This window comes from Apium graveolens, chromosome 8, assembly GCF_009905375.1.
Source record: "Apium graveolens cultivar Ventura chromosome 8, ASM990537v1, whole genome shotgun sequence".
Taxonomy (NCBI): Eukaryota; Viridiplantae; Streptophyta; class Magnoliopsida; order Apiales; family Apiaceae; genus Apium; species Apium graveolens.
In genome coordinates, this window is record NC_133654.1 from 16,431,392 (window position 1) to 16,503,480 (window position 72,089).

At 36.8% G+C, this 72,089-nt stretch overlaps 8 non-coding genes across 8 annotated transcripts; all 8 read right to left on the bottom strand.

Annotated features, from left to right (window-relative positions):
• Window positions 1-12,047: 12,047 nt before the first annotated feature.
• Window positions 12,048-12,205, bottom strand: LOC141681195 (U1 spliceosomal RNA). The gene has a single exon (XR_012558637.1). It is a non-coding gene; the product is annotated as a U1 spliceosomal RNA (small nuclear RNA).
• Window positions 12,206-12,820: 615 nt separating this feature from the next.
• LOC141681920 (U2 spliceosomal RNA) lies at window positions 12,821-13,015 on the bottom strand. Its single transcript, XR_012559334.1, has one exon. It is a non-coding gene; the product is annotated as a U2 spliceosomal RNA (small nuclear RNA).
• Window positions 13,016-40,632: 27,617 nt separating this feature from the next.
• On the bottom strand, window positions 40,633-40,790 carry LOC141682245 (U1 spliceosomal RNA). Its single transcript, XR_012559647.1, has one exon. It is a non-coding gene; the product is annotated as a U1 spliceosomal RNA (small nuclear RNA).
• Window positions 40,791-41,405: 615 nt separating this feature from the next.
• LOC141681907 (U2 spliceosomal RNA) lies at window positions 41,406-41,599 on the bottom strand. The gene has a single exon (XR_012559325.1). It is a non-coding gene; the product is annotated as a U2 spliceosomal RNA (small nuclear RNA).
• Window positions 41,600-42,667: 1,068 nt separating this feature from the next.
• LOC141681925 (U2 spliceosomal RNA) lies at window positions 42,668-42,861 on the bottom strand. Its single transcript, XR_012559340.1, has one exon. It is a non-coding gene; the product is annotated as a U2 spliceosomal RNA (small nuclear RNA).
• A 906-nt stretch (window positions 42,862-43,767) lies between these two features.
• LOC141681305 (U1 spliceosomal RNA) lies at window positions 43,768-43,926 on the bottom strand. Its single transcript, XR_012558746.1, has one exon. It is a non-coding gene; the product is annotated as a U1 spliceosomal RNA (small nuclear RNA).
• A 14,686-nt stretch (window positions 43,927-58,612) lies between these two features.
• Window positions 58,613-58,765, bottom strand: LOC141681502 (U1 spliceosomal RNA). Its single transcript, XR_012558932.1, has one exon. It is a non-coding gene; the product is annotated as a U1 spliceosomal RNA (small nuclear RNA).
• Window positions 58,766-59,055: 290 nt separating this feature from the next.
• Window positions 59,056-59,251, bottom strand: LOC141681929 (U2 spliceosomal RNA). Its single transcript, XR_012559343.1, has one exon. It is a non-coding gene; the product is annotated as a U2 spliceosomal RNA (small nuclear RNA).
• Between the last annotated feature and the right edge of the window lie 12,838 nt (window positions 59,252-72,089).

Below are 72,089 nucleotides of genomic sequence, written 5' to 3' on the forward strand. Positions count from 1 at the left end.
ATCCTGCACTCGATTCCAATCACAATCGTTTTACTCCTTAACTACCTGTTTCCCTTTCCTACGTCTTGCCTCTTCTGCTCACATATTATAAGCATCTATCAACCATCAACTCATAGGATTCTATTCAACACATACTTCTATCTACCCTTCATTTTACCCAAATCCGATTAACGGATTGAAAGTTATGCAATAATCAAGTAAACACCGAATGTATAGACCGATAGTCAATCAACAAGTCACATATAACACATAATACATCACATAATCAATGACAAATCATTTATAAAGAAGTCTCGGGTTATAAACAGGCTTTCGGGTATTTAAAATGATTTTTAAAACATTTTTCGGAATTAAAACGGGTCTTTGGATCAATTTCGGGTTAATAAACAGGGTTCGGTTGGCCAATTCTGGCTCCGAAACAATTTTATAATAATTATCGAGCCTTGGAAATAATTTAGAATAATATTTTAAAGCTCGAAACTATTTTTCAGAATTTTTAAATCATTTTTAAATAATTAAATCTAATTAAATAATTAATTAAAATCAATTAATAATTAATTAAATCAATTAATCAATTAATTTTCGAATTAATTGACCAATTAATCAATTAAACATTAACTGAAATTAATTAACTAATTAATTCAGATTTATTTTTGAATTAAAAATCATTTTCGGAATTAAAATACTAATTTTTTTAGAATTTTCAGAAATTTAAAATGAATTTTTATAATAAAAATAAATAGGAAATATGATTTTTAAACATTTTATAAACAGGAATCCTATTTTTGAAAACTTTGCAAACTACAGGGACTAAACTTCACCATCTTCAAAACTACAAGGACTAAACTACAATTTTAAAGTTCCAGTCGCCGGAAAATCGGGGGTGGCCGGAGAAGACGATCCCGGCGTCCTCACCCCACCAACACCTCCAGATCAACACTACACAACACCAGGAACTTGTTCATGCAATCAAAACATTCTAATCATCCCTGTTCTGGCCGGAAATTGGCCAAGAACATCGCCGGTTTCCTGCGAACATCGTAAATCTTTAAAACACAACTCCCTTCGATTCAAGCATCCTCTGTTAACGAGCTATATATCAATCGATTGCAAATTTCATAAGGAACACAACCCACTATAAATCAACAGTTAATAACCCCTGAATCAAAAACCCCCAAATTTCAATTGAAAACATTCATACGGGTTATAAACCCTAATTTTAAAATTCGAAAATCAAACTCAAATTTGAACATGTTATTGAACTCCAAATCAGACGTATAATATACCAAAATCATCAGGAAAACAAGCTCTACAACATGCAATCATCAAATCATACAAACAATCATCCAAAAAAAATTCATATTTTTTCATAAAAATAATTCGAAAATAAATAAATTTTTAGAAATTAAACCTTTGATTCTGCAAGTGTATGGATTACAGATTCTGATAGAGCTTCTCAAGACCTTCAAATCCAGTACTCGAGCTTTTCAAACAAAGATCAATAACACCTTCAAAAGTTGGTTTGATTCTTAAAACAGTTTATGAATATAGGATTTTTCTTTGTAAAATTATATATTTATCTGTCGGCAAATGATTTTGATACGAAATAAAATACGGTAAAAGGCTATTTATATTTACGGAAAATTAGTATCCCGTTGGATCATTTCGGATATAAAATGGTACGTTTATTTGTAAAAACTGATCCAAACGGTATCGGTTTTCGGGATAATTATCCAAATCAGTACAATTTGTACTGCGGTCTTGGTCTCAGCGCCTGGTTACACGTATTACGAAGTGATAATTGTGATAGTTTAAGAAAAAGCTCCCGTTTATCGAAAATACGAGTTTTTATTGATTTACGGAAATGAATACTGTATCAAAAATATTACGCCGGGACCCGCGCAGGACAATCCGTACGCCGGATCAAAAAAGTCGAAACATGGAAAATGCTCGGAATATTACAATTCGGTTAGGAAGGAGTTCTCGGAAGAGTTTTGGGTTCCAAAAACATAACAACGGTTGACGTCGGTTGGTTCCCGTTTTTATTAAATAGATTTTAAATACTCGGAAAAAGATTTTAGAAATTTCATATGATTCATATAAATTCATAAATCAACATAAAAATAGTTAGGAAGATATGACAATTATCTATATTTTATTTTGGACATATAAAAATTGAAATACTCAATTAATACTATTTTTGAATATTCAAATACAAATAACACTTAACAGTTAATTCACAGAATAGATACTGAACACACATAAAAATTATTTAATTAGCAAAAATAATTACACGGTATATCCCAGATATTACATCCTTCCCCCTTAAAAGGATTCTGTCCTCAGAATCTCCTAAGAAAACAAATGAGGGTACTTTTTTTTCATATCACTTTCTAATTCCCAGCTTGACTCTTCAACCTTTGGGTTTCTCCATAATACTCTTACTAACTTTACCACTTTATTTCTCAATACTTTATCTCTCTCTCCTCTAGAATCTCTATCGGACTCTCTACATAAGACAAATCTTCCTGAAGCTCTATTGGCTCATATTCTATTACATGCCTGGAGTCTGGATTATATTTCTTGAGCATCGATACGTGAAAAACATTGTGAATGTGCTCCATGTTCGGTGATAACGCCAACTCGTAAGCTACTTTGCCAACACACTTTAGGATCTCAAAAGGTCCGACATATCTTGGACTCAGCTTTCCTTTCTTTCCAAACCTCGTTAGTCCTTTCCACGGTGATACTTTCAGTAATACCAAGCTTCCTTCTTCAAATTCCATGTCTTTCCTTGACTGATCTGCATACTTCCTCTGACGATCTTGTGCGGCTATTAATCTCTTCTGAATAATTTTAACAACTTCCTTTGTCTGCCGCACCAATTCAGGTCCGAGTGTTTTGTGTTCTCCTACTTCGTCCCAATATACTGGAGATCTACAGTTGCGTCTATAAAGGGCTTCATAGGTTGGCATCCCAATGCTGGCGTGATAGCTGTTGTTATAAGCAAACTCTACGATGGGTAAATGCTCGTCCCAACTTCCTTTGAAATCAATAGCACAAACACGTAACATGTCCTCGATTGTCTGGATCGTTCTTTCACTTTGGTCGTCCGTCTGCGGGTGATAGGCCGTACTCATATTCAATTTTGTTCCTAAACATTCTTGAAAACTCTTCCAAAATCTTGAATTAAATCTTGGATCTCGATCAGATACAATAGACACTGGAACTCCATGATGAACTACAATTTCCTTTAGGTACATATGGACTAACTTATCGAGCGAAAATCTTTCATTTATAGGCAGAAAATGAGCTGACTTGGTAAGTCTATCCACTATAACCCAAATGGCATCATGATTAGCCCTTGTCCTTGGTAATCCAACTATAAAATCCATGGCAATGTGTTCCCACTTCCATTCTGGAATCTCCAATAGCTGTAGCAATCCGCTTGGTCTCTGATGCTCTGCTTTAACCCTCTGACAGGTATAACATTTGCTAATCCATTCCGTAATTTCCCTCTTCATGTCTGGCCACCAATAATTCTTCTTTAAATCTCTATACATCTTGGTACTTTCTGGATGGATGGAATACCTTGAATTATGTGCCTCCTGTAGAATTTCATTCTTTAACTTTGTCACCGGTGGAATCCAAATTCTAGATGAAAACCTCAGAATACCTTGGTCATCTCTGCGTGCATAACTCTTCCCCTACCAAACGATTTATATCTTGATCCATTACATCTTCCTGACATTTCTTTATTTTCTCTAATAATTCCGGTTGGAAAATCATACTGTACACTTTTACTTCCTCAGGCTTGCAAACTCTAATCTCCAATTCCAATTTCTGAAATTCCTTATATATCTCTTCAGGTACGGACAACACATTTAACCTTTCCTTCCGACTTAACACGTCTACTACAACATTCGCTTTACCGGGATGATAATTAATCGAGCAATTATAATCCTTGATCAACTCTAACCATCTCCTTTGCCTCATATTAAGTTCCTTCTGGGTAAATATATACTTCAAACTTTTGTGATCCGTATAAATTTCACATTTCTCTCCATACAGATAATGTCTCCAAATCTTCAAAGCAAACACTATGGCTGCTAGTTCCAAATCATGAGTAGGATACTTTTATTCATATGGTTTCAATTTCCTTGACGCATACGCAATCACCTTATCGTGCTGCATAAGAACACATCCTAATCCTTTGTAAGAAGCATCACTATAAATTACGAAATTCCCTTGATCATCTGGAAGTGACAAAACAGGTGCCGTGATTAATCGTCGCTTCAATTCCTGAAAACTTTCCTCACATTTTTCATTCCATATAAACTTCTCATTCTTTCGTGTAAGCTTTGTTAATGGTGTGGCAATCCTCGAGAAATTTTGAACGAATCGACGATAATATCCCGCCAATCCTAAGAAACTTCTTACCTCGGTGGGTGTTCTCGATCTCTCCCAATTCGTAATTGCCTCGATCTTTGCCGGGTCCACTTTGATCCCTTCATTACTAACTATGTGTCCTAAGAACTGAACCTCTTGTAACCAAAACTCACATTTCGAGAATTTAGCATACAACTTCTTTTTCCTTAAAATCTCCAAAGCTGTTCTTAAATGTTTCGCATGATCCTCTTCCGTCTTTGAATAGATCAAAATATCGTCTATAAATACAATAATGAACTTGTCCAAGTATTCCTTGAAAATTCTGTTCATCAGGTCCATAAATGCTGCCGGGGCGTTGGTCAATCCAAAAGACATTACTAGAAATTCATAATGTCCATACCTTGTTCGAAAAGCTGTCTTTGGTATATCTTCTGGCTTGATCTTCAGTTGATGATATCCTGATCCTAAATCGATCTTGGAGAAATACTTGGCTCCCTTCAATTGGTCAAACAAATCATCAATTCTAGGTAACGGATACTTATTCTTAATTGTAAGCTTGTTGAGCTCCCTATAGTCGATACATAGTCTCATGTTTCCATCTTTCTTCTTGACAAATAATACCGGTGCACCCCACGGGGACACACTGGGTCTGATTACTCCTTTCTCTAACAGCTCTTGCAATTGCTTCGCTAATTCTTTCATTCGATGGGCGCCATTCTATACGTGGCCTTGGATACTGGTTCTGTTCCAGGTGCTAAGTCGATCACAAATTCAATTTCTCTATCTGGAGGAAGTCCTGGCAATTTGTCGGGAAACACGTCTAGAAATTCATTCACAACTAGAATATCTTCAAGTTTTGTTGGTTCTTGACTTCTGTCAATCATATATGCCATGAAATGCTCACATCCTTGTCGTAGTAACTTCTTGACTTGAATCATCGTTAAGAACTTCTTTACTTGTTTTTGACCCTTGAACGTTACTATCCTTTCGTCTGGCATTTTCACCATTACCTTCTTATTTCGACAATCTATCTGGGCATCGTGCCTAGATAACCAATCCATCCCTAATATAACGTCAAATTCTCCTAACTTAAATGGTATCAAATCTACACAAAACTTACTACCAGAAATCTCAACCTCACAATTCCCACAAACTTGATTCACAGTTACACGTTCTTGGTTTGCTAATTCCACAGTCATTATTTCATTTAAATACTCTACTGGACAATTTAACTTTCTAACAAAATCTTGTGAAACAAACGATCGAGTCGCTCCCGAATCTATTAACACTTTGGCACATAAAGAATTCATATTGAGTGTACCTGCCACGATATCTGTATCCTGGATAGCATCCTTCACTGACATGTCGAAAACTCTAGCCCTTGGAGTCTCATTCACTGTTGGGGTAGATCCCATAATCCTCAATGCATTACTGAATGGGGCTGGTGTCTTGCAATCCCTGGCCATATGTCCTGGATTTCCACATTTGAAGCACATAAATCCAATGGCTGGAACCTTCACTGCTAGATTACGGATAGGTTGATCCTTATTTGTTGGCTCTCTTGCTGGCTGATTTCGGCACTCCCTCGAATAGTGTCCTTTCTGATTACATTTGAAACATACCACGTTCAACTTGTTACAAACTCCCCCATGCTTCTTTCCATAAACTTGACAATCTGGAAAAGTTAATCTCAACTGATTCGGCTGATTCACATTAGCTGGACGGTTGCCCTGACCTCCGTCTCCTGCATTTTGTCTCCTGAAATTAAAATTTCTCCCTGGCTGAAACTTGCCTTTCTTAAAATTTGGAAACTTCCCTGGTTGTGACTGACCCTCACTTCCCTCAACCTTCCTTTTCTTGCTCTCTTTCTCCTTCTGTGACATCTCACTTTCTGTCTCCGCAATCATAGCCTTTTGTACAACTCCTGCATAGGTTTCTAATTCAAAGATAGCTACCTTTCCTCTGATCCATGGCTTCAAGCCTTGCTAAAATCTCTTAGCTTTCTTCCTATCAGTATCAACATACGACGGCACATACCTTGACAATTCCTCTAATTTACTTTCATAATCTGACACCGACATAGTTCCTTGCTTTAACTCTAAAAACTTCAGCTCCATCTGGTCTTGAACAAACTGAGGAAAATATTTTTCTAAAAACAATTCCTTAAACCTTTCCCAAGTAATAACATCTGTACCTTCCAATGTCTTCACCATCTCCCACCAATAGGTGGCCTCATTCTTCAAATAGTAACTTGCAAACTCAACCTTCTACTCCTCTTTCACTTTTACCAAGGCAAATGCCTTCTCTATTTCCTTTAACCACACATTTGCTTCAATTGGCTCTAAGGAACCCTTGAATTCTGGTAGGTTTACTGCCTAAAATGTTTTGAAAGTTACCTGGGAATTGGTCTGTCTTTGTTGTTGTTGTGCCAGGTGAACTGTTTGTTGGGCCAAGATTTGGAGAATCTGGACTATTGCTGGGTCTATGGGTCCTGGGTTCACATTCTGGTTTGTCTCATCTTGGTTGTTATTGTTGTTGTTGTTGGTTTCTTCATTCTGGGTGTGGGTGCAGGTATTTCTTCTAGGAGGCATTTTCTGTAAAGAATCAAACAATTTATTTAGCTTTTAAATCAAATCTTTGCATAAAGGAAAAATTTTGTAAAACAGAAATATCTCTTTTTGAAAACAGTTGTAACTAAGTAAATTGCATGCTTCTTTACAGAATATAAACAATTATGGAAAACAGGGTACATGGTATCACAGGGTATAACTGGTGCAATAAATAAGGTAAAGTAAAACAAGTGTGATAAAGTAAATGATAGTGCTGAAAAGGAAAAAGGTACTGATATATATAGATCAAAAGTTTTAGGTAGTACAAGCGTAAAGACGCTTCAGAAGTAAAAGCAAAAGGGTACAACAACCTACTCACTAGTCAACATCGCTAGTCTATAAAGACAACTCAAAAGTCTACTGATACACACTACACACTACTGTACATACTACATAATCATAACAACACTGCTCAGCATCTCCATCTCTGAATCTCTGACTCATGGAAAATCTGGACCTCCAATCTCCTCAAGCTCCTCTAGAACCCACTTAGCCCATTCCACTAAGAAATCAGGAGTGATGTCCTCATGTGTAGCCTCAGCAATCCTCACTGCAGCTGTCCTACGAAATGCCTGTAGCCTCTCTCTGAGTCGCCTCTCACCACTCCCAACCTCTCTGGTACGCATTATATGTAGTAACTCCTGAATCTGACCCTGAAGGAATCGCTGCTCCATAAGGCAAGCCTCAAACTGATGATATGGGACAGGATAGGAAGAGAACTGAAAAGGTACTCCTGTAATTGAATGACTAGTAAAGCCTGAATCAGCAGGTGGGGGTCCTCTAACAGGTGGCCTCATGCCTGGAGGTGGAATAGCCTGCAGTGGTACGGGCTGTAACACCGGTGGAGGTAGAATAGCCAATACTGGTGGAATAACAGGACGGGGATCCGATGCTGGTGCTTCAACTGAAGGCTCTGAGTGATCAGCTGATACAGGAATAAAAGAGTCGGCCATCGCTGCTATCTGAAATTATATCGTAATATAAGAATCTCGAACCACGACGCGAATTATACTACTACTGGTTATACCGTAACACTCAACCTCAAACGTTCTATCATTCTATTCCTTACTTCTAATCCTAACCCTCTACCCATTCCCATCAATCTAGGCTTGTGTCAGTGACTTATAAATTGTAGCTCTGATACCAAAACTGTGGCGCCCTCCAAACCCGGGTCAGAAGTTTGGGGTCCACACACACGCTGATTACAACCTGCTTATAACATTAATAAAGATAATAATAATAATATATAGTGACCCTACTTACTAACTACCACGGATCGCAACAGGTTAAAGTATGCACACAAGCCAAACACACTAATATATTACATACCGATTAAATCCCAACTTTTCAAACTCAAACTGAGTATTAAACATATTATAAACTTTTACAATTTACATTATTCCAAAAGAAGCCTACTAGCTCAGCTTCAACAGCCTTAATCCCTAGCTCTCGCACTGGACTGGGGATCCTTGCTACCAACTGGTTCCTTTTTAACTGGAAAGAGTATAAACAACATCGCATAAATGAGCTAACTAGCTCAGCAAGTCACAATGACAAAACTAATAATAATGATCATCAAGTGAATATGGTTATGATATCAAGTGAACAATGGATTATGATTTAGAATTGGATACTATACTATTATTTTAAAACCAAGGTTAGGCTGCTGATCAGTCACGCACTAACCCCGAGCAAAGCACACAGCATTGCTCTAACTACTGGATCCAAGGCACACATTGGCCTAACTTGACCATTATATGGTCTGACCACGAATCTGGTCCACAATTTTATAAAAACAATCCAATTCTAACATAATAACAAAATTAAATAATAATAAACAATAATCAGAATCATTAATAACAGTGAGTGTTTAACAATGAAAGGGTTTCAACCCTTGTGTGGATCAACAAGGTACTTTCAAGGCTTGGATGTTGGGTAATGAAAGAATTGGATAACAAAGGAATCAATGTTTCAGGGTTTCAAGAATTTGGTCTTTCAAAGCATAAGATACCATGGGTTGAGTATAAAATAATTCAGTTCAGTGTTTGGTATTTAGTTTGTATGTATTTGTGGAGTAGTATCGTAGATTTATGGTTCGTGTTTGGGTATACAATAACCAATGGCTTAGAAAGAATATGGTTCATGGCTCAAGAACAATAACTGAAATCAGGGTTTAGGTTTCTGTGCTTCAAAGCACTTGCAATGTCAACAAGACTATCAAGTACTACAATATCTCGAGTAAGTTCAGAACACTTGCCTGGTATTAGCTTACTATCCTGCACTCGCTTCCAATCACAATCGTTTTACTCCTCAACTACCTGTTTCCCTTTCCTACGTCTTGCCTCTTCTGCTCACATATTATAAGCATCTATCAATCATTAACTCATAGGATTCTATTCAACACATACTTCTATCTACCCTTCGTTTTACCCAAATCCGATTAACGGATTGAAAGTTATGCAATAATCAAGTAAACACCGAATGTATAGACCGATAGTCAATCAACAAGTCACATATAACACATAATACATCACATAATCAATGACAAATCATTTATAAAGAAGTCTCTGGTTATAAATAGGCTTTCGGGTATTTAAAATGATTTTTAAAACATTTTTCGGAATTAAAACGGGTCGTTGGATCAATTTCGGGTTAATAAACAGGGTTCGGCTGGCCAATTCTGGCTCTGAAACAATTTTATAATAATTATCGAGCCTTGGAAATAATTTAGAATAATATTTTAAAGCTCGAAACTATTTTTCGGAATTTTTAAATCATTTTTAAATAATTAAATCTAATTAAATAATTAATTAAAATCAATTAATAATTAATTAAATCAATTAATCAATTAATTTTTGAATTAATTGACCAATTAATCAATTAAACATTAACTGAAATTAATTAACTAATTAATTCAGATTTATTTTTGAATTAAAAATAATTTTCGGAATTAAAATACTATTTTTTTTAGAATTTTCAGAAATTAAAAATGAATTTTTATAATAAAAATAAATAGGAAATATGATTTTTAAACATTTTATAAACAGAAATCCTATTTTTGAAAACTTTGCAAACTACAGGGACTAAACTTCACCATCTTCAAAACTACAGGGACTAAACTGCAATTTTGCAGTTCCAGTCGCCGAAAAATCGGGGGTGGCCGGAGAAGACGATCCCTGCGTCCTCACCCCACCAACACCTCCAGATCAATACTACACAACACCAGGAACTTGTTCATGCAATCAAAACATTCTAATCATCCCTGTTCTGGCCGGAAATTGGCCAAGAACATAGTCGGTTTCCTGCGAACATCGTAAATCTTTAAAACACAACTGCCTTCGATTCAAGTATCCTCTGTTAACGAGCTATATATCAATCGATTGCAAATTTCATAAGGAACACAACCCACTATAAATCAACAGCTATTAACCCCTGAATCAAAACCCCCAAATTTCAATTGAAAACATTCATACGGGTTATAAACCCTAATTTTAAAATTCAAAAATCAAACTCAAATTTGAACATGTTATTGAACTCCAAATCAGACGTATAATATACCAAAATCATCAGGAAAACAAGCTCTACAACATGCAATCATCAAATCATACAAACAATCATCCGAACAAAAATTCATATTTTTCATAAAAATAATTCGAAAATAAATAAATTTTTAGAAATTAAACCTTTGATTCTGCAGGTGTTTGGATTACAGATTCTGATAGAGCTTCTCAAGACCTTCAAATCCAGTACTCGAGCTTTTCAAACAAAGATCAATAACACCTTCAAAAGTTGGTTTGATTCTTGAAACAATTTATGAATATAGAATTTTTCTCTGTAAAATTATATATTTATCTGTCTGCAAATGATTTTGATACGAAATAAAATACGGTAAAAGGCTATTTATATTTACAGAAAATTAGTATCCCGTTGGATCATTCCGGATATAAAATGGTACGTTTATTTGTAAAAACTGATCCAAACGGTATCGGTTTTCGGGATAATTATCCAAATCAGTACAATTTATACTGCGGTCTTGGTCTCAGCGCCTGGTTACACGTATTACGAAGTAATAATTGTGATAGTTTAATAAAAAGCTCCCATTTATCGAAAATACGTGTTTTTATTGATTTACCGAAACGAATACTGTATCGAAAATATTGCGCCGGGACCCGCGCAGGACAAACTGTACGCCGGATCGAAAAAGTCGAAACATGGAAAATGCTCGGAATATTACAATTAGGTTAGGAAGGAGTTCTCGGAAGAGTTTCGGGTTCCAAAAACGTAACTACGGTTGACGTCGGTTGGTTCCCGTTTTTATAAAATAGATTTTAAATACTCGGAAAAAGATTTTAGAAATTTCATATGATTCATATAAATTCATAAATCAACATAAAAATTGTAAGGAAGATATGACAATTATCTATATTTTATTTTAGACATATAAAAATTGAAATACTCAATTAATACTATTTTTGAATATTCAAATACAAATAGCACTTAACAGTTAATTCACAGAATATATACTGAACACACATAATAATTATTTAATTAGCAAAAATAATTACACGGTATATCCCAGATATTATAAAAGCTTTCGTCGAGAAGATGATTTTGACTACTAGAACGTCTGATTTGGTTCCCTAAATCGATCAAAAATCATGATTGAAGTTGCTGCAAAGAATTTCAGCCCCACAAACTGTTCTTGGTTTTATGATTTTTCTGAAAATTTTATAAAAATAATGAAAAAATAAATAAAAGAGCTGGTATTTATATTTTTACAAAAATTATACCCCCAAAATAAATTAAGGGTGTTTTCATCCCTAAATTACAATAATTAAGCCCCAAAATATTAATTACGAGGAATAATTTTTAAAATGATAAAATACAAAATTAATGTCAAAATTCCCCAAAAATTGTGAATAATTCGAAAATACAAAAATAAAGGGTATTTGAAATACGAATAATTTTATAAAAATAAAAACACGGATTTTGTGGGGTTTGACGTCCCAGTGGGGTCCCTGGTCCGCTGAATAATTATGTACTATAGTTGTGGGGGTCGCGCGAACGCAAGCACCATAACATAAATTATGATGTAGGCTCCACCTCTTGGGTAGACCTTAGGTAAGAACCCATCCTAAGTGCAATGGAAGTCCTTCCCTAGGCCATGGACCTTAATGATCTCCTATTAACCCCATCCAGGTAAGTAAATTTTCATGTAGGCCGTTTATCTCTATTCATAGCATTATTGGAATATTTTACCTTAGATCGGTCGATGTGGGAAGTTCTGAGAGCAGACTTTTTTATCAACGATAGTGTAAATCTTATGATGATGTATTTGATTATAATTTCGTAGTGCGATTGAGATGTAATTTAAAATTTGGGAGTTTTTTTGTCGTAAATAAAAAACAAGGAATATCTATATCTCCAAACGTAATTTCTTACACCACCGGTACCTTTATGCAGTTTGCGGACAGTGAGTAAAAATAGCTTTGGGTGACATAGTAACTCAGTTCGTTGAACATGGATCGAAATGAGATACAATCTTTGTACTTGAATCTGGAAAATCAGATTTTTATTATTTATTGTCGTGAATTCTATTATAAAAGGTGAAATTGAAACAATATTACTTATTATCGTGAACTATTATATTAAAAAGGTGAAATTGAGGCAATAGTCGTAAATTGTTACAAGTTAAATTTCATTTGAAATATATCGCCATAGTTTTAAACTTTCATCTTGAAACAATCCGAATAGCAAATTTTTTCTCCGGCCAAGAGATTACAAGTTCGTTTCCTTTAAAAAATATTTAATCTTTGATTTGGTGGGGGTGCGCCAGGCCCGAGCAGTAGTGCAACACATAGGCGACGCATGAAGACCTCAACAACAAGCTATTATTTGGATCTTCCCTGATAAAAAATTAATTTAATATCGTGTGGACCATAGGCCCACATATCAGATATTAAATTGATAAGAACAGATACTACACTTGATCTTAGACAAAAGGGCGAGAAAGGTATGAATGAACATGCTATCTGACCTTGTTTATATGGATGAGTTCGGCACATCTACCGAAAAGTATCTTGAGGTGGTACGAAACTCCAGGTACATATAAACTACTAATATAAGTAATACTGTAAAGCGTGGAATAAGATATGAACATGAATTATTTGAGTACATACAAACTGACTTTTCCCTCGAAAAATAAAATATAATAAACTATTGGAGTAAGTGCATAAAATGTTTTGCCAAAAAGTTTAATTAATAATATGCAAGTCAACTGTTTTCTATCACTCTTGGTGCATATTACGAATTTCTATTCAGTTGATTGCTGCAAATTTTATGCAACCACGACCAACAACAAATTTAGTATGTTGCGAGAATTGTGTTTTATCTTTAAATTTAAATTGAAACTTAAACGGGAAATCAATATCGAGGAACACCTTAAATATGAATGATATTGTAAATTGTCCAAGTTATGTTAACTACTAGATTGATATGCAAGATATGATTGTGAATTGTAAATATCATATGCCTTGTAATCTTGTGTAAATGAAATAGAGTTAACTGCCAAAAAGACAGTCTCAACGGATGATTTACAAAGCTCCAACGGATGATCAACATAAGTCTCGACGGATGATCAACCTGAGTTTCAACGGATGATCAGACAAAGTTCCAACGGATGATCAATCTAAGTTCCAACGGATGTTCAAATTCAAAAGAGCAGTTGATAGTGACTTGACAGTAACATGCGTTGATTGTATGCAAATGGAATGTGGCGGCCTATTTGAAGGTTTTAGAGAACAAAGAAACATTTCCATTTCCATGCTAAACAGATGATATTCAAAGATGCTGGAAAGAGAAGTGCAGAAGCATGAAGTTAGACTAGATAAAGATTGTCTTATTATCTTGTCTTTTTATCATGTTACTTGGTGATATATAAACCAAGGGTAGCAAGTTGAATAGTATCCAAGTTAATAAGCTTTTTACCAGAGAAATAGATAAGGCAAAATCTGTTAAGAATTTCTATGTTCTTGTATTCTCAACTTGTAAGCAGTTGTGAACAATTTTTTTACACAGAGTTTTCAACTTAAAATATATATCTCTAGTGGAAAAGTTCGATCCACCAGAAAGTTTTTAAATACTTGTATTTATTTACTTTGTGCTTTGATTTCAATATTACTTTCATTCCGCACCTAGCTAAATCAAACACAGATATATATATTTATAGAATAACAGTTCTTGAAATTGAAAAGAAGCCAGAATTACATTCAACCCCCCTTCTGTAATTCTTGTATAGATTGTTTTGGAATAACAATTGGTATTAGAGAAAGCTCTTGAAGAACAAAGAGTTTAAAGATCACAACAACTAACAAGATGAACAGAAAAGATGTTGGAGTAAAGATTCCATTTCTAGACAAAGACAACTATCACCATTGGAAGGTGAAGATGCACCTGCATCTCTTATCTCAAGATGAAGCATATGTGGACTGCATTGAGAAAGGTCCGCATGTCCCTATGAGAGCTACTACAGGAAATGAAGCATCAGTTCCAAATCCACAAGCAGAATGGTCTGATCCAGATAAAGAACAAGTTTAAAGGATAAAAAGGCCATGAACATCCTGTTTAATGGTGTTAACAGTGACATGTTTGACAACATCATAAACTGCAAAACTGCTAAGGATGTCTGAGATACAATTCAAGTTATATGTGATGGAACTGAGCAAGTAAAGGAGAACAAAATGCAACTCTTGATTCAGCAATATGAGAATTTCCATAGTGTAGAAGGTGAGTCACTCACTGATATTTTTAGTAGATTCCAAAAACTACTAAATGCTCTAAAACTGCATGAAAGAGTCTATCAAACAAAAGACTCAAACCTCAAATTCCTTAGATCTCTGTCAAAGGAATGGAAGCCTATGACAGTCCCATTGAGAAATTCTCAAGATTACAAGGAGTTCACCTTAGATAGACTGTATGGTATCCTAAAAACCTATGAGCTTGAAATAGAGCAAGATGTGAAGATGGAGAAAGGAGGAAAGAAGGGAGGGTCCATTGCATTAGTTGCTGAGCAAGAAAAGGAGAAGGAGATAAAGGTTGGAGATGTTGAATCTGCACCAAACCCTAGAGTTTGTGAAGGCAAAGGAAATGGTCTAGTAGTTGAGCATGAAGACCAGCTTAGTCAAGATGACATGGATGACATAGATGAACATCTTGCTTTTCTATCCAGGAGATTTGCCAAGATTAAATTTAAGAAGAATTTTGGAGCAGTCAAGTCAAACAGAAACATGGTTGATAAGTCTAAATTCAAATGTTTCAAGTGTGGCTTGGCAGGTCATTTTGCTAGTGAGTGTAGAAAGCCTGATTCTGGTAAAAAGAAGTTTGAGCATGTTGATTATAAGCAGAAAAACTTTGAGTTGCTCAAGCAAAAGGAAAGGGCTTTCATTACACAAGAAAATGACTAGGCTGCAGATGGATTGGAAGAGGATGAAGATACAAGCTATGTCAATCTAGCACTTATGGCCAAATCAGATAAAACAGAAACAAGTTCATCAAGTAATCGGGTAATCACTACCAACCTAGCTCATTTATCTAAAGCTGAGTGTAATGATGCCATAAATGACATGTCTACTGAATTATATCACCTGCGTGTTACACTTAAGTCTCTCACTAAAGAAAACAGTAAAATTAAAGAGAACAATGTGTTTTTAAGTGAAAGAAATAATGTGTTAGAGACTCAATTTGTTGAGTTTGAAAAATTGAAATAGAATGCAAGATTGCTAAGGATAAACTAACCGAATCCTTAAAAAAAGAGGAGATTTTAAGAAAGCAACTTGAACGAGAACATGAAGTAATTAAGGCATGGAAATCATCTAGAGATGTCCATGCTCAAATTAATAAAGTTCAAGGTATAGAATCTTTTTGTGATGCAGCCTGGATAAAGAACAAGGAGAAGCTTGATTCCAATATGGTTGAAGGACTTTCAACGGATGTGGATTCGACGGATAATGAAAATTATCCGTCGAATAATCAAAAGGATTATCCGTCAAAAGACAATGAGCCACATCCGTTGAGTGTAAGTAAGCCGGTTAGCAAAGCTAAGCTAGCTAAGTTAAATGAAAAATATGGATCAGTTTCTAAAAACTTTGTTCCAGGAGAAATAAGTCAAGTGAAACAGAACAAAAGAGTCAATGTAGGTCATCTGTCTATCAAGCAATTGAATTACAGATTGGAGAAAATTGAAGTGAAAGCAGAATTAAAAAAGAAAAATAATAGAAATGGGAAAGTAGGAATTAACAAACATAACAACTACACACCTGATAAATATGCACCAAGAAAAATCTGTGTTAAGTGTGGTAGTGTTAATCACTTGTCTGTAAATTGCAAACTTGCTTTTCCTGCTCCCATGTCTACACCACCTTCATTTCCCAGCATGCCTACAATTCCTGTAAATGTTATGCCTGCACAAAATTTGAATACACAGTATGCTAACATGCCATTTGCACAAATTCCATATTACGCTGCATTTAGTATGCCACAAATGGCATTTAGCATGCCTTACTGGAATAACATGTTTGCACAGAATATGCCTTTCCATGTTAATCAAGTTGTGCATGATAATTCTGCAATGATGAATGGTTTTAAGGGTTCTACTCAATTGACTAAGGATGAACTTCAAGTACCTGAGTAATATGAGGACAAACCCAAGAAACCTAAGAAAAAGGCTAACAAAACAGGACCCAAGGAAACTTGGGTACCAAAATCAACTTGATTTGATTTTGTTGTGTGCAGGGAAACAGAAAGAATCTTTGGTATATGGATAATGGGTGCTCAAGGCATAGGACTGGAGATTCTACCCTGCTCACTGAGTTCAAGGACAGAGCTGGCCCAAGTATCACTTTTGGAGATGATAGCAAGGGTTATACTATGTGAAATGGCTTGATTTCAAAAGATAATGTCATCATTGAAGAGGTTGCCCTAGTGGATGGACTCAAGCACAATTTGTTGAGTATCAGCCAGCTTTGTGACAAGGGCAACTCAGTAACATTCATATCTGAAGCCTGTGTTGTGACCAACAAGAGAAGCAACAAAGTGGTTCTCACTGGAGTGAGAAAAGGAAATGTGTACGTAGCTGATTTCAACTCATCTAATGCATAATCTGTCACTTGTCCATTTAGCAAGGCAAGTCAAGATGAAAGTTGGTTGTGGAACAAGAAGTTATCACACCTTAACTTCAAGACTATGAATGATCTAGTTAGGAAAGACTTGGTGAGAGGTATTCCTCAAGTAGAATTCTCAAGGGATGGACTGTGTGATGCATGTCAGAAAGGAAAGAAAATCAGGCATCATTCAGAAAGAAGCTTGATTCAACAATTGAAGAACCTCTACAATTGCTGCACATGGACTTATTTGGACCAGTGAACATATTGTCAATCTCAAAGAAAAGATACTGTCTAGTAATTGTGGATGATTTCTCAAAGTTCTCTTGGACATATTTTCTCAAGTTCAAAGATGAAGCTAGTGAAATCATCATCAATCATATAAGACAAGTCAACAATCATCCTGATTTCAAAGTAAGAAGAATCAGGAGTGACAATGGAACTGAGTTGAAGAATTATGTGATGAAATCATTTTGTGAAGAGAATGGGATCATGCATGAGTTTTCAGTAGCAAGAACCCCACAACAAAATGGTGTTGTGGAAAGGAAAAACAGATCTCTTATTGAAGCTACAAGGACAATACTAGAAGAATCAAAGTTACCAACATATTTTTGGGCTGAAGCTGTAAATACCGCATGCTACACTCAGAATATTTCTTTGGTTAATCAAGCAAAATGCATGACACCCTACCAATTGTTCAAGAATAGGAAGTCAACACTAAACTTTCTTCATGTCTTTGGCTGTAAATATTATATCTTAAGGAATCAAACGGATCAGCATGGGAAGTTTGATGCCAAAGCAGATGAAGGCATTTTTATTGGATATGTTGTTGGAAAAGCATATAAAGTCTATACTCCGAGAACCAACATTGTTATGGAATCTGTACATGTTGTGTTTGATGATAAAAAGATTGAAGGACTGCAAGATGGAGATTTTCATGAAAGCCTCAAATTTGATAATATTGAGATGGTTTGTGATGACAGTGATGATGAGAGTGATCAAGAATAAAAATCTAAGGACAATGCAGAAAAGTCCACAACCAATGAAGCACATAATTCAATGAAGCACATAATTCAATATCCTTCGAGAGACAAAGTGCATCATCCGTTAAAAGACAAAGTGCATCATCCGTTAAAAGATAATCTGCATCTTCTGTTGAAAGGCAAAATTCAACATCCGTTGAATCATCAATAGAAATTGAGGGCCAATACAGATCATAATCAGAAAGGACCCCAACTACAAGTCAAAGATCCACACAACTCAGGGGGAGTTTCTTCTAATCAAAACTCTGTCACACATCAAGACAACAATGAGGCCTCTTCATCTAGAGCTAATCTACCTCAATAGAGAAAGTGGACTAGAGATCACCCATTTGAGCTCATCATTGGTGATGCATCTTCTAGAGTTCAAACAAGGAGAGCAACTCAAGAGGAATGTCTATATAGCAGCTTCCTATCTAAGGAAGAACCAAAGAAGGTAGAAGAAGCTTTGTTGGATCCTGATTGGATTTTAGCTATGCAGGAGGAGCTAAACCAATTTGAAAGGAACAATGTATGGAAGCTGGTACCCAAACCTAAAGGAAAGAATCCAATTGACACCAAGTGGGTATTACAGATCTCAACATGACAAACCACCACAAAGAGGTGCCTCTCTTTTATTTTTTAATCAAGGAGGGACCTCAGGTAAGTGAGGTAAGTTCTGCTTTCTCCACTCTTCCAACCTCACACACTTCATTGCCTTCAAATATAGCAATGGCATCTGTGTCAATGACCCAACAGATGCCTACCCAAGGTACTAAACCACAAATTTCAAAATCCAAGTCTAAGAAAGCCCCCTTTGGTTTTTTTCAAAAGAAATCAGTTGCAAAATCCACTAAACAAAAAGAGGGGAGTGTGAAGGTGAGTGAGAAAGATGAGGGACAGGGTGAAAATCAAAGAAACCCTAAGGATAAGGCTAGTGAGAAGAGTGTACCCAAACCTAGCCACACCACAGTTTCCCAACAAACTGTGGTTGTTAATAAGGAAATAAGCTCAATTCTAGTCTCATCCTCCCAAAAGGATGTTACTATTGAAATAAGCTCCCAACCAGGAGCATAGATCAAGAGGGCTAGAGACACAAGTTCACCACAAACTTATGCTACAAAGAAAAGATCAACAACCCTTGGGGATGCATAGGGAACATGCACAATGCAAACTGGAGCAAAATACCGAGTCACTACACCATCTCAAAGTCAGATTGATGTGACTCCAATAAATGTGGAATCACAGCCAAAATCCTTGACAATTGAAGCACCTGAAACACCAAATTCTCCCACACACTCACTGGATGTTGACATGATCAATACATCACTTCCAAATTCTCCATCTTTAACTCTTGTGGAGAAGCCAAAAATCCAAACAAATGAGCATCATCTTTTAGATGATTTGTTGGCTCACTTGCCATTTGTTTCTGAGTCTATTGAGACATCTGTGCCAAAATTTTCATCAATCTGCACAGAGTCTACAATAGTCTCTACTCCAAACTCATTCATTTCTTCTATCCCGATGGATATTCATCATCTGTCGAGTAGTGATTGTATCCCGACAGATAAGCCTAACAGCAGTCATCCGTCGGATAGCCATACTACTATCCCGATGAATATTCATCATCCGTTGGGTGTCTCTGCACAACTTCAAATTTCTTCAATTCTTACAAGTGCAGAAGATCTAGTAGTAGTGCAATCACTCTTAGGACTGAGGGAAGGGAGTGAACTGTGTGAGAGGCTGGGTTGTTTCCAGGCAAAAGGAGAGAATAAGAGTGAACAAATGCAGTCCATTTCTTCAGGACTGGAAAAGTGAGTGAAAGGAGTCCCACCTTAGATGGTGAAGGTGAGGGTGTGAGGGTGGGGAGCCAAGGGGAGCCCTTGATGCAAAAAGAGAGAGAAATTGAGAGAAATACAGGTACATGAGTGATTAGGTTGGACATCATTGCTAGTGAGTCAATGAATGCCAATGATGCAGACATAAAGAAACTATCTCAGCATAATCAAGCTGTTATAAGTTTCATCTCTTTGGATGCTGAGGCATTTACTCATCCTATTCCAGCATATCAAATTTTGGCTGGACAGGGCAATGAAAATGCATAAAGGATGCTGAACTTGGTGTACACCACCCAGTCAATGCAAAGAGCTAAGGATGCCATCACAGCTATGCCACCTAGAGCTGATGATGATGTTGACTATGGGACTGGGGAATCTGCTGATTTCTTTGGAGATGATGTTAAAAGTGAGGAGCTCATGAACATATAGGGAGAAGCAGGCACCGGTTCTAGATCTGGCCTTCCTTTATGGGCATTCTCCAAGGATTGTGATCTTCAACATTTTAAAGTCACCCTCATTCATCAAATTCAAGAAATACACAATGCCATTCAATCTACCACATATGCATGCACCAAGCAGCTCTTACAGGCACATCTCAATTCTCTGTAATTGCATCAAATCCAAGGATTTCAACATAATCAGGATATCACTTCTATCTAGACAGAGCTCAATCAATTGAAGAAGGATATTTTTGATAGATTAGATGCTAAACTTCCAGAAGCCACAATGATTGATATTAAAAGACAGCTAAGGAAGAATTCTGATCTTGCAACAAAGGTAGACTCCTTGGACAAAAGGATGACTGATATGGAAGCTTCTCTCACAGCTATACATCTCCATCAAGCACAACAAAGTCAACTACTGCAACAGCTGGTGGCTGCACAATCTTCTTCCTCCCATCTACTTGATGATAACAAAAAGGGGGAGAAATCATTATCTCAAGTCAGTCAAGTAGAGCCATCTAGTGAAGGGGAGAAAGTGATAAATGTACAGATCAACCAAGTAATTGTTCCTGAAATCACTCTGCCAAAGCCACCAGTATTGGACAACATTGACTTGATCCAAATTGCAGCTGCTAAGCTTGATTCAAAGAAAATTCCCAAAATTCTTGATGTTGCAGCTGTGGAGAAGGAACTGGATGAAAAATGGAGACAGATAGATGCAGAAATTCAACAAAAGTTTGGGCCAATTCAGAAATCAGATAAGGTCTTCAATCATCACTCTTAAGTCAAGCAAATTTCTGTGAATGACCTTAGCATGAATTATCTGGAAAAAGGCCAAACATCTTGCATCAAGTCTCCAAAAGCAAATCTCATCATGAGGCCTAAAAAAATTACTCAAGATTTTCAGACAAAAATCCTATGATATGGTGTATGAGACACCTAGGCCAAATGAGAAGAAGTTGTTGGCTAGGTTAATTGCCTTCTACAAAGATCCAACTGATTCAGCACTCAAAAGAAGATTAGCCAAGATTTACAGAAATGGTAAGAAAATTTGTGTGGTGGCTGGACACCCTATGTTTGTGGAAGCTAAGAAGGAAGAGAAAGAAAGAATCAGGCAAGAAACGAAACAAGCTGCTCTGGATGCTAAGAAGCTCAAACAGAAAAAGAAGCAAGTTGCTATCTTGGCCAAGCTTCAAGCTGTAAAAACCACAACAGAAATTCCTGCACAACCATCTGTAATTGCTGAACCTCGTGATCAAAAAGTGCAAGATGAACCACAACAGAAAAGAAGATTCAGATACAAGCTACCCTCCAAAAGAAAATTAGACTTCAGTGATGAGGAAATGGAAGACTACACTCCCAAAAACACTACAACTTCAACTCATCCATCAAAACCCTCAGTGGTATTTGAAGCATTCAAGGTGGTGGATCCAACTAGGAACACTCATGGTGAACCCATAATTCCTAAGGATGAGCCAGTAGACTGGGATAGTTTTCCAATTCTTGAGCTAAACTTTCCAATCTTCAATAAGCCAAAGAAAACAAAGACTAGAGCAATCAAGAAAGTGAAGTCTGTGTCTCTAAGATCCAAGACCCTAACCAAATCTCAACCTATAGTCAACAAGAGAGATTTTATGTATATCTGTGATATCAAGGAGTTTTCAAACTTGAATCTCTACTTGGATGAACTGGAAGAAGTAAGAGAAATTGATGTTTACAGACATCTTCCTGAAAGACTGGTATTTAAATACAAGGGAGGGAAGGAGATAACATGGCCACTTCACAGGATTCTTCTAGAAAGCCAATATGTTCTGATAAAGATCTACTCATCTTTTAAAAAGAACTTTGGATACAATGTGACTTCAAGAAGACTAGTTCTAAAGAAAATTGAGGAGCTGAGGAGTAACAAAGCCAAAGATGCACTTCCAAAAACTCTATCAATTCCCTTCACAAGAAAAAGAGTGCATTTGAGGCCTTATTGGCTGATGGAATTCATGGATAACAAGGGAGTTAGAAGATTCTTCAGACTGGATGACCAACTGAGTATCTCTAGCAATGAGACTCTTTTGGAAATACAAGAAATGTTAGATTTATTTGAAGCTGATGAACTTGAGTTCCACAGACAACTCTAAAGTCAGATAGAAGAAAACAACAGGAGGCTTGGGAAGAAATCCCGACAATCAAGGAAATAAACTTATCTGCTCAGACTAGAAGAGCACCTTGATAATGATTGTGAGCAACTTCTTTGTACACTTTGCACTGTTCAATTTTCAGTAAATCTTGTAGCACTTATCAGTTTCATCTACTATGTTCAATCTGTATTTTTTGGGTGTTTTGTTATCGTCAAGTTTCTTTTAATTTATGGCTACAATTCTAGTAGACATAAATTGGGGGAGATTGTTAGGAACATGTTGTGAACTTGATGATAAATTAAACAAAACACCTTAGTAGATTTAACTTAGTGAATTTTATAGCACTCGACAAATGATCAAATATAGTCCCGAAGGATGATTCAATATAGTCCCGACGGATGATGGTTTGACATCCATCGAGTGAGTAACTTATGTAATAATAAGTATTGTAGCACATTTTTGCAAACAACTTTGTATAGATTCTATAGGAGCATATGAGTCATGTTGACTAGTAGTAGATATGCAGAATAGGCTGATTAATTGTAAATATAAGATGTCTTGTAATTTTGTATAAGTGAAATGGAGTCAAGTGACAAATAGCTACCCGACGGATGATCAACAAAGCTACCTGATGGATGATCAACAAAGCTACTCGACGGATAACAAGCATGTACCCGATGGATGATCAATTCAAATATCTGTTGACAGTGACAACACAGTCACATGCGTTGGCTATTTGCAAAAGGAATGTGGCAGCCTATTTAGCAAGAAATTGAGAACAAAAAAGCATTACCATTTCCATGCAAGGTATGAAGAATTTCAAAGATGCTGGCTTAGAGTAATGAAGCAGCATGGTGTTAGATTTGATAGGTTTTGTTTTATTGTCCTTTCTTATTACCATGTAAACTTGGTGATATATAAACCAAGTGTAGCTAGTAGAACAAACAACTAAGTAAACACATTTTAGGTGAGAAATAGAAAAAGTTGTACTTGTCAAGAATTTCTCCATAGTTTGTTTGTTCAACTTGTAAAGCAACTGTGAGCTAATTTGGGCTTCATAGAGTTCTCAAATCGATATTTATATATCTCTGGTGGATACATTCAAATCCACCAGAAAGTTTTAAAGATTGTGTTTTTATTACTTTGTGTTTGATTTATTTAATCCTTTCATTCCGCACTCTGCAAATCAAAACACATATATATCTGTCGAGTTAAGAACTGTTTTTAAAATCTTTAAAAAGAAGCCAGAATTACATTCAACCCCCCTTCTGTAATTCTTGTTGTATTGTTAGGGAATAACATGAAGTATGTTATGCTAGAGTCTCCTGTTATCTTCTGTGAAGTGGTTGAAGAGATATGAACCACTGCTGTTTACAACTCAGGTGACAAAAACATTACCTTTTCTCTGAAAGGTACAAACTATTGCATAAACAGTGATATAATTCGTGCTTTTTCCAATTGCCCGAGAATAATACACTTAGCCCACACACAGACACAGATGTAAGTTCCATGCTCAGTTCTATGGGCTATGCTTTTGACTCCACCAAGCTAGGTGATGTCAGAAGAAAAGGCCTCGGAAAGGAGTGGAGCTTTCTATGTGACTCTTTTATTAAAGTATTTTCTGGGAAAATTAGTAATTTTGATGCAGTGACTTATTCACTTGTAAACATGTTTTATATGCTGCTTAGTGATAAGTATCATAACTTTAGTGAGTATGTTCTGTTTGAATTAGGTTATCATCTAGGAGACATTAAGAAAAGGTCTAAAAACATATATTATGCTAGATTCTTCATGTTATTGGCTAAATTTGTTTCTGAAGATCTTACGATTGAGAACCTACCAACAAGATTGATTGTTGGGTTCAAGAAAGAAGGGTTATTGCTGATTTAAACAGGGCAGACCATCACAGTGAGGTCCCCCTTGTTTACATGCCAATCATGGAATTACCTTAGGTAAGTGAGGTAAATATCTCAATCTCTACTATTACTTCTCAACCACCTGCTTCTTTGCCAAAAACTGTGGTCATGGCACCTGTGACAGTGACCAAACAGGTGCCTACCCAAGCCACAAAACCAAAAGTTTCAAAACCCAAGTCAAAAAAAGCCCCCTCTAGTTTCTCTCAACAGAAGCTAGTTGTAAAATCCACTAAAAACCAAGAGGGGAGTGTGAAGGGAAGTGAGGCTGGTGAGGGACAGGGTGAACATCAAAGAAGCCCTAAGAATAAGGTTGGAGAGGTGAGTGAATCCCGGCCTAGCCACACTGTAGCTTCCCAACCAACTGTAGTAATTAATAAGGACATTAGCTCATTGCCAGTTGCATTCTCCCAAAAGGATGTGACTATTGAACAAAGTTCTCAGCCAAGAGCACAGGCTAAAAGGATAAGGGACACAAGCTCACCCCAAATCTATGCTAGAAAGAAGAAATCCAAACACATTGGGGATATATAGGGTGCACACACAGTGCCTATTGCAGTCAAAGACTCAGTACATGCACCTTCTCAAAGTCAGTTTGATGTGGCTCCAATAAATGTGGAGTCACAACCAAAATCTTTAACTATAGAAGCACCAAACACACCAAACTCACCCACACATTCACTGGATGTAGATATGATTCATGCATCAATTCTTGATTCTCCATCTTTAACTCTAATGGAGGAGCCAAAAATCCAAACAAGTGAGCATCATCTTTTAGATGATTTGTTGGCTCACTTGCCATTTCTTTCTGAGTCTACTGAAATATCTGTGCAAAATCTCAAATCAATCACCAAAGATTCAACAGTAGTCTCTACTCCAAACTCTATCATTTCTTCTATCTCGACGGATATTGTTCATCCATCGACTAGTGATTGTATCTCGATGGATGTGCTTAACAGCAGTCATCCATTGAAACTCTCAACTACCATTTCGACGGATGTTCCTCATCCATTGAATATCACTGCACCACTTCAAACTTCAACAAATGTTACAAGTGCAGATGATCTAGTAGTTGTACAATCACTTTTAGGACCGAGGGAAGGGAGTGAATTGAGTGAGAGGCTGAGTTGCTCTCAGGCAAAAGGAGAGGAAAAGAGTGAACACATGCAAGCTATTTCTTCCAGCTTGGCAAAAGTGAGTGAGGGGAGTTCCACCTTAGTAGGCAAAGGTGAGGGTGCGAGGGTGGGAAGCCAAGAGGAGCCCTTGATGCAAAAACAGAGAGATTATGAGAGAAATACAGGTACAGGAGAGATAAGGATGGAACCCATTGCTAGTGAGTTAATGAATGTCAGTGATGCATAAAAAAGATACTATTTCAGCAAGATTATCAAGTTGTAATAGATTCGATCTCTTTAGATGCTGAGACATTTACTCATTATGTTCCAGCATATCAAATTCTAGTTGGACAGGGCAATGAGGATGCTGAGAAGACTTTGAACTTGGTGCACACTACTGCCTCTATGCAAAGGGCCAAATATGCCATCTCAGCCATGCCACCCACAACTGGTGATGATGTTGACTATGGAACTGGTGGTTCTGAGGATATTTTTGGGGATGAAGAGGATGATGAAGGAGAGTTCATAGATATAGGGGGAGAAGCAGGCCCCAGCTCAAGATCAAACATTCCATCTTGGGTGTTTTCCAAAGAATGTGATGAACATCATTTCAAATCTACTCTCTTTCACATAATTCAACAAACTCAGACAGCTCTTTAAGCCACTACAAATGCCAACACCAATGGACTTCTTCAAGCACATCTAGACTCTCTCCAACTCCACCAAATCCAATCTCTCCAACACAATCTAGAGCTAACTGCACTGAAAACTAAAATTGGTCAGATCAAAAAGGATGTTGCTGAAAGATTGGAGGCAACTGAGGAAAAACTATCATCTAGACACCAAAGTGGACTCCTTGGACAAAAGACTCAAAAATCTAGAGGCTTCAATAACTACAATCCATCTATATTATTATGGATAAAAAACTAAGGTTATTATTTGCTATATTTATTACTAAAATTCGGGAGCTCAAGGCCTTTAATGGCTGCTCTCATGTATCGTAGCTTAATTCTGCCTTTACGAGATGCCTACGTATCTCTGTGAATTAGAGAATTAAGCCAAAAAATGTAGTTCTGATTTGTGGGGTGAGGCCCCTTATATAGATGTTGGGAGTCCTTGAATTGGACTTGGTATAGGAGACTTGGTGGGCAAGTCTCATAATTAGAATGGACTTTGGAGTCCTAGATAGTAGGAAACTGATTCCTTATCCTTTTAGGTCCCCTTGAGGCTAATCTATAAGGATTTATAATTAGAATGGTCTTTTAGTTCTGATTTATAAACTGATTTTTCCCTTATTAATTAATTACAAAATTAATTAATAATCAGGGCTTTTAGGCCTTCTTTATTTCATCAGGCCTGATCTGGTCCATCAGGCTTAACCTTTCTGGTCTGAGTATCATATATCTTTTTATTGAGCCTGGCAGCCCACACCTTGCAGTATTTAATTATACTATCATAATTTATTTATCCCTATCATTTGCCCCCCAACTTTTGGGAAACATTGATTAGGTTTCGCAGAAGTTAAGTCTGTTTATTCCCTTACAGGGTTTCATTTTTGCGTAAAGTGTGGAGCGACCTACACATTTACAATGAATTTTCCTTTTATTCAGGAATTATCTTAATTTCCAGGAATTTTTCCCTTATTTCCGGGATTTTTCCCTAATTTCCGGGATTTTTCCCTAATTTTCTGGATTTTTTCCTTAATTTCTGGATTTTTCCCTAATTTTCTGGGATTTTTCCTTAATTTCTGGATTTTCCCTAATTTTCTGGGATTTTTCCTTTAATTTCTGGATTTTTCCCTAATTTTCTGGATTTTTCCCTAATTTTCTGGGATTTATCCTTAATTTCCCGGGATTTATCCTTAATTTCTGGATTTTTCAGATTTCCAGCCTTTTTTCGACCAGGATCCTAGTCGAAATTTCGACCTGGATCCTAGTTGAAACAGGGGTCAGCCTTGCCATCCTGGTCGAAGGAATTCGACTAGGATCCACCACCTGGAATTCGACCAGGATCCTAGTCGAACTTTCGACCTGGATCTAGGACCTTGAATTCGACCAGGATCCTAGTCGAAATTTCGACCTGGATCTAGGTCGAAATTTCCCCCACTTTTTTTAGCTTCTGGTCATGAGCCTATTGACTAGGATTTCGACTAAGATTCTAGTCGACATTTCGACCTGAATCCTGTTCAAAAATTCTTTGGTTTTCTTGCTTCCTGGTCGAAGGATTTTGACTAGGATCCACGACCTGGAATTCGACCAAGATCCTAGTCGAACTTCGACCTGGGTTTTTAATCCTTATTCTTGAAAGATGCTTGGCTAATTCGACCTCATTCCTGGTCGAGGTTTCGACCTCAATTCAGTCCTATTTTTTCCGTTGTTTTCGTGTATCTAGTCGACAAGTTTCGGGCAGGATTCACGACCTGGAATTCGACCTGAATCCTGGTCTTTTTTATCCGTTATTTTCGGGTGCCTGCTCGAAAGTTTTCGAGCAGGATTCACGACCTGGAATTCGACTTGAATCCTGGTCTTCCACTAGCCTTTTTTATTTGGCTTTAATTTAAGGTATTGTATTTTCCAAATCCTAATTGGATTTGTGCCTGGCCTTTTTTATTGGGCCTTATTGAGTTTTTCCAAATCTTACCGGGCCTCTTTTATTGGGCTTTTCCAAAGCTTACTGGGCCTCCTTTATTGGGCTTCTCCAAAACTTACTGGGCCTCCTTTATTGGGCTTCTCCAAAACTTACTGGGCCTCCTTTATTGGGCTTCTCCAAAACTTACTGGGCCTCCTTAATTGGGCTTTTTCAAAACTTACTGGGCCTTCTTTATTGGGCTTAATATTGATCTGTTTAGAATCCTCTAGAATCTTTGGAATATTCTGGAATGTTCCTTTTTCTGGGCTTTTTCCTATGGGCCTTTGTTCTTAATGGGCTTTCGTCCCTTCAACTTCCTTTTCCTCTTATATAAAGAACTGAGGAGAGGCTACTACTTCTTATCTTCTTATTTCTAAGTTTTCTTCTTTCTCCTCCTGCTAAGATTCTCAGAGCAATAACAGCAAGTCGGAGCTCAAGGCCTTTTTCAGGAGTGCTTCTTCAGGTAAAATTCCTCCCTTTGCTTTTCGTGTCTATTTTTCCATTGTGTGCCGTTTTAAGATAGCCTGTTTACGTGCCCCTTTCTTTTTTCAGATGGCTGACAAAAAAATGACTCGTTTGGCCAAGATGAACGTGGCTAGAAAGTCCAACGAATTTCCCATTCGATCGAGGTATACTTCTTTAATCGATATGATCAACACTCGAGGGGACGAGTACCCGACTGATGCGCATCTGGACGCTCACGATCATATCAGTGCCTTACGAGACCCCAAGGAGCTGGAAAAGTTGAGCAGCTGCTTCAGAATCAAGGAACCTTTTAAGCTGGTTCTTGCAGGTCCGGCCGACAGGGCCTGTCAGTGGAAGAAGGACGCGCTATGCGTCTATAGGGATACTCTAAGGGCAGGTATCAGACTCCCTGTTCATCCATTCATTCCTTTGCTACTGGCTGATGTGGGCATCAGCCCTTGCCAACTTCCCCCTAATTCTTGGAGGCTGATTCTGTGCTATCTGTCGCAATGCGCCAAGCACAATGTCCCCACATCTGTTGCTGTCTTCAGAAAGATTTTTCAGTTCAAGAATAGCCCTGATAAAAGTCCGGGTTGGGTTTCTATAAATCAGCGCCCCACTATCCCCCATATCATGAATGGGAAGTCCATCCCTGACAACAACTCGGGGTGGAAGAAAGATTTCTTGTTCATTGTTTGGGAAGGTGGAGATTGGGGCTCCCTGTTTCGATCATCCTTTGGGCTGGCCGTGGACGGGAGCCCAAATGATATAACTTTGTCTGATGAGGAGGCTAGAGCTTTCAACCTCCTTACACAAGACAACGGTACTTCCCATTCTTGGGATCTTATCCGGGAGACCGTCTTGGTAGAACGCGGCCTCTCGCCCGTTCATAAGAAAAGTAAGTTCCCTTTCTTACCTCCTTTATTTCCTTCATTTTTTATTCCGTTGATCTTCAACTGACTTCATTTGTTGCAGTGGCTGAGAAGATTGAGGAGGCTACTAAGCCTAAGGACCTGGAGACAACCAGGATGAAGAGGGCTGGGAAGGTCTTTAAAGACCCTCGACTTGGTGATCGCTTCCCTGAGTTCCTCCTTCAGGCAATGGAGCCAAGTGAGGAAGGCCCCAGCCAAGTTTTGTGCACCAAGCAGAGGCCAGGGGCCTATTTTCAACCTGCTTGGGGGATCCGGGGCAAGGACTCAATCGTGGGCAGCACGGCGCTGTCCAAGGAATGGTCTAAGCATTCCATCTCCCCGGTGGACTATCAAGATTTTGTCCTTCAATAGGACTTAGAGGGGAATGAGCTATTTGGAGCCCAGGCTCTGGCGATGGTACATCCTTTACCTATGCCCTTCATACTTATCTTTCCATGTTTCTTTTCTAAACTTCTGCTGTTTCTCTTGCAGGCTAACGCCCATTTCCAAGGGGCAATTCACCAAGCTAAGGCTTGGAAGGTTGGCCTGGAAGATGCCAACAAGAAGTTGGAGGAGGCCAACAAAAAAATAGAGGCCCTTGAAGCTCAACTGGCCTCTTCCACTTCTGACCTGGAAATGGCCCGGGCAGAAAATGTCATTCTGAAGGCGCAGAAGGACAAAGCTTTTGATGGCTGGATGGACACCCAGGAATTCAAAGACCTGATGGTGGAGCATGATGCCCTTCTTCACCCAGTTAGCTACAAAGAGGGCTGGGACGCTGCTGTGGAGGCCATCCAGGATGATTTTCCAGAGATCCTATAGCAGTCCTCCTTTCCTTGCCCTGTGCGAGTTCCAGAGCTTGGAGGTGTTACTGAGAAGCTTGCTGATATGATCAAGGATGGAGAGGAGAAAGATTCTTCTGAAGAGGAACTTGAGCCTGTCGCTAAGAAGGCCAGGGTGGAAGAGCCTCTAAGAGCAGCGCCTCAACAGCCAGCATCTCCCGCAGAGGGAACCTCTACAAACACTTTGGAGGGGACGACCGAGACGTCCGAAGGAACGACTGAGACATCCGAGGAGACTTCGGATAGTGATTCCGAGGAATCTCAGCCTTCCAAGGCCTAAGTTTTTTTTGTATATCTTCTTATTGAACTTTATTCATATCAGAACTTGTTACCCTCCGGGGTTATATTTCATATGTTGCTTTTCTTGCCTCTTTCTATTTTAACTTTACAAAATTTGAACTTTAAACATCCTTAGATTGAAATAATTTCAAACTCTTTAATATGAAGTCTGGTTTTCCAAAACCTTACACAGCATGGGTTCGACCCTAATCAACAATAACTAGACAATGTAAATTCTACAGGAATATAAAATCCTATGCAAGCAAAGCTTCAAGGTGCTTTTAAACCTACTTGTCACAATAACAAGTGAGAATCGTACTTCGTCTATCTTATACGTAGTAAACTTTCAAGTTTTGTGCGTGCCAGGTCCTCGGGACTTCAAAACCATCCATAGTTTCCAGCTTGTAGGTTCCTCTACCCTGAACGCTCTTGACTCTGTACGGCCCTTCCCAATTCGGGGCAAGCTTTCCTTTCTGTCCGACACCAGAAGCCTCTATTTTTCTCAAGACTAGATCACCTTGTTTAAAAAACCTCTCTTTAACCCTTAGGTTGTAGTAGAATGAAGCCTTTTTCTGATATTCTACTATCTTTGCATGTGCTTTATCTCGCACTTCATCGATTAAATCCAGGGCTAACCTCTGCCCTTCCTCATTTTCTTCCTCATCGAAAGCCTGAATCCTTGGAGAGGAATGTGATATCTCTACTGGAACTACTGCTTCTGCCCCATATGCCAACATGAAGGGAGTTGCTCCTGTCGTGACTCTACAGGTAGTCCTGTAGGCCCATAATATTGGAAGTATTTCATCCACCCAATTATTTCTTGACTTCTCGATTCTCTTCTTTAGTCCATCCAGGATTATCCGATTTGCTACCTCTGCTTGCCCATTGGCTTGCGGGTGAGCCACAGAGGTGAATCGTAACTCAATTTCATTTTCTTCACAATACTTCTTGAATTCCTCATTGTTGAATTGTGTTCCATTGTCAGTGACGAGGATACGGGGAATTCCATATCGGCACATAATGTTTTCCCACAGGAATTGTGCAACCTGCTTAATTGTGATCTTGGCCAAGGGTTTGGCTTCGATCCACTTGGTGAAATAATCAATGGCTACAATCAGAAACTTCCTTTGTGCCGTGGCCATAGGAAAAGGCTCTAGAATATCCATCCCCCACATAGCAAAGGGAATAGGCGAGTTGATAGAGGTCAGCATCTCGGGGGGTTGTCTAACAACTGGTGCATGCTTCTGACAGCGATCACACTTCTTCACATATTCTTTGGCATCAGCCATCATTTCTGGCCAATAGAAGCCTAAACGGGTTATCTTATGAGCCAAGGCCCTGCCCCCCAAGTGTTGCCCACAAATACCTTCATGCACTTCCTCAAGAGCCAAGTGTGCCTCGTCGGGCCTGAGACACCTCAAGTAAGGAACCACGAAAGATCTCTTATACAGAATTCCATCTATCAAGGAGTACCTTAGTGCTCGAATAGTTAACTTCCGTGCCTCAGTTGCATCACTTGGAAACCAACTGGTCTGAATGTGAGCCTTGATGGGATCAATCCATGACGTCCCCAAGCCTATGGGAGCCACAAGCTTAACATCTATGCTTTGTGTCTTCAAAACACGGAAGTACACACTTCCTGAACTTTCTTCAATCTCAGATGAAGCAAACTTTGATAGCGCATCTGCTTTAGCATTTTCTTCCCTTGGAATGTGTTCAACATGGCATTCATTAAATTGGGTCATCACAGCCCTTACTAGGCGAACATACTTAGCCATCGTATCATCCCTTGCCTCAAATTCTCCCTTTACCTGGGATATGATCAGCTTCGAGTCTCCACGGACCTTTAAGTTTTTGACTCTAAGTGTCCCAGCTAGACCAAGGCTAACTATCAGGGCTTCATACTCTGCCTCATTGTTTGTGGTTGGAAAGTCTAGCTTCATAGCATACTCAATTAAGAACCCATCAGGGCTTTGCAAAACCAATCCTGCTCCACTGGAGTTCATTTTTGATGCCCCATCAAAATAGAGAACCCAATATTCTTTAGCATCCTTCTCTTTGCCCCCATCATCGACTCCCTTGTCTTGAGGTATGGCATCTTGCAACCCCCCCGGCTTCTTGGTTGGGTATGGTACATTCCACCACGAAGTCAGCTAGTGCCTGGGCTTTTATTGCCGTACGTGGCTTATACTTGAGATCGAACTCTCCCAGCTCTATTGCCCACTTAATCAATCTCCCACTTGCCTTGGGACTGTGAATGATATTTCTCAGGGGCTGATTTGTTAGCACCTCAATCTGGTGAGCCTGAAAATAAGGACGCAGTTTTCTCGAAGCCATTACCAAGGCTAAAGCGAATTTCTCAATAGCTGAATAATTCAACTCAGCACCATGCAAAATTTTGCTGACATAGTATACGAGTTTCTGGACTTTCAATTCCTCCTTAACCAATACCGCGCTCAAGGCGCTCTCTGAAATAGCCAAGTACAAAAATAAAACTTCACTCAGAACTGGCTTAGCCAACAACGGGGCCTGGGCCATATACTTCTTTAATTCTTCAAATGCCTTCTGGTTTTCCTCACTCCATACAAAGTCTTTGATGTTCTTTAGTGATTTGAAGAATGTCAAGCACTTGTCTCCTGACTTGGAGATGAATCGTCCTAGCGCCGCAACCCTTCCTATGAGCTTCTGAACATCTTTGACAGTTTTTGGTGGTTCCATATCCAGGATTGCCTTTATTTTATCGGGGTTAGCCTCAATTCCCCTCTTTGAGACCATCAATCCCAAGAATTTTCCAGATCCTACTCCGAAAGCACACTTCGTAGGATTCAACATCATCTTGTGGTAACTTAGGACCTCAAAAGCTTCCCCCAAATGGGTTATATGATCAGTCTTTACTAGACTCTTGACTAGCATGTCATCAACATAGACTTCCATAGTCTTTCCAATAAGATCCTTAAAAATTTTATTCACCAACCTTTGATAGGTGGCTCCTGCATTCTTGAGACCAAACGCCATAACAAGATAACAATAAACACCAAAGTCAGTGATAAATGATACCTTTGGAATGTCATCCTTATGCATTTTGATCTGATTGTATCCGCTAAATCCATCCATGAAACTCAGCATCTCATGTCCAGCAGTGGCATCAATCAAAGTATCAATTCTAGGCAGCGGAAAACAGTCTTTGGGGCATGCATCATTCAGATCAGTGAAGTCTATACACATCCTCCACTTTCCATTAGCTTTCTTCACCATTACAGGGTTTGCTAACCACTCCGGAAATTGAATCTCCTCAATGAAACCAGCCTCTAAGAGCTTTTCTACCTCCTGTTTTATAGCCTCTTGTCTTTCCGGGGCAAAATTTCTTTTCTATTGTTTCAATGTCTTCCGGCTTTGATCCACGTTTAGCTTGTGAGTAATTAACTCCGGGTCTATGCCTGGCATATCAGCTACTGACCATGCAAACACATCACTATTTTCTTGCAAAAATTTCACTAACTTCCCTCTAAGGGGCTCCTCTAATATGGCTCCAATGAAAGTCATCCTCTCAGGATTCTCGGGGTCTAAAGGAACCGAAACCAATTCTTCTGCTGGCCTTCCTCTATTCTCATCATTTTATCGAACATCCATATCTTCAATAGGAAGAACCTGCCCCCCGACTCCATCTGCCCTCAAAGAGGCCACATAACAGCTTCTAGCCATTTTTTGATCTCCTCTCTCTTCTCCAATCCCGTTTCGGGTGGGAAACTTCATGACTGAATGGTAGGAAGAGGGGACTGCCTTGAAGGCATGTATCCCTATTCTCCCCATGATAGTATTATAAGTTGAACTAGCCTTTACCACCATGAAATCCAGCATCTGCGTTGCTTGCCTTGGTTCCGTACCTACGGTGGTCGGCAATTTGATTATCCCTTCCACAGGACATTCTACTCCAGCAAATCCATATATCGGCATGTCGGTTGGTGTCAACTGGGAGTCGTTATACCCCATCCTTAGAAAGGTGTCGTGGAGCAAGATATCCACAGAAGCACCATTATCCACAAGGACCCTCTTAACCGGGCTATTTCCTATTATCGGTGTTATGACCAGCGGGTCGTCATGGGGAAACTTCACACCCTCTAGGTCGGAATCATCAAAAGCCAATGTTACTTCTATCCTGGCCCTCTTCGGGGCTTCTCCAACAATATGCATAACCTCCCTAGTATATGTCTTTCTGGAATTTTTGGACAATCCAGCAGCAGTTGGACCTCCAAAGATCGTGTTTATCACAGGTCCTCGAGGGCGTCGCGGTCCTCCAAAAATTGCATTTATAACCGGCCCTCTAGGTTGGGGATTCCGCCCCTGATCGTCTTGGTCCCTCCTACGATCTTCAAAGTTCTTCCTTCCATTATTATTTATGTCCCCTCTATCTCCAGTATACTTGTTTAATCTTCCTTTTCGAATCAAAAACTCAATTTCATCTTTCAATTGCCTACACTCATCGGTATCATGGCCAACATCTTTGTGAAACCTGCAATACTTGCCCTTATCTAGCTTGGCGGGATCAGCCTTCAAGGGCTTAGGCCAGCGAATATCTCTGTCTTTCTCAATCTCCATTAAAATCTGACTTCTAGGAGCATTCAGCTTAGCGTATTCAGTGAACTTTTGCCCAGGTCCTCCCTTCTTGGGGGTTGAATCAGGGTTTTTTTCGGTTCTAGGATATTTGTCCTTTGCAATATATTCTAAATCAGTTTTCCGCTTCTTGCCTCCAGTGGGCTCATTACTTACTACGGTCTTCCTCGTACTTTCTTCAACCTTGATATACTTCCCTGCCCTCTCTTGGAGCTGCAACATGCTCTCAGGGGGTCGTTTGGCCAAAGACATCTTAAAAAACTCGTCCCTAGTTCCTTGTTGCAGTGCTATCATGGCTACCTTATCATCAAGGTCCGGGACTTTTAAAGCCTCCTTTGTGAAACGATTCAGGTAATCTCTCAAGGATTCCTTAGCTCCCTGCACAAGACTCATAAGAGATGCTGAACTTTTCTCATGGACTCTTCCACTGATGAATTGCTTAATAAAAGCCTGACTTAATTCTCTGAACGATCCAATAGAATTTGGGGGCAGGCGACTGTACCATCTTTGAGCCATACCCGACAGGGTTTGAGGGAAGGCCCGACACTTTATAGCATCATTCACGGGTTGCAGCAGCAGTGCATTAGAGAATGTCCTAACATGATTAGCGGGGTCTCCCGTGCCATCATAGGCTTTGATAGTGGGCATCTTGAATTTCCTTGAGATATGGGCATTCATTATCTCTTCTGTGAAGGGTGGAGTTGGATCATCAGGATCTCCAAGGGGAAGGAGATTGCTTGGATCAGTTCTTGGGACAGCAGCCCTTCTTCGTACCGGACCATCCAGGTCTATGACAGGAGGAGGATTTCTCCCCCTAGGAGGTATCTGGGGTCTGGTGGCCTGGTGAGCCTCCAAATCACGCCTCAGCCTTTGGATTTCAGCCTCATGAGCCCTGATCCTTTCCTGCACTTCTTGGGGATTCGCCCCTGGGGTGCTTTGGGGGCGTTGCCTTCCATCGGCCATTGGCTCTTTTCCAGGACGCCTCCTTCTCGGGGCCACTTCATCATCCGAAGATTCGGAGTCTCTCTCAGTGTAAGGACCAGAAAATTCCCGATCCTCAGGGATAGGACCCAAACCTCGTATATAGGGGGGTGACTGCCCTCGTGCTTCACTTCGCCCAACATATCCGCTTCCTCCAACCTCAGGGTGAAGGGGCATCCCATAAGGGGGCTTAGTAGTAACAATAGTTGAATATTCATACCCGACGGGTCGAGAATTCACAGGTATATGTACTTGTTGAACTTGAGGATTCGTACCTTGAATAGTCGGGGGAGTTGTCCCTTGTGGCTGAGGTTGAGTTGCCCCTATCTGGGCTTCCCCCTGAGTAGATGCATAAGTCGAATGGGGAGGAACCTCCACGGTGGACGAAATCACCTGGGTTGTCTCTGATGGTGTTCCTTCCTCTAGAGCTCTAATTGTTCTCCGTGTTCTCGCCATGGTTGTTGTTGTGCTTTCCCACAGACGGCGCCAAATGTTATGGATAAAAAACTAAGGTTATTATTTGCTGTATTTATTACTAAGATTCGGGAGCTCAAGGCCTTTAATGGCTGCTCTCGTGTATCGTAGCTTAATTCTGCCTTTACGAGATGCCTACGTATCTCTGTGAATTAGAGAATCAAGCCAAAAAACGTAGTTCTGATTTATGGGGTGAGGCCCCTTATATAGATGTTGGGAGTCCTTGAATTGGACTTGGTATAGGAGACTTGGTGGGCAAGTCTTATAATTAGAATGGACTTTGGAGTCCTAGATAGTAGAAAACTGATTCCTTATCCTTTTAGGTCCCCTTGAGGCTAATCTATAAGGATTTATATCCTTATCAGGACTCTTCTCAATAGCTGATTTTTCCCTTATTAATTAATTACGAAATTAATTAATAATCAGGGCTTTTGGGCCTTCTTTATTTCATCAGGCCTGATCTGGTCCATCAGGCTTAACCTTTCTGGTCTGAGTATCATATATCTTTTTATTGAGCCTGGCAGCCCACACCTTGCAGTATTTAATTATACTATCATAATTTATTTATCCCTATCATACATCAAGCCCAACAAACTCAGCTACTTCAAAAATTGGTGGCTGCACAGACCTCAACCTCCACTCAACTTGATGCTAACAAAAAGGGGGAGAAAGATATTATTCCAGCTAGTCAAGGGGAGTCAACAAGTGAGGGGGAACAAGTGCTTAAAATTCAAGTAAGCAAAGTAATTGTTCCAACAATTACTTTTCCAAAGCCACCAGTCTTGGACAGCATTGATCTGATCAAGATAACAGCTGCTAAGTTGGAATCAAATGAGAAATCTAAATAGCTTGATGTTGCAGCAGTTGAGAAAGAACTGGATGACAAATAGAAGAAGATTGATGAGGAAATTCAAAAGAAGTTTGGTCTAATTGAGAATAAAGATAAGGTCTTTTCTCACTTCTCTCAATTGAGATAAATTTCAGCAAATGAAATGAGCCTAGGGAACTTAGAAAGGGGTCAATCCTCAACAATCAAGTCTTCAAAGGCCAGTGGGATTTTTAAGCCAAAAAGAAATTATCCAAAAACCTCAGACAAAAAACCACTAGACCTATCATATGAAACCCCTAGGCCAGATGAAAAGAAGCTGCTTGGAAGGTCTATAGATTTCTTCAAAGACCCTAGAGACTCAGTGCTAAGGAAAAAGATTGCTAAAATCTACAGAAATGGTAAACTGATATGTGTAGTGGCTGGACATCCACAATTTGCAGAGGCCAAGAAAGAGGAAAAGGTGAGGCTCAAACAACAACAAAAGCAAGCTGCTTTAGAAGCCAAGAACCAAGTTAAGAAGCCTGTAGTCACAGAAACTGTTTTGCCAACTGAGAATCTGGGTGAAGAAAAGAAAGAAGAACCAAAGCAGATAAAAAGGAAGTTCAGATACAAGATTCATGCAAAGAGGAAGATAAATTTTGATGAAGATAAGGAAGACTACATGCCATCCCAACCTACAACCTCAAGCCAATCAGCCATACCTACTGTGAAGGAGGCCGAATTCAAGGTTGATCCCAACATCACCTTTCATGGTGATCCTGTTGTTCCAAAGGATGAACCTATAAATTGGGACAACTTTCCTCTTCCTGATCTAAACCTCCCCATATTTGCTAAATAAAGGAAGATAAAAGAAAGAGTGGTCAAAACAGTCAAGCCTACCAAGCTCAAATCCAAGCAAGTGGTCAAACCCAAACCAACTGTCAACAAAGGAGATCAACTCTTCATATGTTACATCAAAGAGTTTTCAGACATAAATCTCTATCTGGATGAGCTTGAAGAAGTTAGGTCTATTGATGCCTACATGCACCTTCCAGAGAGACTAGTCTTCAGGTACAAGGGTGGTAAAGAAATTACATGGCCACTTCACAGAATTCTCAATGAAGGTTATTCAACTCTAGTGACTATCTTCTCCTCAATCAAGAAAAACTTTGGATTCAACATAGTAGCCAAGAAAATGGTACTAAACAAGATTGAGGAGATAAGAAATAGTTGGAGAGGACCAAATGCACTCCCAAGAGTATTGACTATTCCCTTCACTGGAGATAGAGTGCATTTGAGGTCATACTGGATCATGGAGTTCAAGGATGAAAAGAACATCAGAAGATTCTTCAGACTGGAAGATCAGCTAAAGATTGCAAGCAATGAAACTCTAAAAGAAATGCAAGAAAATCTAGATCTAACAAATAATGAAGAATCAGAATTTTAGAGACAACTCCAAAACCAGATTGAAGAGAATGATGTGAAGCTAGGAAAGAAGCCAAGGCAATCAAGGAAATGATCTTAATCTGCTCAGCCTAGAGGAGCACCTTGAAAATGATCTGTAAGACACTCTACAAATCTTTCTTTGTGCTAATTTTCAATAAACTGCAGCACTTGAAATTTTAATCTACTGTATTTCATTCTGTATTTATAGAGTGTTTTGTTATCATCAAGTTTCTCTTAATTTATGGCTACAATTCCAGTAGACATAAATTGGGGGAGATTTTTAGGAATATGTTGTGTACTTGATGATAACTTGAACAAAACACTTAGTAGATTTTAGTTAAGTGAATTTGTATCTTTCAACGGATGATCATTTTCAACATCCGTTGAAAGAGTAGCTTATGTAACAATAAGACTAGTAGCATATTTCTGCATACTTGGATAGCTTAGTGAACCCGATGTTGTAAATTGTCCAAGTTATGTTAAATACTAGATTGATATGCAAGATAGGATGGTGAATTGTAAATATTAGATACCTTGTAATATTGTGTAAATGAAATAAAGTTAACAACCAAAAAGACAGTCTCAACGGATGATTTACAAAGCTCCAACGGATGATCAACATAAGTCTCGATGGATGATTAACCTTAGTTTCAACGGATGATCAGACAAAGCTCCAACGAATGATCAATCGAAGTTCTAACGAATGTTTAAATTCAAAAGAGCAGTTGATAGTGACTTGACAGTCACATGCATTGATTGTATGAAAATGGAATGTGGCAGCCCATTTGAAGGTTTTAGAGAACAAAGAAGCATTTCCATTTCCATTCTAAACAGATGATATTCAAAGATTCTGGAAAGAGAAGTATAGAAGCATAAAGTTAGATTAGATACAGTTTGTCTTATTATCTTGTCTTTTTATCATGTAACTTGGTGATATATAAACCAAGGGTAGGAATTTGAATAGTATCCAAGTTAGTAAGCTTTTTACCAGAGAAATAGATAAGGCAAAATCTGTTAAGAATTTCTCTGTTCTTGTATTCTCAACTTGTAAGCAGCTGTAAACAATTTTGTTACACAGAGTTCTCAACTTAATATATATATCTCTGGTGGAAAAGTTCAATCCACCAGAAAGTTTTTAAATACTTGTATTTATTTACTTTGTGCTTTGATTTCAATATTACTTTCATTCCGCACCTAGCTAAATCAAACACAAATATATATTTATAGAAGAACAGTTCTTGAAATTGAAAAGAAGTCAGAATTACATTCAACCCCCTTCTGTAATTCTTGTTTAGATTATTTGGGAATAACAGTAATTATGAATATTTACCTCACATATCATTTCTTATATTATATTATGATAAATATATTTAGTGAGAGACTATAAATTCATTTGCGTGTTAATAAGAGTAATTTTTACTTGTAAATATTGAATAAATAGTAATAATTTAAATAAATGAAGTTTTTAATTAACTAATCCCGAATTTAGATTTCTCCACCCCAAGTTTAAAATCCCCTTGGTTTACCAGATTTCAGGAAATTAAGTAATATAACAAATTATGTACTATAGTTGTCGGGGCCGCGCGAACGCAGACCACTAACATAAATTATGATGTAAGCTCCACCACTTAGGTAGACCTTAGGCAAGAACCCATCCAAAGTGCAATGGAAGTCACTTCCCTAGGCCATGGACCTTAATGATCGCCCATTGACCCCATCCAGGTAAGTAAGTTTTCATGTGGGCCGTATATCTCTATTCATAGCGTTGTTGGAATATTTTACCTTAGATCGGTCGATGTGGGAAGTTCTGAGAGCAGACTTTTGTTATCAATGATAGTGTAAATTTTGTGATGATGTGTTTGACTATAATTTCGTGGTGCGATTGACATGTAATTTAAAATTTGGGAGTTATTTGTCTTAAATAAAAAACACGGAATATCTATATCTCCAAACGTAATTTCTTACACCACCGGTACCATTATGCAGTTTGCGGACAGTGAGTGAAAATAGCTTCAGATGACATAGTAACTCGGTTCATTGAACATGGATCGAAATGAGGTACAATCTTTGTACTTGAATCTGGAAAATCAGAATTTTATTATTTATTGTCATGCATTCTATTATAAAAGGTGAAACTAAAACTATATTACTTATTGTCATGAACTATTATATTAAAAAGGTGAAATTGAGGTAATAGTCTTAAATTGTTACAAGTTAAATTTCATTTAAAATATATCGCCATAGTTTTAAACTTTCATCTAGAAATAATCCGAATAGCGAATTTTTTCTCCGGCCAAAAGATTACAAGTTCGTGTCCTTTAAAAAATATTTAATCTTTTATTTGATGAGGGTGTGCCAGGCCCGAGCAGTAGTGCAACACTTGGGCAACGCATGAAGACCTCAATAGCAAGTTATTGTTCGGATCTTCCCCGATAAAAAATTAATTTAATATTGGTGGACCATAGGCCCATATATCAGATATTAAACTAATAAGAATAGATTCTACACTTGATCTTAGCCAAAAGGCCGAGAAAGGTATGAATGAACATGCTATCTGACCTTGTTTATATGGATGAGTTCGGCACATCTACCGAAAAGTATCACGTGGTGGTACGGAACTCCATGTACATATAAAATACTAATATAAGTAATGTTGTAAAGCGTGGAATAAGATATGAATACGAATTATTCGAGTACATACAAATTGACTTTTCCCTCAAAAAATATAAAATAATAAACTGTTGGAGTAAGTGCATAAAATGTTTTGCCAAAAAGTTTACTAAATAATATGCAAGTCAACTGCTTTTCTATCACTCTTGGTGCATTACGAATTCCTATTCAGTTGCTTGCTGCAAATTTTATGCAACCACACCCAACAACAAATTTAGTATGTTACGAGACTTGTGTTTTATCTTCAAATTTAAACTGAAACTTAAACAGGAAAGCAATACCGGGTAACACCTTAAATATGAATGATGCGGAAAAACCGTGTTGTGAGAAACCATATGCGTGGTTTAGTTTACACGCTTTTTGTCATTGTTGCCGGAAAATAAGATTGAAAAAAATTCTACATAAGAGGAGAATTAATTATTAAGCACAATATATCATCAAACTTAAAAGAAAACGAAACCCTTAATGTGAACAAGATAATGGCGCAGTACAATATATACGTATGTTTATTTTTATAATTGTGAATATTCACCTCACATACCATTGAACATGAATAGAAATGAAGTACAATCATTGAAAATGCGGACAGTGAGTGAAAATAGCTTCAGATGACATAGTAACTCGGTTCATTGAACATGGATCGAAATGAGGTACAATCTTTGTACTTGAATCTAGAAAATCAGAATTTTATTATTTACTGTCGTGCATTCTATTATAAAAGGTGCAACTGAAACTATATTACTTATTGTCATGAACTATTATATTAAAAAGGTGAAATTGAGGCAATAGTCTTAAATTGTTACAAGTTAAATTTCATTTAAAATATATCGCCATAGTTTTAAACTTTCATCTAGAAATAATCCGAATAGCGAATTTTTTCTCCAGCCAAAAGATTACAAGTTCGTGTCCTTTAAAAAATATTTAATCTTTTATTTGATGAGGGTGTGCCAGGCCCGAGCAGTAGTGCAACACTTGGGCGACGCATTAAGACCTCAATAGCAAGTTATTGTTCGGATTTTCCCCGATAAAAAATTAATTTAATATTGGTGGACCATAGGCCCATATATCATATATTAAACTGATAAGAACAGATACTACACTTGATCTTAGCCAAAAGGCCGAGAAAGGTATGAATGAATATGCTATCTGACCTTGTTTATATGGATGAGTTCGGCACATCTACCGAAAAGTATCACGTGGTGGTACGGAACTCCATGTACATATAAAATACTAATATAAGTAATGTTGTAAAGCGTGGAATAAGATATGAATATGAATTATTCGAGTACATACAAATTGACTTTTCCCTCAAAAAATATAAAATAATAAATTGTTGGAGTAAGTGCATAAAATGTTTTGCCAAAAAGTTTACTTAATAATATGCAAGTCAATTGTTTTTCTATCACTCTTGGTGCATTACAAATTCCTATTCAGTTGCTTGCTGCAAATTTTATGCAACCACACCCAACAACAAATTTAGTATGTTACGAGACTTGTGTTTTATCTTCAAATTTTAACTGAAATTTAAACAGGAAAGCAATACCGGGTAACACCTTAAATATGAATGATGCGGAAAAACCGTGTTGTGAGAAACCATATGCGTGCTTTAGTTTACACGCTTTTTGTCATTGTTTCCAGAAAATAAGATTGAAAGAAATTCTACATAAGAGGAGAATTAATTATTAAGCACAATATATCATCAAACTTAAAGGAAAACGAAACCCTTAATGTGATCAAGATAATGGCGCAGTACAATATATGTGTATGTTTATTTTTATAATTGTGAATATTCACCTCACATATCATTTCTCATATTATATTACGATGAATGTATTTAGTAAGAGACTAAAAATTCATTTGCGTGTTAATAAGAGTAATTTTTACATGCAAATATTTAATAAATAGTAATAACTTTAAATAAATGAAGTTTTTAATTGATTAATCCCGAATTTTAGATTTCGCCACCCCAAGTTTGAAATCCCCTTTATTTACCAGATTTCAGAAAATTAAGTAATATAACAAATCATGTACTATAGTTGGGGGGCCGCACAAACGCAAGCACACTAATACAAATTATGATGTAGGCTCCACCACTTGGGTAAACCTTAGGCAAGAACCCATCCAAAGTGCAATGGAAGTCACTTCCCTAGGCCATGGACCTTAATGATCCCCCGTTGACCCCATCCAGGTAAGTAAGTTTTCATGTAGGCCGTATATCTTTATTCATAGCGTTGTTGGATTATTTTACCTTAGATCGGTCGATGTGGGAAGTTCTGAGAGCATACTTTTTTTATCAACAATAGTATAAATCTTGTGATGATGTATTTGACTATAATTTCGTATTGCGATTGACATGTAATTTAGAATTTGGGAGTTATTTGTCTTAAATAAAAAATACGGAATATCTATATCTCCAAACGTAATTTCTTACACCACCGGTACCATTATGCAGTTTGCGGTCAGTGAGTGAAAATAGCTTCGAATGACATAGTAACTCGGTTCGTTGAAAATGGATCGAATTGAGGTACAATCTTTGTACTTATATCTGGAAAATCAGAATTTTATTATTTATTGTCGTGCATTCTATTATAAAAGGTGAAATTGAAAGTATATTACTTATTGTCGTGAAATATTATATTAAAAAGGTAAAATTGAGGAAATAGTCGTAAATTGTTAGAAAAAGTTAAATTCCTGGAAAATAGCTTCAGATGACATAGTAACTCGGTTCATTGAACATGGATCGAAATGAGGTACAATCTTCGTAATTGTATCTGTAAAATCAGAACTTTATTATTTATTAGCGTGCATTATATTATAAAAGGTGAAATTGAAACTATATTTACTTATTGTCGTGAAATATTATATTAAAAAGGTGAAATTGAGGCAATAATGGTAAATTGTTACAATAAGTTAAATTTCATTTAAAATATATCGCCATAGTTTTTTTTAAGGCTAAAAGATTACAAGTTCCTGTCCTTTGTAAAATATTTATTATTTTATTTGGTGGGGGTGCGCCAGGCCCTAGGTGCAACACTTACGCGACACATTAAGACCTCAATAGCATGCTATTGTTCTGATCTTCCCCTATAAAAAATTAATTTAATATCGAGAAAGGTACGTATGAACAAGCTATTTGACCTTGTTTATATGGATGACTTCGGCACATCTACCAAAAAGTATCTCGAGGTGGTACGGAACTCCAGGTACATATAAACTACTAATGTAAGCAATATTGTAAAATGTGGAATAAAATATGAATATGAATTGTTCGAGTACATACAAATTGACTTTTCCCTCAAAAAATAAAAAAATAATAAACTATTGGAGTAAGTGCATAAAACATTTTTTCCACAAATTTAACTAATAATATGTAAGTCAACTGATTTTCCATCACTCTTGGTGCATTACTAATTCCTATTCGGCTACTTGCTACAAATTTTATGCAACTACACCCAACAATAAATTTAGTATGTCGCAGGACTTTAATTTTATCTTCAAATTTAAACTTAAACTTCAACGGGAAAGCAATACCGGAGACACCCTAAATATGAATGATGCGGAAAAACCGTGTTATGAGAAACCATGTGTGTGCTTTAATTTACACGGTTTTTGTCATTGTTGCCAGAAAATAAGATTAAAAAAACTCCACGGAAAAGGAAGATTAATGTTTTTAGCACAATAAACCATCAAACTTAAAAGAAAACGAAACCTTTAACGTGAACAAGATAATGGCGCAGTATAATACATGTGTATGTTCATGTTATTTTATATTACGGTGAATTTATTTATTGAGAGATTATAAATTCATTTATGTGATAATAAGAGTAATTTTTGCTTGCAAATATTCAATAAATAGTAATATGTTAGATATATTTGATACTGTCATGGCTAATGTGATTTATGTTTAGTTTTCAGATCTTACTTAAACAGGATAAATCAGTACTTACTGGAAGTCAGGACTTAAGGATATCAGTACTTATATTATCAGGAGATAATTATCAGAAGATGGATATCAGAACTTAAGTACTGAAGGACGTTCAGATAAGGAAGGCAGCTGGTTAAAGGAAAGAAGATCGAGACAAACATAAGAAGAGATATGCATGAAGAAGGAATTCTATGAAGAATAGAATAATTGGAAGAAAAGAAATCTGATTGATATATTTTAGGAAGCAGAATTATATTCCATATCAATTAGCGATTATCTTGTAACTGTGTAGTATATAAACACAGACATAGGGTTTACACTAAAAGTGTTATCACAATCGAGAAGATTATTCATTGTAACCCTAGCAGCTCTCGTGATATTTGTTCATCACTGAGAGAACAGTTCCATACTGTAACAGAGTTTATTGTTTCAATAAAGTTTGTTTTCTGTTACTTGAGTTATTAAAGTTCGATTTCTATACACTGTATTCACCCCCCTCTACAGTGTGTGTGACCTAACAAGTGGTATCAGAGCCTATCTGTTAACACACAAATAGTTTAAGATCCAAACACAATCATGTTTGAAGCAGAAACTCCAACTAAGCCCACCAAAGCTGAAGAACCTCCAAAGACACAAATTCAAAGTCGATATGAGACTATTAGAGTTCCCATATTGAGACCATCTGAATATGCCATATGAAAGGTGAGGATGACCATGTTTCTGGAAGCTACAAATCCAGAATATCTTGATAGAATCAAGGAAGGACTTCACAAACCAACCAAGCTCGCTGTTGCAGTTGCAGGTGAAGCAGCAAAGTCTGTACCAAAGGAGAAGAGTGATTAAACTGCTGAAGATATTGCATCAATTGCTAAGGATGCTAAGGTACGACACTTACTGCATAGTGCTATTGATAATGTAATGTCAAACAGGGTAATAAACTGCAAGACTCCAAAGGAGATATGGGATGCCTTGGAAACAAGATATCAGGGAACGGATACGATTAAGAAGAACAGGAAGACAATACTCACTCAAGAGTATGAACACTTTGACTCAAAGGCTAATGAGTCATTGACTGATTTATATGATAGATTTGTCAAACTCTTGAATGATTTGTCACTGGTTAATAAAGAGTATGATCTTGAATGATTTGCCTGAGACGGATGCTGATGAAGAGATGATGAAGCTGTGTGCTCTTATGGTGAAAGGAATCACAAAGATTGCATACAGGAAGTTCAGGAAGGGAAAGAAGTTTTCCAGGAAAGGCACAAGTTCTGATAAGAAGAATTTCAGAAAATCTGAGGGCAGAGGAGGAAAGTCTGACAAAGGAGATTATACAAATGTCAAATGCTACAACTGTGGTGAGAAAGGCCACATATCTCCTGATTGCAAGAAGGCAAGGCTCTTGTCAAAAAGAAGAAAAGCTGGACAGACACCTCAGATTCTGAAAGTGAGGAGAATTATGCCTTGATGGCAAATGCTGATAAGGCAAGTGTTGAAAGCAGTTCTGAAGCTGCTGAATTAAAGGTACCTCAAACTACTTATGCCTTTCATACTGATGATATTAATGAGTTGAGAAGATATCTTAAAACCATGTTCATTAGTTATAGAGATCAAACTTTAACATGTGAAAGATTAACTTCTGAAAATCTTGCTTGCAAAAAGAGGAATGATTATTTAGAAAAAGAGTTAGTCATGTTCCATCAAACTCAGAAAGATAAAGATGATGTTTTCTATGTTAGGGATGAAGTACTTAAAATGAATGAATCTCTAAAAGCTGAGTTAGAAAAGGAAAGAGAGATTATCAGGTTTTGGACTAACTCTGGCAGAACAACTCAGAATTTGTTAAGTAGTGAAAACTGGAAAGAGGGCTTAGGTTATGGAGAGGATAAGAATGATAAAGGAACTGTAGATATTAAGCCTGTAGTTGTTAAACAAAAGCCAAAGTTAAAACCTGTTAAGTTTGTAGCTGTAAAGTCTGATAATGAGAAATCAAAAGTTAAAATTGAATTAACTTCTGACAAACTAAAACAGGAAAAGACAACTGAAGTAAATGTAGGCTTAATGACTAAGAAGCAGCTTAACCATAAGCTGAGAGATGTTAAGAATGCAAACAAGGTAAAATCTCCTAGGAAAAATAGGAATGGAAAGGAAGGTGTGAATAAAAGCAATGATTATAAGCCTGTTCCTAATGCTCCTAGGAAAATGTGTCATAACTGTGGAAGTTCTAACCATCTGGCTTCTTTTTGCAGGAAAAATAAGAACATAAACTCCTTACCTTCAAAGTCAGGAGTTAAGAGTCAGTTTGTTAGATATAAGCCACAAAATCCTTGTTTTCATTGTGGTAGTTTATGGTATTCCATTTATACTTGTAAGGAATATCATAGTTTGTACTATGATTAATATCAAATAAAACCTTCTTTAAAGAAAGTTACCATTGTTCCTTCTAGTGTAAGTTCTGATTCAAAGTCTGATAGTGTAAATTCTGATAAAAAAATTGTTAACATAAACTCTGATGCTAAATTCGCTGCAAATGCTAACAGACTTAATAAGGCCAAAGGATCCAAGCATGTATGGGTCCTTAAAACTAATCATTAGTGGTCTTTGTGATTACAGGGCAACAGGAAAAACATCCTAGTTCTGGACAGTGGATGTTCAGGACATATGACTGGAAATAAAGCCCTGCCATCAGACTTTATGGAAAAGGCTGGCCCAAGTGTTTCTTATGGATATGGAAACATTGGAAAAACATTGGAATATGGAAATATTAATCTTGGGAATGTCATCATTAAAGAAGTAGCTCTGGTCTCAGGACTTAAACACAATCTGCTAAGTGTCAGTCAAATCTGTGACAGAGGTTATCATGTGGATTTCTTTGAAGAACACTGTGAAGTTGTAAGTAAATCTACAGGCAAAGTTGTTCTGAAAGGATACAGGCGTGGTAACATTTATGAAGCCAAGCTTTCAACAAGTACTGATGGTTCTGCGATCTGTCTGATGAGTAGAGTATCAATTGAAGAAAGCTGGAATTGGCACAAGAAACTCTCTCATTTAAATTTCAACAATATAAATGATCTAGTCAAGAAAGATCTTGTGAGAGGACTGCCAAAGTCAGTATTTGCTCCTGATGGCCTTTGTGATTCTTGTCAGAAGGCCAAACAAAGAAAATCTTCATTCAAGAGCAAGACTGAATCATCAATTCTTGAGCCTTATCACCTACTACATGTTGATCTATTTGGTCCAGTAAATGTCATGTCTATTGCAAAGAAGAAATATGCTATGGTCATAGTGGATGAGTTCACCAGATACATATGGGTGTATTTATTGCACACAAAAAGTGAAACTGCATCTATCTTGATTGATCATGTCAGGCAACTGGATAAATTGGTCAATGATTCTGTGAAAATAATAAGGAGTGATAATGGTACTGAGTTCAAGAATTTGATAATGGAAGAGTTCTGCAAAAACCATGGAATCAAGCAGGAATTCTCTGCTCCTGGAACTCCACAGGAAAATGGAGTTGTTGAAAGAAAGAATAGAACTCTCATTGAAGCTGCACATACAATGCTTGATGAAGCAAAGCTTCCAACCTATTTCTGGGCTGAAGTTGTACAGACTGCTTGTTTTACTCAAAATGCAACACTCATTAACAAGCAAGGAAAGACACCATATGAGATGGTGAAGAAAAAGAAGCCAAATCTGAAGTATTTTCATGTATTTGGATGTAAGTGTTTTGTTCTTAAGACTCATCCTGAACAACTATCCAAATTTGATCTAAAAGCTGATGAAGGAATCTTTGTTGGATATCCACTTTCCACAAAAGCCTTCAGAGTCTATAACTTGAGAACAAGAGTGGTCATGGAATCTATCAATGTCTTTTTTGATGATAAAAAGATTACTGGACTTGAAGATTTTATTGATCATGATCAGCTGAGATTTGAAAATGAAGACTCAAATTCTGATACTGAATATCCTGACAATCTAAATCCTGATACTGCAAACTCTGATGGATTAAACTCTGATGTTATTGAAACTGTGGTGACTACGCCAAAGGAAGATGCACCTATGCAGGGGGAGCATACTCAAGATATAACCACATCTCAAGAAGCATCAGAACATACATCTGGCTCTTCAAGTTCTGATTCGTCTAGTTCTGATAAGCCAAGTTCTGATAGTTCTGAAAATCTAAATTCTGAAGAATCCAACACAGAGAGCATAGTTTCAGGGGGAGCATCAAAAAATGTTAATGAAGACAGCATGGATCATGGGGGAGCATCCAGTTCTAGAGAATCCATCTGCAAGGAAGTGGACTAAATCACATACACCTGATTTGATAATTGGAAATCCTGATGTAGGTGTCAGAACTAGAACAACTACTTCAAGTGAATGTCTTTACAATTCTTTTCTTTCTCAGACTGAACCAAAGAAAGTGGAAGAAGCTCTTCAAGATGCTGATTGGGTGCAAGCAATGCAGGAAGAGTTAAATGAATTTGAAAGAAACAAAGTCTGGACCCTAGTGCCAAGACCAAAGAACAGATCCGTTGTTGGTACAAAGTGGGTATTCAAAAATAAAACTGATAGTGATGGCATAATTACAAGGAATAAGGCAAGGCTGGTTGCAAAAGGATATTCTCAACAGGAGGAAATTGATTATGATGAAACATTTGCACCAGTTGCTAGATTGGAAGCCATAAGGATATTTTTGGCTTGTGCTGCTCACAAAAAAAGTTTATTGTCTTTTAAATGGATGTGAAAAGTGCTTTTCTCAATGGAGAATTGGAGGAAGAAGTATATGTTGAACAACCTCCAGGCTTTATAGATTCCAAATATCCAGATTATGTCTACAGGCTTGATAAAGCACTTTATGGACTTAAGCAAGCTCCAAGAGCATGGTATGAGACTTTAGCTCAGTTTCTTCTGGAAAGTGGATTTAACAGAGGAACTATAGACAAAACACTGTTCTACCTCAACCATGGAAATGACTTACTTATGGTTCAGATATATGTTGATGATATCATCTTTAGTTCTACAAATGACAGACTTTGCAAGAAGTTTGCCAAACTGATGCAGTCAAGATATCAAATGAGTATGATGGGGGAACTTAGATATTTTCTGGGCCTTCAAGTCAAGCAGAATGAAGAAGGCACTTTTATTTGTCAAACTAAGTACACCAGAAATTTGCTGAAGAAATATGGAATGCAAGATTGTTCAAGTGCATCCACTCCCATGGCCACTGCAACAAAATTGGACAAGGATACTGGTAAATCAGTAGATATTACTGATTACAGAGATATGATTGGCTCTTTACTCTATCTCACTGCCAGTAGACCTGATATCATGTATGATACCTGTCTTTGTGCAAGATTTCAAGAAGATCCAAGAGAACCTCACTTAACAGCTGTGAAAAGAATTTTCAAGTATCTTAAGGGCATAGCTGATCTGGGGTTGTGGTATCCCAGAGAATCAGATTTTAAAATTATAGGTTACTCAGATGCAGATTTTGCAGGTTGCAAAATTGACAGGAAAAGCACAAGTGGAAGCTGCCAATTTCTTGGAGGCAGGTTGGTTTCTTGGTTTAGCAAGAAACAAAAGTCAATTTCCACATCAACTGCAGAAGCAGAGTACATTGCTGTAGGAAGCTGTTGTGCATAGATTCTTTGGATGAAGAATCAGTTACTGGATTATGGGTTAACATATTTTAAAATCCCTATTTACTGTGATAATCAAAGTGCTATTGCTATGACAGGTAATCCAGTTCAACACTCAATGACAAAGCACATCAGCATCAGGTACCACTTCATAAGGGAACATGTGGATGAAGGTACAATGGAATTGCACTTTGTTCCAACAGATCAACAACTAGCAGATATCTTCACAAAACCACTGTGTGAAGCTACTTTTACAAGATTGGTAAATGAACTTGGAATGGTTTCAGGTTCTTTCTCTAAATCTGCTTAGTTTTGTTCTGATGCATCAGACTTTATGATCAGTATTTACAGAAATTACTCTCTTTGTGTATTCTGTGCTTAATTGAAAATTGCTTAAGTACTGACTGATTGTCTGATGTGACTTTCTAAACTCTGATAGTGATATGTCTGTTTATGTAACTATTCTGTCCTATGAGGATACCTGTGCTAGATGCTGACCTAGTAGTCTTCAATACACTAGAGATCCCACGTTAGAAGTAATTATTTCTGTGGAAATCTATTAACACAAGCAAATTCTGATATTGAGCTTAGTTGAGTTTACTTTTTCTATCTTATTACTAAGTCACAAACTAGAATGTTGCCTCTCTTCTGTTAAGTTCTGATGCTAGTAAATCTGTTGAATGTACTAAGTGATGATAAACCTCACTTATCAAAAGAAAAATGGAAAAGAAAAAGAAATAAAAATTAGGTACTCCTTTGAGGTCTAGAATAAAAATATGGAAGGGACGACCCAAGTGCACTGCTGGTATTAAGTAATATGCATCAGAAAAGCAAAATATTTTCTTGGTGACTTTTCACACTCTATGATTACTGGAGAAATACTCTGATAATAGCATAAATTCTGATAAGCAGTCGTGACTCACTTACACTGAGAAGCCACTGTAAACTGTAATTTAAAAAGATGCACAAAAATTAGCAAAAAACAGTTGAGGTGGACTCAAGCATGAACTCATTCAATAGTAGGCTTCAGAATAATGATAGATTTTTAGTAAAGTTTTAGTTATGCCTTATTTCTAAGATGTCCTGAAGTGAATCAGACTTTACTCTTTGTCTGATATTTAGCTTAATGCACACACTAAACACCCCATATGAATGATGAAAATTACTGTGGTGATCTATGTTATTTTAGATGAACAATTTATGTGTCAAATTGCATAAATTCTGAGGACAAATTCTGTTGAACGTTCTGATGATTAAGTTCTGAAGAATCTATATCAGAATTTTTGTGAAGAATTACAAAGATAGGCATTCATTTTTTGAGTTAAGAAATCATGTTCTGATGACTGTTAAGTTCTGATATAAGTCTAAGTTCTGATATTAAAATTCTGATCCTTTACTTGACTTATTTATGGATAAAATCTAAAAACAGTCTCATTTTAAATCAGAATATGTTTGGTCGGAATATTAACAGTCAATATATTTAGGGATAGTGGTACACGTACATGCACGGTAAATTTTACTTGTTTCTTGTGCGCATTAAACCCTGTTTTACCTTTCCAATGACTGTTTTTCTTCTTCCAAGTCTAGGGAGACGAGGTAGAATTATTTCTACCTGTCAGCATTAAATTTCCTTGCGTCTCCTGGCATTCTCTTGCCTATATAAACAAACACTTCACAACAGTCTACACATCATTTCTTTTCTCACATACTCACCTTCATTTTCTTCATACCAACAAAACCATGGTCAACTACAACATGTTTTTGAACTATGAAACCTTCAACATGGAGCTGAGCTGTGAAGCCTGGCAGCAGGAATGGCACATGACTGTCATTCCTGATGAGATTTGGGACTCGGTTCCCCAGGAGGTTCTCACACACCTCCTGTTCTTTTACATGGACTACCATCGCCATCTGGAGCGATTGGAGGAAGAAAGACTGGAAGCTCTCCGCCAGCAAGAGCGGATCATCAGAATCGCTATTCTTTTTGTAGAGAGTAGGAAGAAGAAATAACTTATTTTCTTCTTCCTGTTTTTCTTCATCGTCAGCTTTGCCCTGCTTCTTGAGCTAGGACAAAAGCTGTTGATGTTAGGTTTAGAAGCTTAGGACAATCTTGTAATGCTCTGATGTAATTTAAATTTCATGAATGTATTCTCTTAATATATTAATGGAATTTCTACTTTTTGCAAGTTTTTGTCTCTAATATGTTTGTAATTTAAATGCACTGATAAATCCTGATATATCCATAATCTGATGACCATTTCATTTTTGATTTAAATTAAGTTCTGATCTTAAAATATCAGTACTTGTTTATTTGATTTATTTTGGTCATTCTCACACTCGAATTTTTTTTCAGAATATTGGTGTTGTAGTGAAAATAATTGAATAAGTGGGAACAGTTTAAATTTTGAATTAAAACTGATTTACCTCAATTAATGGAATTACTGGGTAAGTGGAACGGTTTTTCCTTGAAAAATTGCAAGTGGGTAAGTAATGATTACTATTTTCTCGTGCCCATTAACTATTCATTATTGCTGCATGTCTGACAGGTGTCCAACGGTTATATTTTTTTTACCAAGTATAAGTAAGAGAGAGAGAAGATTATACAATCTTTTATTTACTTTTACACTTTATCTCTCTTTCTTTGCTTTTACTCTCTCTCATCTCCTGACGTTGGTTTTTCATACAGACATTCTATCAAACACCTAACAGGAAATCTTAAATTTCAATTATTCTCATGGCACCTAAGGATTTGATCATTGATGGAGCTAAGTTCGTTCCAAATAACTATGCTGCAATTCTCGATCATGCTGAAGCTCCGTCTGAGTTGCATTTTGTGCAAGATCTTCTTGCACACAGTGAAATTGGGTATGCATTGACCCAGCCTTCAGTCTTTTCAAGCCAACAAGTTCTGACGTTTTGGCGGACTGGGAATTTTGACAATAGTGGTGCTAATGGTACTCCCAGCATTGTTTTTGAAGTGGATGATACTGAACATGTGGTAACTCCTGGTACAATTCGCAAGGCCTTACATTTACCAGAAGGCTGTATTTTCTCAACACCGGAGGAATAAGATCTACAAGAGTTAATGGCAAGTTTGGGGTATGAGCAGAGTTTGGCTAAGCTTGGACAGTTGAAACGGGCTCATATCAGAAAGGAATGGAGCTTCTTCTTCGACTGCATCACTAAAGCCTTCGGGAATAAGTGTTCCAACTTTGATTCCATTCCAATAATGAGTCAGCACATCGAGTATGCTATTATTAACCAAACTCATTTTGATTTTGCAAGTGTTGTGATAGGTTTCATAGGGGATAGGATGACAGAAGATAGAAATGTAGTTTACTTTACTAGATTTTGTCAGCTTATATATAACTTTTATTGTACTGATCCCCCTCAACTACCTAGTTCTTTATATTCACCTTTCAAATTGCAAAACGAGCCTTTAATGACTTGGTAAATGCTGACCTTAAGAAAAAGGTGGTTAGACCTTTACAGATTCCTCAGTCTGTAAAACAGATCTTGGTAAATGCTGATCCTCAAACCTATAGATCTGTTTATCCTGATGTCCAACCTACCACCACAACACAAACACCACAGCAACCATCAGAACATACCACTCATACATCAATACCTCAACCTTCCCTCTAAACATATCTCAAATCATATATCTCAACTTCACAGACAGCTCAACCTTCATCCTCAGCACCTACTGTGAAGCCTTCATCTTCCAAGCCCAAGAAGACAAAGATTGTTTCTCAAACACCACAGAAGAGAAGGAGGATTGTTCTAAGAGATGAGTCTGATAGTGAGGAACATCTTTCTTCATCAGAACCTGTTGTTGAAGAAGCTGAGAAAGTTCCTTCTCAGAAGGATTCTAGAATTGGGGGATCTAAGCTTCTCAAAAGGCTTAGAAGAATGACTTCTGCTGAACCTCCTAAGGAATCCCCACCTTCAAAGAGATACAAGAAATAGAGAGCTAAAAGACCAGTTTCAGATGATGAGGAAGCAGCAGCTAAGGAAGGAGATCAGGAATCTCTGATCTCACAAGAACCAGAATCTGCTGAAGCTACTGCTTCTCCATTAATTCCAACTCATGAAGCTGCTACAGAAAAGGCCAACACACCATCTGTGTCTCCTGTACAAAAGACTGTATCTCCTGTTGATTCAGGCACAAGTGCTGAAATTGATATTCAGAACCTGGTTGTGCCTGAGGTACTTTACTTAGAAGCTCCAACAATAATTAATCCATCAACAACACCTGTTACTGATGCTACTCAAACTCCAGAATTGGCAACTACTCCTTCTCTACATCTAGATGTTGATGATCAAAATATGCATCAGGATATGGATGTTGATCAGAACTTGGAACCAGATCAACACTTAGTGGATGATGCTGAAGCCTCAATTGCTTCTCATACTGTTGTTTTATAAGAAGATGCTGATTCTGTCAGTTCTGATGCTGCAAATGCTGATGATACTGGTGATGCTGCTCCAAATGCAGATGCTGATGAAGCAGGTCCTTCAAGACATGCACCTCAGCAAACTATTCACAAAAGTGAACTAGTTAAGAAGTTTGTTATAAGAGAAGCACCAGTGCCTTGGAGTGAAACTCCTGCAGGACAGGAGTGGACTAAGGAATGGAACTCAGTTACCTGTGTTCCATCTGCAAAGAATCTTGCTGAGCACTTGACAAAAGCTTATGAGATGTTAATTACTAATGATTTCAAAACACAGCTTCGAGTCACTGCATTGAGTACTAAAAATCTGCAAGGTCTCCATTCAACTACTCATGCAGAGTTACATAAAATCCAGGAAGAATTAATCAAGCAAGAACAAGTTCAGAAAATTGACAAGAAAAAATTCTTCCAACCTACCTTTGACAGAGTTGCTTATATTGAGAAGATCCAAGAGAAACAACGATCTCAGATTGATGATATTTTGAAAAATCAAGCTTCTCAGCAATCTCAACTTGATGAAATCCAAGCCTCAGTGGAATTGCTTGTTTCTCTTTTCTTACCTGCTGATGCCAAAAAGGAGGAGAGTAATTAAGTCCAAATGCAAAACTGATAAGACACTGAAGGGGAATGATGATGAAAAAGATGACCAGGGAAACTCTGGAATGGGTGGAGGTCATAGTCAAGGTAGAGGTTGCTCATCAAGAAAAGCTGAAATTACAAGTCACAAGACAAGTTCTGATGCTGCAAAAAGAATTACTTCTGCTACTGGTAAAAGGATAAGTTCTGATGAATTTTTAGATCTTGATGAAGAAATGTCAAGACAGTTATTTCTTAAGGAAAATCCAGGAATGGACTTGGAGAGTCTGATGGAAGAAGAAGCTAGACTTAAATCAGAAAAAGTTAAATCTAAATCTGAAGCTTCTGGTAAAAAGAAACTTCCAAAACTCAAAGGCATTGTGATAAAAGAAAGGACAAATTCTGAAGCAACCAAAGCTAAATCACAAATGCAGATAGATCCAAGGTCCAAGGGCAAAGAGAAAGTTGGTGAACCTATCAAGGTTTATGTGCCTCCTGTGAATGCAGAAATTACTGATAAAGATGTTGATCTTGCTCTGACTTTAAGAAAAATTTCTAAGACAACCTCTGACATGGCTCAAGTTGTTCAGAGTCAAGAGATAGTTAGTTCTGATATCTCAAAGAAGCAAGTAACCTCTGACATAGCTCAAGTTAACTTGATATCAGAAGATAAATCAAAGGAAACCTCTGGCATTGCTCATGTTAAACCTTCAAAGATACTCCTACCAAGATTCACTAAAGTCAAACAGACTCAACCTTTGAAGACTCCTGAGAGATTGAATCAACTAGAATCTGTACAAATGGTTTACCATACCTACTTGAAAGAACACATCTTGTTATACTTCATGACAGATGGTAGGGTTTATCATATAAGGGAAAATGCCATTCCACTGAAGTATTTTGAAGAGTTGGAACATTTATTATACTTACTTCAAGTGAATGATAAAATAACAGAAAGTGCTGCAAACTTTTTGAAGAGTCAAATTCAGAAACAGAAAAAGCTTTATTCTGTTAAGTCTGACAGCACATATCTTCCAAAGTATAGAGATCACAAGGGTGATATTATTGAGATGAAGCCCAATTCTTCTAAGATTATAACTACATTTCTGGGTTACAGGGCTGTGGAATTCAATCTTGAGTCTGACAAGGCATATTTGATCAGACTGGATCAGGATATAAGGAAAGCTAGGATTAATGATCTCAGGGCTGCAATCTTTCAAACTGGTGAAGATTCTGCAAAACTTAAAGATGCTAAAAGGAGGATGATTGATGAACTCAGATATGCTGAAAGATGTTTGTTGAAGAACTATCTCAGAACAACTCATGACATCAGAGAGATCAGAAGATGAAGCCAAGTCAAGATCTACAACTGCTTAAATTTTGGTTTTTCATACAGACTGAAGTTGTTATCAAAAGTTAAAGATTGGTAAAGCTTTAAGGACTGTAAGTTGTAGTTATCTAGTCAAATTCTCATGCATTTGTACTTAATGTTTTTGACATCATCAAATATCTGTTAAACTTGTATATTATGCTAATTTATAAGTTGGGGGAGATTTTTAGATATATTTGATAATGTCATGGCTAATGTGATCTATGTTTAGTTTTCAGATCTTACTTAAACAGGATAAATCAGTACTTACTGGAAGTCAGGACTTAAGGATATCAATACTTATATTATCAGGAGATAATTATCAGAAGATGGATATCAGAACTTAAGTACTGAAGGACGTTTAGATAAGGAAGGCAGCTGGTTAAAGGAAAGAAGATCAAGACAAACATAAGAAGAGATATGCATGAAGAAGGAATTCTATGAAGAATAGAATGCTTGGAAGAAAAGATATCTGATTGATATATTTTAGGAAGCAGAATTATATTCCATATCAATTAGCAATTATCTTGTAACTGTGTAGTATATAAACACAGACATAGGGTTTACACTAAAAGTGTTATCACAATCGAGAAGATTATTCATTGTAACCCTAGCAGCTCTCGTGATATTTGTTCATCACTGAGAGAGAAAAGTTCCATACTGTAACAGAGTTTATTGTTTCAATAAAGTTTGTTTTCTGTTACTTGAGTTATTAAAGTTTGATTTGATTGTGCTATACATTGTATTCACCCCCATCTACAGTGTGTGTGACCTAAGATAATAACTTTAAATAAATGATGTTTTTAATTGATTAACCCCAAATTTTTAATTTGGCCACCCCAAGTTTAAAATTCCCTTGTTTTACCATATTTTATGAAATAGAGAAACATATAAAAAAATTGTACTACAGTTGTAGGGGCTGCGCGAATGCAAACCCCCTTAACACAAATTATGAAGTAGGCACTTGGGTAGACTTTAGGCAAGAACATATCCAAAGTTCAATGGAAGTCACTTCCCTATGCCATGGACCTTAATGATTACCCATTTACCCCATCTAGGTAAGTATTTATTTCGTGCATTCTATTATAAAAGGTGAAATTGAAACTTTATTAGTTATTATCGTGAAATATTCTATTAAAAAGACGAAATTGAGGTAATAGTCGTTAATTGTTACAACAAGTTAAATTTCATTCGAAATATCGCCATAGTTTTCAAACTTCATTTAAAAATAATACGGATAACGAGTTTTTCTCCGGCTAGGAAATTAGAAACTTGTGTACTTTAAAAATATATTTATACTTGGCTAGGAAATTAGAAATTTGTGTACTTTAAAAATATATTTATACTTAGATTTTGTTGGGGTGCGCCAAGCCCTAGCAGTAGGGCAACACTTAGGTGACGCATGTAGACCTCAATAACAAGCTATTTTTTGGATCTTACCAGATGAAAAAATTAATTTAATATCGTGTGAAACATTGGCCCACATATCAGATATTAAACTAATAAGAACATATCCTACACTTGATCTTAGCCAAAAGGTCGAGAAAGGTATAAATGAACAAGCTATCTAACCTTGTTTATAAGGATGAGTTCGGTACATCTACCTAAAAGTATCTCGAGGTGGTTCGGAACTCCAGGTACATATAAACTACTAATGTAAGCAACGTTGTAAAGCATGGAATAAAATATGAATATGAAATACTCGAGTACATACAAATTGGCTTTTCCCTCGAAAAATAAAAAATAATAAACTGTTAGAGTAAGTGCAAAATGTTTTGCCCATAAATTTAATTAATAATATGCAAGTTAATTGCTTTTCCTATTCGGTTGCTTGCTGCAAATTTTACGCAACCACACCCAACAACAAATTTAGCATGTCGTAGGACTTGTGTTTTATCTTCAAATTTAAACTTAAACTTAAACGGCATTGCAATATCGGGGATGCCCAAAATTTGAATGATGCGGAAAAATCATGTTGAGAGATTATAAATTCATTTGTGTGTTTATAAAAGTAATTTTTACATGCAGATATTCAATAAATAGTAATAACTTTAAATAAATGATCTTTTTAATTGATTAACGGGGCTACGCGGATGCAAGCCCCCTTACCCAAATTATGATATAGGCTCCACCACTTGGATAGACCATAAAAATTTTGACGATTTTACCATTCACGCGAAACTCACGAAATAATCTTTGATTTAGTGATGCTTTTATAAAGTGTTATCCAACTAAAACTATCTAGAAACTGAAGAAACAAGACATTTACAAAAAAATTATTAATTATTATATTCAATTTAGGATAATTACTTGCTTTTGTTTAAATCAGAAAAAAAAACATTAAGGATTATATTCAGTTTAGGATATCTACTTATTTTTTGTTTAAATCATAAATATACTGAACATTCTTTTATTTTAGATCAAACGGCTATCATCTTTAATTCAACATTAAACCATCACAGTGAGAGACAATGACTACCAAATATTTGGATAAGATCCCTGTATGCTAATTATATATCACTAACTTATAACTCGTGCAATTCTCTGATGATTTTTTTGTTTTTAATTTTTAAAATTTATCTCTCATGTTAATCTTTATAAGTTATAAATATAATAATCTTAAAGTTACAATTATGTTTTTAAAACTAATAGATAAATATTACGTGAAAATAATAAATAGTTTAAATTATTTATTTCACTTCAGTCTTGAGTTCTAAAAATTAGATTTTTGCAATTTTATAGCACACGCAAAGCTTCCGAAGTAATATTTAATTCAATGATGGTTTAAAAAGTATTATCTAACTAAAACTTTCCAGAATTTGAAAAGAAAAGATGATTACAAATTTTGCATTAAGTATCGTATTCAATTTAAAATATCTAATTATTTTTTGTTTAAATCATGAAAATATTAAGTATTATATTCAATCTAGGACACCTAATCATTTTTGGTTTGAAATATGAAAATATAGAATTTTCTCTTATTTAGGATCCTTATTTTTATGTTGGTCATTGTTATGGATAAAAAACTAGGGTGTATTTATTGCTAGGCTCTATTTGACTGCTCTCGTATTTCGTGACTCAATCTGCCTTCACAAGATGCCTACGTACCTTGTTGTGTGCTAAAGATCAAGTCAAAAATGTAGTTCTGATTCGTGGGTTGAGACCTCTTATAAAGGCATGGGATGCCATTGAATTGGATTAGGGTTAGGAGACGTGGTGGACAAGTCTCAGATTTAAAGTGGACTTTGGAGTCCTATAATGCAGGAAATTGATTCCCTGTTCCATGGGGTTTCTTGGAGTCAATCTCCAGGGAATTATATCCCTACTTGGATTCCACTTATCAGAAGTTTTTACCCATATTAATTAATTACAAAATTAATTAATATTCAGGATTTTGGGCCCTTTATTATCAGCCCAAACCGGGCATAATTAATGCGATATTAATTACGCAACCAGAGTTTATTTTACTCTATATCATTTGCCCCCCCCCCAACTTCTGGGAAATCGTAAAAGATTTCGCATAAGTTTTCATTTATTCCCTTATAGGGTATCGTTTCTAACGCAAAGTGTAGAGTGACCTACACATTTACAGCGATTTGCCTTATACGAGGCTTCAAGATATTTTCTGGAATTTCCATATTTATTTTTTTATCTTAATCCTATATTTAGGAATTTTCTGGCAATTTCCTTAATTTCCTAGGAATTTTCCTTAATTTTTAGGAATTTCCCTTAATTTTTAGGATTTTTCCTTAATTTTCAGGAATTTTCCTTAATTTTTAGGAATTTTCCCAAATTTTTTAGGATTTGTTTTATAACAGCTTCGACCAGGATTCTGCCTTAATCGACCAGGATTCCTGGTCGATTTCGACCAGGACTCTGGTCGATCTTTGACCAATCTTACCCCTCTGATCGAAAAGTGTTGTGCAAGACATGCCTATACTATAACAAGACTAAGTCAAATTGACAGCCCTAAGAATTAGTTGTATGATAATCTAAATTTGTATTTTGTACTGTATCATCGACCAGGACTCTGGTTGATCTTTGACCAATCTTACCCCTCTGATCGAAGAGTGTTGTGCAAGACATGCCTATACTATAACAAGACTAAGTCAAATTGACAGCCCTAAGAATTAGTTATATGATAATCTAAATTTGTATTTTGTACTGTATCACTTGAGTCTGTAAGAATGTCAAAGATTAGACTAGAGTATTTTTCTGTAAACAGTCTCAAGCCTAAGAATAAACTCTGGAAGAAGATCAAGAAGATCATGCCTCACAAAAATTGTGAAGAAGCTTGGAGTTGAATAAATATGTTTTGAAAAAAAATATTCTATGTTAAGATATCTACAGTCACATATCAAGTCATATAGAAAAGTCATCCGAGAACTCCAGAATGACTTATTGAGAAGTCCAAAATAGCTTATAGAGAAGTCTCAGAGATATCGACAAGCCAAATTAAGATATGAAGATTGGAGATATCGACAAGTCAAACTATCATTAGAGATCTCAGAGATATAAACAAGTCAAATTGCCTATAGAGATCTCAGAGATATCGACAAGTCATTTCTGCATTAGAGAATTCAGAGATATCGACAAGTCAAAATGAAGATATGAAGATTGGAGATATCGACAAGTCAAATTCTCATTAGAGATCTCAAAGATATCGACAAGTCAAAAATGCTTATAGAGATCTCAGAGATATCAACAAGTCATTTCTACATGCAGAAATTTGGAGACCTCGACAAGCCAAGTTCACTTATAGAGAACTCAGAGACCTCGACAAGTCAAAACACTTATAGAGAACTAAGAGATCTCGATAAGCCATTATACTTATCGAGATGTCAGTTCTTTATAGTTCAAACTAGATATCTCGATATGAAGCTCAAGTACATAATGCAGACAAGTTAAATATTCAAGATTATCAATCAACAAACGATCTAATCACTTAGATTGAAAAGTCTACGAAAGCAGCTTGAAGAGTGCAAGATCAAAGGCCAAGATTAACTGACAAATGAAAGTCACAGATTCACAGGATTTGCAAAGATACACTAAGCCAAAAATGGAAAGCTTTAGAGATAACTTAAAGTAGGGTTTAGTACATTCTATTGCATGTTGTGTAAACCTGTGTTTACTAATCTATAAAGTAAACAATGGTCCTTTGCTTTTAAAACGTATCAAATAGATATAGAATTTCTTGTAACTCTCTCAAAGGAGAAGCTGAGTTCTTAAAATAAAAAGAACCCAGAATCTGTAGAAAAACACTAGCTTGATTTTTATATAAAATTAAGTGAGTTTTGAAATATTGTGTGCATTGTCTTTATTTCAGTTAACATAATATTGTTGTAATTCTTATCTGTTTTGATCACCAAGTTAAAGAAAATAAAAAAAACCTTTAATATATTTTAAAACACATTAATCCCCCCATGTGTTGTATTCATTACCTAACAAGTGGTATCAGAGCAAAATTTGAAAGAAAACAGATTAAAGATCTTGGAAGAATGAATACTCAAAAAATTAGCAATATCAAGATTCCTGCCTTTGATAGATCTAACTACACATTATGGAAAAAGAAAATGTTTGCTGTTTATAATGACGGCCAATCCATTATATGTTCAGATTCTCAAGAATGGTCATTTTACCCCCATGGAAATAGTTTAAGAATCTGCAGATAAAGACATGGTCATTCCAGCTCATTATGCTCCTAAAGATCCTTCATAATATACTGAACCTGAAAAGGAGAAATTCTCTCTAGATAGTGGCTTGCAACCAATTTTAATTGTAATAACCCCAAAATTTTGGACTTTTTGTAACCCTTATGAATAGTGATTTTGCTGATTATGCTGAATAAGAAAACTTTTCATGCCACTCTATGTAGCAGTTCTTTTATTGATATTCTGAGATCTTATTAGGACTCTATATGGTATATAAGTGTATGTAAAGATCGTCAGAATCCAAATTCGAACACTTTGATTTTTCCCGAAAACCCACCAGATACAGAAAGAATTAAGTATAAGGTAACATGATTAAAAGGATTTTAATACAAGGATTATAAGAAAGGATAATAATAGGAATATAAAATATTGAGAAAGGTTTAAGGGAACCTAAGTAATAAGATCCCGGGTATGATCCCTCAAACGATAAACGAGAACGAAAGTTAAGCGAACCGTATGACAGATAAGCGGTCATTAGCCAAGTAATTAGGGGTTAATCAAAGAGGTTAGTGGGTGATGATGTCATCACACCAACAAGAAGATGACATAAGAAAGGTGACATAAGCATGACAAATGGAGGGATTGGTTGGTTGATTGTGAGCCATTCATTTTTTACCATGATAAAAAGTTAATTAACAAACAAAATAATATCAACCAAGCCAAGGAAATCATAACACAAAACTTGACTTTTCATTTCAAGAAAACAAGCTCTCGGCTCTTCATCTTTTTAAAGGAGAAAATTTTCAAAAACCAAGATCCAAGCTTTGTTAAATTGTGAGGTAATTATCTAAGGTCCCTTATACATAGTTATGGCTATCCTAGGAGTTTAAGCTTCCATTTCCTTCACAATCTCTTTCAATAAATCAATGAAGAAGATGATGAATAGTGTTTTCAAGATTACTAACTTTGTTTTCTTTGTTTTTCCTTTAAGATCCAAGCATTCCTAAGCTATTTCAAGGCTTCTTAAGGCTTCCTAGCTACTCTAATTACTCCAAGGAAGGTATAACACCTCCAAACCCTAACTTTACTTTGAGTATTAGGATGGTTTTGATTGTTATATTAAATGAGAAGCATGATGCTTGTGTGTTTAGAGTTTGGTTGGAATTGTAATGATTTTGGGTTATAAATCTTGGTTGTTGGTTGATGAACCTTAAGTATAGTTAGTAGCTCTTGTTTGAGATTGAATAAGTTGGAAAAATCATGAGGTTATGGACTGATTTAATAGGATTTGGATGAAGTTTGGTTGTATGGTTGATTTGTGGATGAATGATTGTGGAATGGTGTTGATTGGTGGTGGTTTAATATTGAATTGATTGGGTAAAAATTTGGGAATTGCTAAGTTATAGTCGTCGTAATGCCCAATTTTCCTTAGACTGTTTTTGTTCTTAAATTCAGGACCCGTGCACTCACTGTTAGATTCCGACCATTTCTATGTTTAGATAGTTCATGTTACGAGCTTCATTTTGATATGTGGTTCGCTTGAATCCGATGTACGGTTTAGGAGAAACGACCATTTTAAGTAACGGCATTTCGCGAACGAACCATTACCCCTCGCCTTACTTTGAAACCTTGGTTAAGGCCCTTAAATGACTAACTGGAGTATGAAACATTTATGTAAAGTGGATTAGGCAGTTGGTAGGGTATTCGCAAAAGAATCGCCTTAAAATTCTTAATGGTCAATTTATTAAAAATGGTGGAGCCAAGGGTATTCGAGTGACTTAAGTAAATCGTTAAGCGCAAAAGCGAGCGTTAGAGTCTAATTGATTAAAGTCTAGATTCTTAAGCGACTTTGGTTTAATTCCAACTTATATGTTGTTTATAGGCTACCAGACTCGTCCCAGGGCTTTTACCACCCCCAGTCGCTCAGGCAAGTTTTCTACCCGTTATACTGTTGTGGTGATGTATATATGTATATGCATTATCTTGTGATAGATGCATGATTGTTATTAGCAAATCATGCGATATATTGGAGCATGCTGATATGGTTTATATGCATTCCTATTTCATAATATTGATATCTAATTGTTGATTCAAATGCTTATAAGTTGCATAATACCTATGCTAGAGATAAGCAGTAATTGCGTATACCCTTAGTATAGGGGACCCAAAGGCGAACATTTTCTAAAACCGGGAGTCGATGTTCCCGAGTATATTATATATATATATATATATAGATATAGTTTTCAAAACTATTAATCGAATAAGGTTTATTCGATAACTTTATTTTAATTAATGGATATTATTTTGAATATTCATTCGAGTACTTATGACTCCGTATATTTTATTTAATGAATATTATTTTGAATATTCATTCGAGGACTTATGACTCCGCTTATTTTGTTAAATAATATTCTTTATTTTATTAAAGAATAATGTTTCGATAATCAAACTTATTTTCGATTATTCAAATAAAGATCGTACTTTCGTATAAGTATATCTTTGGTTATTTATTATTCATTTCAAGTATGAGTTTTAAAAACTTCTACTTCAATTATTTTTATAGAGATTATCCTTTATGGGAATATTATTTAAATAATAACATTCAGATATTTTCTAATAGATCGGGACTGATTTATTTCATTAAATCAGCATTACTCCAAACATTCTTAAAAATGTTTTAGAGTCTTCAAAATGATTTTAAAAGTTAGAGCGGATCCCAAAACTCATTTTTATATTTAAGATCTTCCTTTCAAAGGGGATTTAAATACTCGCTCAAAACCTGAGGGATCCGGCTCTGTGGTGTATTTTATATTCGCAACGAGGTTGCTGTTTTGATAAATGAATTGATTACTTACCCAACGTTCGGGAAGTAAGTCCATCTATTTGAGTCGGCATAAGCAACATGGGCTCAGTGGGCGTCCATGAAAGTGTAAGTGGCTCAGTGGGAGTCCATCAATGCATAAGTGGCTGAGTGGCAGTCCAGCATAGGTCCTAATACGGCCAGGGTGATGACCAGTGGGGAATTCGTCCATCTACTAGTAGAAAACGTTACTTATTGGTATCTGTGCCTGATCAACAAGATATCAGGTTTATGCCAAGGTTTTCTCCTTTCCAAATTCATTGGATATTACAACTCTGTTTATAATTTTCATAACAGAGGTTTTCAAGGAGTGTATGAAATGTATATATATAGGTGTATATATATATCGGGACTTAATGAAGTATCTCGTAACTTCATTTCTTTTGAATGATATTTCAAAGATTGAATCTATTCAAGTCTTATCTTGTAGTCTCATCTATGTGATGAACTTTTGAAACCTTTTTATACTTTGAACAGTGGTAGTTCAAGTAGTTTTCTATAATGATATAAGTATAGTGAAGTATTTGGTAACTTTATCCCTTGTTTTTGCTTATATCCAGTAAGTAATTATCTTACACTTGATAAAGGTTTCCAGTAAGTTATCTATTTAGATACTTGCATTATTGATTACACTATATATTATCTTGTGAGCTGTAATGCTCACTCTTGCTTCATTTATTCATCACACAACAACAGTTAGGAAAGATGGCCAGACTCCAGCAGACCCAGCGTAAGAGCGTGGGAAGCGTCCCGCGTCTTCCCGTTGAGATCGTAGCTGCTATAGCTGTAGAGGTAGATCTATCTGTAGATCAGACATTCTACTTTTGGGAATCAATTATGTATAATTATAACTTGTGGCAGATAATGGTAATTAACTGTAAACTTATCAAGTAATCAATTTGGGTTGTAATAACTTTTAAATTGTGGATTCAAGGACTTGTACTTATTTCAATTTCATATCTAAGACTATAACGGGTTGTGGTGTGTGTTATTGTGGGGTCACAGTATGAGGTTATGTATCTTTAATTAAGTTAAGTGATATTTGTGGATAGAAAGACCGTGACGACCCGGATCCCCGACCCTGGATCTGGGGGTGTTACAGAAATGGTATCAGAGCTAAGCGTTATAAACCTCAGAGATGATGTGGCGTTAAGATAATAAGTTCACTAAGATAATAAGAACTCTTGCCAAGTTCATAGTCGGGCTACCTAACGTAGTACTGACAGTTAAAACCCTTATGGGAACCCTTATAAATATCGTGATAGAAGCGTAGTTCGTTATCGTATATGGTAACGGGACTCCGAACCCTGAGGTTGAGGAGCAAAAGCGCGATGATGTTTTATTACTAATTGGAGATCGGATTATGGATCCGATAGAGCGTCCTAACGCATGACCGGATGATGTTCATATTGAGGATGTAGCGGTTGAGGATGTTGTCCTAGAAGGGATTGTTGCTGTGGAGGTTCCCGTGAAGGATCCTAACAGGATTGAAGAGGTGATCGCTAAGGAATTAATGACCGTAGTCAGAGTGACTACCAGAGATAGGATTGGCGGTTATTACCGTAGGTTCGTTCAAGTTTGCAAAGATAGTAGCCCCTTTAACGCGGCTTACTCGTAAGACTGAGAAGTTTGAATGGACAGAGAAATGCGAGAAAAGCTTTTAAGAACTAAAGCAAAGGTTGGTGGCGGCCCCTATGTTGGCGTTGCCGGATGAAAAAGGAGATTTTGTGAATTATAGTGACGCTTCGCATAAGGAATTAGGGTGCTTCTTATACAGCACAACAAGGTAATCGCGTACGCGTCAAGACAATTAAGGGAATATAAAATTCGATATCCCCACCCATGAGCTTGGGCTCGTGGCAATAGTTTTTCCCTAAGGATTGGAGACACTACTTGTATGGAGAGAAGTGCGAGATTTACACAAGCCATAAGTGCTCTAGTACAATTTCACGCAGAAAGAGCTCATCATGCGCCCGAGGAGGTGGTTAGAGCTAATCAAGGATTACGATTATGAGATTCTTTATCATCCAGGGAAAGCCAAAATGGTGTCTAATGCCCTTAGTATAAAAGAGAGACTCAAGATGAAAATGTCTTTGAGAGAGTTGATAAGAGATTTCGAGAAAATGGAAATAGAAGTGAAGGTAACTGAAGCCGGTACCGAAAAGCTGTTTGAGATTGTAATGTTGCCCGAATTATTGGAAAATATCATATTGTGCCAAGAAAAAGTGATGAATGAAGGTAGAGAGCCAATGACGGGAGAAGAGATTAATACCGAGAAAGATGATAAAGGAATAATGAGGTATTCTGACAAAAAAAAATTGGGTTTCAATGTTCAAGAGCTTAAAGATGAGATCTTGGATGAAAGCCATAGTTGAGGAATAAGATTAAGGCAGACCCTGAATGTGATAGTCAGGGAGGTCGCCATCAATAAAGAAGGAACCCATAACATAATAGAGTGGAAAACAAGGTTTTTAACGTAAGAGATAACCCCGATTATGGGAGAAGGTTGATATATTTCATACTGAGAAAACAGAAGTCGAACAAGATAGGGAGAACCATGATGGTACTCCTATTGGGCAATTTATGGACATGCCTAAACAGAACTTAGACTATTATCCCCAACCACCACCCTGAGGAAATAATGCGGTGAGAAATTTTTTCAGGACCTTTAAGTCGCTAAGCTCTCCGAGTTCCAAGGAACAAGCTGACCCAATCGAGGCAAGAGCCTGGCTAAAGGAAATATAGGAATCATTTGAGATTCTAAATGATTGACGAATCACAAAAGACTGTTTTCATCACTTACCCTCCTAAGAGAGAGACCACCCGCTGGTGAAAGACCAAGAAAGGCACGGAGCCAGAGGTTCTGATAAACTGATTAAAGTTCAGTCAATTATTTTCGAGAAGGTAATTCCCAAGGTTATGGAGATAGTGTAAAAGCTTTAGAGCCAGAACAAAAGCGGACGAGTATGATGAATTATGAATCTAAGTTGTAAAAGTTGTTAAGATTCGTTCTGAGGACACGAATCCAGAATGACGGGATGTTTGAAATCAATGCTTATGTTGTGTTGGTTCATGTAATGGTTGTAATAGAAACGAAAATAAAAGACTAAAAAGGGAAGGACTATAAAGGGATATAAAGGAAATAGAGTTGAGATGTGATAAGGGAGTTAGGTATGGGAAACCCTAAGAAACCCTTACAATAAATATAGAGAAGTGTGTCATCATCAGCGCGATGGTGACTGATCATGAGATAAATTCCAGGTTTGAAGGCGTAAGCGATACGTATAGTTAATCCCCTTGAAGTTGAGAGTATTCGATGAAACTTTGAGATAGATCGATGGATTAATGAGGAAACACGGATGGACTGGGGAGACATGATAACAAGAATTTAGGAAAATGGGATGAAGGAAATGACCTTCAAAAATTTGAAGTGTATGTAACACCTGTGGCTTGATGCCCAAAAGGGAGACTCTAGGTATAAAAGGTATTCCAATATTGAGATGACTGTTGAGATAAATAACAGAGGTAAATGAATAGTTAGAACTAAGAAGTTCACGTTGAACACGCCCAATATCTTCCAGAACATCCCTGTTATCATTACTGAATTAGGCAAGCAAAGTGAAAAACCGTTGTTATCTTTTGGAGGCCATATGGATTGACCTCAGTTTGAATAAGGATGCTATTATGAAATTAGGCATATACTATCGAGGTGGGAATGATTAAATAAGACACCCTTGTCAGGGTTATATGACTTGATTTATCCATGGAAGGATGCATGTACCTTTTTAAAGGTGGAATTAAGGACAGAACATCGGTAACTTAAAATGAATCCTAGGGGAATGCATAAAGGTTGGCATTTCACCCTTAATAGGGATAGTATGAGTTTTGACAGTATGAATTGGAAAGGATTAAGGTAACAAAAACCTTTAAGGATCAGTGGGGAAATTTTTCAGAAGTATATAGACAATGGTTCTAGTATTAGTAAATGGTATTTTGATATACCCTGTATCTAGGGAATATAGGAGGAACGATTCAAGGATAACCTTAGAGGTCTTACAAGGAGAAAGGTAATATTCAAAGTTCTCAAGAATAAAAATTTTTATAAAGGAAATATGACATAATTATAATAATGCCAGGAGGGCACGTGTTGAACCATAAGAAAGTATAGATCGACCCAATGAGGGTCGAGATTGGTGAAAACAAGTAGGACCCAAGATAAAAGACGTCCTAAGTATGATCGAAAGTTAGCCATGATAATGTTTACATTTAAGGACTAAGGCAGTGACTTATGGAAAAAAATGGTGATTTTCTTTTTTATCACAAGGACTTAAGAAAAGCATTTTCACATAAGCAGTGATTTGAAATGAGGTAGAAAATTTAGTGAAGGTGGTTAAAATGACATTGATTGTAAGGAAATATTAATATCAGGAAAGGCCAAAGAGGTGGCCGACACTTTAAGTGTAAGAAGACAATTATCGGCGCTCGTACCAGAGGAATACAGTGATAATGGTTAAAGCCGTGAAGATTATATTATGGTTTGAAAGATTAACATTCCTTTTGATGATTGTGCGATTCTCAACCGTAATAGTAGTTTGGTAAAGATTTAATGCATGTAATCGCCGTGAGCGAGCTATCTATCTTAGAAGGTCCTATCTTGAGAATAAGCCAGGACCATGTTTCAAAAAAGGACTAAACGAACCTTTGAGTTAAGTCTTCTATTGATGGCATATGATTAAGAATGGCACTAACCTGCTATCGTTGCTTTGATTGAAACTCTTCTGCAATTTTATCTGCTTCATGTCCTGAATGTACATCAGCATCTGGAGTGTTCTTCATGAATCATGAATGGTGATTATGTTACCTCCTTAGAAAGATTCAATACGATATGTATGGACTCCGTATGGTTAGTTATTAAGATTCTAAGGAAAACGAATGATTACAGAGGTCAACGGTGGACCATAGTAATGCAGCAATGATTCTGCGAGTAATGAGCCGATTACAACCGTGAGAGTTGTATAGGAGTAGATGTTGAGATTGAGTACCACTAATCGGGTCGTGGTGATATATAAGTCATCATTAATAGACTAATTAAGGCGATCATTTACCTATGATATATTTATTCTTCTTATCGATAAAGAGGAGTATTACTATACGAAAAAGGTTGCAGTGCAAACATAGAATTCTAGTAACAATGATGTCTAGAATGAAACCTCTTATTCAAGTTTCGATGTCGAGGGAGTTTCAAAGGTGATTGTTTATGAGCTCGAGCGAGAGCATGGGTCCATAGAATGATGGACGAAATAGTGAAAGATTCAGGAACATGAATTGCGATGCTATAATACTTGATGTTGATATTTATGTACCTATATGTTTTATTCTCCTATGACAAACCTCTATAGTTTAGAGGTAGATTCCAAGCCAGATATTTTGCGGCAGTATATTTTATATATATACAATTCTCTTCATTTCGTTATTTTCTCTCCTTTTCATTTCATGTAAGCTGAGAAGAACAACCCTTCCAGAAGGGGCGGTATTGCCAAATGACTATCTATCTGTGTCATAGAAGCCTAGTAGGATACCATCTATTGTTTAATTGCTTGTCAAGTACTAAAGGCTGGCCACCATCTGTACTAACTATGCAATATAACAAGTGTTCATGATCATAGTGATCTCTCAATAAATTCTTTTACTTCTATATGAAGGACCAAGCTTTCGAAGATAGAGGCAGCTAGAGATGAAGTGGTACCAAGTACGGTGGTATTCCGATTCTAACGCGTTCGTGATACTAAGGTTGACGTGGTTATTAAAAGGTTATAGAACGCTAACGAGCAAAAGTATAACCAGTATAATATTAGGAACGGAAGATAGTAGCGATTACG